We start from the raw sequence: 72,089 nt of genomic DNA, 5'->3' as shown, positions 1-72,089 counted from the left end.
AATCCATCTTCTCGGTTGAAATTGTCTCTGTGCTTGTATATGTGAATGGCCTCATGAACGAATCTCTCATGGTAGCCGGTTGGTTTGCAAAGAACCTCCATCTTGGAGAAGTCAATGTCATGTGAGCCCACTGAATTATAACAGTGATCTGCCACGGCAGAGGAGTTCGTCCTACCGTGTTTCAAGTCTGCTTTATGTTCACGGATGCGGTCTGAGATATGTCGTTTGGTTTCTCCAATGTAGCTACTACCACAGAGGCACTTTAGTTTGTAAACGCCCGGGTAACTGTATGTCTGGAACAGCATCTTTTACAGATGGAACTAGATCATGGATTTTATGTATTGTGTTGAATCGGACCTGGATCTTGTGTTTATTCAGGATTTTGGAGATCTTTTTAGTGACCCCTGCAATGTAGGGTAAGGTGATGGTTTTGAGTGGCTCCACAAGAGAATCCTTCTTCATGACTGGAATGATGGCTTTGCGGATTGTGTAGTCGGAGTAACCATTAGCCCTGAGAGCCTGGTGTACGTGCTTGAGTTCACTGGTAATGTGTTCCTGTTCGGAAGTGCATTGGACTCTATGGTATACAGTCTTGATGAGGGAGTTCTTCTGGGATGGATGGTGGTGGGAATCCGGTTTCAAGTAAGCATCTGTATGGGTGGCTTTCCTGTAGACAGATTGGCTCATTGAACCATCATGTCTCCTTTTAATTAAGAAATCCAAAAAGGGTAGTTTGCCATCTTTTTCGACCTCCATGGTAAATCTGATGGCTGGGTGTATGGAATTGATGTGGTTGCGGAATTGGTCTAGAGCAGGCTGGCCATGTGGCCAGATAACAAAGGTGTCATCCACGTACCTCTTCCATAAGGTCGGGCGTAGAGTGGCAGTCTGGATGGCGTCAGTTTCAAATTTTTCCATGAATACGTTGGCTACAACCGGAGATAGGGGGGAGCCCATTGGGGTGCCCTCAGTTTGTTTGTAGAAAGTTCCATTCCAGGTGAAGTATGTGTTGGTTAAGCAATGTCTCACCAGGGGGGGTACATCAGTGTGCAGTCCTTGATGAACCAGGTCTTCAATGATAGCGATGGTGTCAGGTACCGGGACTTTGGTGAACAAGGACACCACATCAAAACTGGCAAGCAGGTCGTCTGGGGACAGGGAAATGCCTTTGATTGTCGATACCAGGTGAGTAGAATTTAGTACCGCAGACGTGGTTTTTCCAGTGAAAGGTCGCAGTATATCAGCAAGAAAACGTGCCAGTTTATAGGTGGGGGAGTTGATAGTAGAGACGATGGGACAAAGGGGTGTATCTTCTTTGTGTATCTTTGGAAGGCCATATAATCTTGGTGGTCTGGCAGCAGAGGGTTTCAACGAGAACTGTTTGGTCTCATCAATTAATGCTGTTGAATCAGAGATGATTTTGTTCGTTTTGGTAACCAGGCTGTTGGTGGGATCTCTTTTTATTTTTGTATAGCTGCCATCGTTGAGTAGTTCTTGAATTTTGTTGTCATATTGTTTTGTCCATGATAGTGGCATTGCCCTTGTCAGCTGAGAGGACGACAATATCATCCCTCTTTTTTAATTGAGATAATTCAAAACGTTCGTCTTGAGGGGTGCAGCGATTTCAGATCTTGCTACGTCTGCAGCGATGGGACTCAAGCCCTTGAGTGCAACGTCGACATGGGCAATGATATCATTAACCGGTAAGTGTCTCGGTGTGACAGCAAAGTTTAGACCTTTAGCTAAAACGGATTTCAGACCATCAGAAATGGAACTGTTACTGCGATTAATTACGACTTTGTTGACGTCTATCTTTTCGGTGTGTGGGTCCAATGTTTTGCTGGAGAGGTGATTGAATTTGGAAATCAAATTGTCCCTACATTTGGTCGACATAGTGGCAGCCGAAGAGGTAGTCATATTGTCTACATGTTCCCAATCCGATGTAGACATCGTTGCTGTCAATGTTAAGTGTGATTTCTAGAGTGTCTTGTCTAACTGATCGAGTTAGGTGCGTGTGAGTCTGATTTTTTTCCGAGATAAGAGCGAAGCTAGTTCTAGCTAGAATTCGTTTTGCATTGAGAGAAGTTGCAACAGCAGAGGTTAGTGTAAATGCGGTTGGTATTACCTTAGAGTCGCGGCATCTCTTCAGAAAGGTGAGAGACTCGATTAGTTGAGCCTTCTTATCCCGGAGTCTGTTGAATGATCTTAAGGATGTGTGAAATCCCTCCCCGTAGAGGCAGTTAAATTTCGATTTAAAGCTTTCGTGACTGCAAGGATTCTCTTGTGGAGCCACTCAAAACCATCACCTTACCCTACATTGCAGGAGTCACTAAAAAAATCTCCGAGAAGATGGATTCTGGCTTAGTAACCATTGGAAAGATGTTTTAAACCATTTCCGTTCTTAATTAATTGTATTTCACGATGACCTTCAGACCGCAGCTCTTTTGCCAGCATTGACTCTTAATACCTCTCACACCACGGTTAATGGTATGGTTTACAACATGGAGTATAATAGCGCCTCGCAGCTGTCTCTCTCCCCCTCCTCTGTTCCGACCTTGGATGAACTCGTCCGTCTGAATGGGGCCCGTAGCTATCCGTGTTGCTAAAGTTGAGGGTAAGAATCCACCCATTTTTTCGCCATATAGCATTGTGATATATAACGACTTATTGTTGGTAGCTTAGCTGATTGGAGAATATAGAGTTTATTGATAACATTAAGGTAATTTATATTTTAGTTTTTTATCGGTTCACTATGTAGTATTCATTATACATTGTATTGTATACCCAGTTACTGTGAATAGCTCAGATGTGTAGGCCTTGAGTTCAACATAGCCATTTCTGTGACCAGTCACTAGCTAATCACTCAGTTATTTCAATGCTAAATTTGCCTAGTTATTTAAATGCTAAATTCTCCTGTTTGATTTGTACTAGGTGCCTCGGTGAATGTGTATGCTCTGACTTTAACATAGCTATTTCTGTGACCAGTTACAAGCTAATCACTCAGCTATTTCAATGCTAAATTCTATGCTAATTCCTTTGTCAAGGTGTGCCTCTGTGGATGTGTATGCTTTAACTTAGCTATTTCAATGCTAAATTATATGCTAATTCCTTTGTCAAGGGGTGCCGCTGCGGATGTGTATGCTTTAACTTTAACATAGCCATTTCTGTGACCAGTCACAAGCGAATCACTCGGCCATTTCAATGCTAAATTATATGCTAATTCCTTTGTCAAGGCGCTTTGTTTCTTCTGACACAGCTTAAAGGTCGTGATCTGAGCGTGCCTTTTTTCACTCCAGCGCTGTCCTCCAGTCTCGTCCCTTCACCTGATGAAGGCCGCTTGTGTTGTGGCCGAAACGTCGTGAGAATATTATTGTGTTATTTTATTTTATCAATTTATTATTTTATTCTCATTCTACGTGACTTTACCGAAAGAACCAAAGAAGATGAATCCTTGCAGTCACGAAAGCTTTAAATCGAAATTTGACGTTATGTTGTTGACGTTATGTTATTGACGTTATGTTGTGTTATTGACGTTATGTTGTTGACGTTATGTTGTTGTGTAATTGACGTTATGTTGTTGACGTTATGTTCGCACGGTACGCGTGTGCAGCGCTGTCTGCGCGTGCACGGTTGGGCTTACGTGCATTGTACAGTGACACTACAGTGCGGTGTGAATGAAGTCAACAGTGCACTACTTTGTGGCGAATCAACAGCGGTGGTCATATGCGAGTCGCCGCTCGCCGCCCTCGAAATGAGGAATTTCTACCACTGGCTCGGTATATAATTTCCTCTTGCTATCAGTTTCGACGGTGTACTTGCATTCAATTAACCTGCAAATTGCGTGTTTGTCAGCACTGTACGGAACTCGAGCCTTCACTCGCCCGCATTCACAGACCCGCTCTGGTACCAGCGTGGTGAAGTATGGTCAAAACAAGCGCCGCAATGCGCCGCGCCCTGGTACTGCAGTGGACGGACGTCACTTCTCTCGCACAGCGCTCCGGGTGTCGGGGAACGCCGTGGGTCTCGCCGCGTGCTGAGCGTGCCGCGTGCTGAGCGTGCGGCGTGTGCCGCGTGCTGAGCGTGCCACGTGCTGAGCGTGCCGCGTGCTGAGCGTGCCGCGTGCTGAGCGTGGCACGTGCCGCGTGTTGAGCGTAGCACGTGCTGAGCGTGCCGCGTGCGGTCGATGTCGACTCAAAAGGGTCATGGTGGTGATGGTGGTTGTGTGCCCTGTGTAGAGTGACGATTCTGACATTTGGGACGACACAGCGCTCATCAAGGCGTATGACAAAGCCGTCACGTCCTTCAAGGTGAGTGTCTCAGACTCTGGCTGCGAGATCAACCGGTCCTCGGCCTCCCCTAGGTCGACTCAGCCACAAATGAGGACCAGGCGCGGTGTGTAAACATCGCCACTGGGGAGACAAAGGCGGCCGGGCGTGGTGCTGACCACCCACCCCCTCGTGTGCTCTTCCGGCCTTTATAGGTGCTTACTAACAGCACTTGCCCCAACAGTCTGTTAAGGCTATACGGGGGAGGGTCTTTGTCTTTGTATCGCTTGTCTGTGTGTACTTGTGCACTTCGTATCTCTGTGTGCGTGTACATGGTTATATTTACACCTTGAGACACAACACACCTGTTGCAAAGGATACCCGGGAAAGCCCGACAATATAACACACTTCATGTGTCACGTGCACCACCAGTGGTTACAAAACTAATTTCTTTACGGCTACATTTTTGTTCTCCTTCCCCCACACCTCCGATTAGCATGATTGGCTACGTACGATGCGAAAGAAATTCAAAATGCGCACACCTTCGAGTACTGTGTTATCATTCGATGGTAAGCGCCTTGCTCAAGTTGATTTGACTGTTTTTGTCTAAACGAACTTCCTCACCAGGCGGCGGAGAACGTGCACAGTGATGCGTGCGCAGGTTGGAAACATGTCGGCTACAAATATGAATGGGGAAAATGGGCACACAGTGGTTTGACAGCATTGTTGCTAACTCAATAAGGCTGCATTATGCCTAGACTAGTTATAATAAATGGCACTCGACATTGTGCCATAGCAAAGTGACGTAGGATTTCTAAGAGCGCGCTTTTTTGAGTCGATGAGCCATTTTAAATGTCATGTGAATGCGTACATTCATACGCAGCGGGAATTGCTTCTAAATCCTCAAAATTATCCCAGAAAGTCACTCAAATTTGGTCGCTTGGTAAACCCCCAAAAATGCCTCTAAATCGAGCAACAAAATTGCTGAGTTGGCAACACTCTACGAGCCGTTCCAAAGTAGTACGTGTATGTACAGAAGCAGGTCTAGACACCCGGTCCTACACGTCTTAGAGCAGGGGTGGGTTACCTACGGCCCGTGACTTCGTCAGTGTATATGGCCGTGGCCACACGAAACCCAACCAACCTCAACTGACCGACCGTGTTCTTTCAGACAGCGCTCAAAAATGGCACCGCCACTTGCGAGAGCCCCACGACCTACGTGGAGACAAAGTCCGTGAACAAGCGGGCGAAGACACGGAGACGGCACAAGAGGAGCAGCGTGTCGCCCTCCGACAAGGTAAATATCCTCAAGCAGAACATTACTGGTGCTCTGGATGTGGCTGTCACATTTATTTGCAAATGTGATTTATAACTTTGACCATTACCTGCGTGATGTTAATAGTTGTCCGCTTTGTCGTGTCTGCTGTCCAACCTATATTGGCCTTTCCCCAATGTTCTTTACAGGCCACCGCTTCTGGTGTTTGGCATTGTTGTGCTGCAGGGAAATCTCAGGGAGAAGGTCCATGAGGTTTGCTTCTCCTGACAAGCAAATTATTTCATGAGACCTCCTTTGCCAGTATGAAATTATGATAATAGGGTTTTCCCCTTTCTGTTTTATTGCCAGAAAGGGGAAAGCCATATTATCATAAGCAAATTCTTCTTTTGCGTAGAAACCCCCCATGATTTCGTGAGAGAGTTGCTTCTGCCGAAATCCACTCTCAGTCTGTTTAGGCTCCACCGTGTGAGCCATTTGGAGTTGTAGCCAGATGCGAGCTCAGTGTTAATATGCCATTTTATTGAGAGACTGCTACTGTGTGGTGTTATCTCGGTGTGGCCTGGGACTGTTTTGTTGTTTTTTGCTGCCTTGCCCAAGCTTGATAAATCGGATTCCCGTAATTAATAAATTCCTTTGTTTATATTTAGTGATTTGCTAACCATTTTCTCTATTTTTTACTCCTATCATTTCATTTGTATTGTTTGCTGTTGTACCTTGCTGACCTCCCCATTCTGGACCATGAAAATGAGCTTCATAGCTCATCGAATTCCTCCAGTCTAAATAAAGATTCTCATGTATGTATGTTGAACTACTTTTGCACCATATTCTTGGTTCTTTCGGTAAAGTCACGTAGAAGGGAAATAATAAAATAATAAAAATAAAACACTAAAATTCTCACGACGTTTCGCACCGTACATAGCCAACCGCGCTAGTCAGAGGTGCGGGGGAAGTACAAGAATCTGAACACAAAAAGCACTTCTAAAGAAATTAGTTTTCAGTCTAGATGTAAAAGTGCGTAGCTCCAGTGGCTTCCTAATATCGGAAAGGAAGAGCGTTCCAGATGGCCGCAGAAGCGCATCTGAAAGTGCACAGTGAAAAATCGAGCCAAAAGTTTGATGGTTAGCCAAACGGTCCCTTTGAGTGTTCCCCGCTGCAACGACACTGAGAACAAGGAACACAAATCGTACGTAAGCATACACAGTCCTGCGGATGGCAATTTTCCTCAGCTAAATGCCGATGTCGAGATCTTCCCGCCACGGGAGCTCTTCAGGAGAGAGTTAATGTAGTTTTGCTTTTCTTCCGTTGGTGGAGCGCAGACTACAGCGGTTTACTTTGTGGAGACTCGAGGCAGCCAGGCGTGGTGCTGGCCGCATTGCCGCCTTCTTGCACCATGCCGTCCTTCGTAGGTGTGCCAACAGCGCTTGCTCCAGTGGCACGCGTCGGCTAGACGGGGTGAATCGTTGCCCGTCTCTGTGCCAACCTCTCGCGTGCCAGTGGAGGCCGGGCGACCTGTGCCAGGCTGCCTGGTCCGAGGACGGCGTGGTCTACGACGCCACGATCAAGTCGGTGGACGCCAGCGCCGCACGTGAGTGATGGTCTTCACGGGCTACGGCAACGAGGATGAGCTGAAGCTCGCCGATCTTTTGCCGCCAGCGGCGGAGTCTGCCGCCGGCGCCGGCGGGGAGACCGACGCGGCCGCGAGCTGCGACGCCGACGCGGCGTCCCGGGCCGGCAAGGTGAGCCGGGGCGGCGGGGTTGTGATGGTTTTGGATTAATCGATTCGTTCAGAGTTGAGCTGCCTTTACTGCTCAAAACATGCAATGGGGCAAATGTTCATTTACTCTGAGCCAGTGGTGCAAAAACCCGACCCCCCCCCTCCCCAAGGCTTAAACTTGTAACTTTTCAAGACCAGTCCTGGGACTACATTGACCATCTTGCACAAACCAAAATGGCGATGTATGGTCAAACAACTCCCCCCCTCCATGACCCAATACGCATGGTGAGACCTTCATCTTTCAAGAGGGTTTCATGAAGTGCTGTAAATTATAGCATAAATCATTCATTGCGGTGGAAAGGAAGTTTTTGATACATTTGTCAAGAAAAGCAGCCTAACCCCTAAACGTTGGCAGCTACGTGGCTCTCGCCAGGACGTGGACCCAGCCCGATGTTTTTTTCAGCCGTGTTACCGAGGGTGGAGGTTAGGAGGTGCCCTTCTGTTGCAGCGTAACAATACGAGTAGGTTGATCGGCAAGACGAAGATTTTTTTCTGCGTGGGGAATTAAAGCTGTGGAGCGTCGTTGAACCAAATGCATTGCATTTCCGTGATCTGGTTCCGTCTGTAAAAGATATGATTCCGGACATACAATACCCTGGTGTCTACAAACTAAGTTGCCTCTGTGGTCGTAGTTACATTGGAGAAACCAAACGCCATGTCTCGGACCGCATTCGTGAACACAAAGCAGACCTTAAACACGGTAGGACCAACACCTCGGCCGTGGCAGATCATTGTTATAATTCAGTAGGCTCACATGACATTGACTTTTCCAAGACAGAGGTTCTTTGTAAGCCATCTGGCTACCATGAGAGATTCGTTCATGAGGCTATCCACATATACAAGCACAGAGACAATTTCAACCGAGAAGATGGATTCTATCTTAGCAATCATTGGAAAGATTTGATAAACCATTTCAGGTCTTAATTGATTGTTCACGCTTACAGTGGCTTTCAGACAGCATACATTAAAAAAACAAATTTCGTCTCCCCCCTCTTTTCAGAATATAGATGGACTAGTCCTAAATAAACTGCCAAATCGCTGCGAGTGGCGCTAACGTTTTTTTTATAAATAAATAAATACACCGTTTAAAAATAAATAAATTTATGCAAACCAACAGACCTGAAGACGACCGTTTGTGTTATGGTCGAAACGTCGTGAGAATTTTTATTGTTTTATATATATTTTATTATTTTGTTGTTTCCCTTCAACGTGACTTTACCAAAAGAACTAAGAATATGAATATAAAGAAAACCCGTTTCATGAAGGCAATTTCGATCGATTTTTAAGTCAGATTTCAGACTCGTCTGCCACATGGTTTAGAATTCAAGAAGATCTTTGTCTTTTACGTGTGCCAATGGAAGTACAGTGGTGGTGCGGTTGAGTGCACTATGCCCCGAACCCGGCGACTTGAGTTCGACCAATAACAGTCGCTCATATCTAATCTTTTCCTGTGCCTCCCCTAGGTTGTCTCAGCCTTAAATAGTCACCTGGTGCTGTGTGTAAATATCCACATTTGAGGAAACAAGGGCAGCCAAGCATTGTGCTGGCCAACCATCTCCATCGCGTGCCGTGCCGGCATTAATAGATGCTCTCAAACAGCATTTGCCCCAACAGTCTGTTAAAGGCTATGCGGGGAATCTCTGTCATTGTGGAAGTACATGCTGTGCCAACAATGCAGTGCATCGTTTCAAGGCCCATATGTAATGTTATGTAAATACAGATATTACCTCTTTAGAACGAACCACTAGCGAACCTGGAATGAAACTTAAACTGGACCATGAGGAAACATGTGACAGCGTCAATGTGTCGCTGTGTATATCTAATGGTTTATTTGAACAGGCATCCTAAACAAATGCTAAATTAAAACATGACGCACAGGCAGGTATATGTGTACATTATTCATAGAATACAAAAGAAAAACCCATCAATGATTGGATGTTTGGCAGCGAGCACGATCGTTATATATGTAGGGTGGCTAAGCTAACCCGGACGCTGTGTGGAAGTATGCGAATCGACACGAGAATTAACGCCACTGCAGCTATGCTCGTAATAAACGGGCTGTCGTTATGAGCATGGTCCGTTATACGAGGTCAAGCCGTAGTCATTTAAGGAATGCAGAATCGCGCGAAAGCGTCTCTCCGATGTGCGTTCCCGTGTGTGCGCCGATGCCGCAGGACAGTGCCCCCTCCGCTGACGACTACGAGATGCCAGGCAGACCCAAGGGTGGGCACGGAGCACGGAAGAAGGGTCACAAGCAGAAGCAGAGCGTCCCACCGTGGGCCTACCCGTCGCCACCCTTGTCCCATCCTCCCCCCTTCCCTGGCTTTCCACCTTACGTTAGCACATTCACCTGGTGGGACACTTGAGCGTTGCCGTGTGTGTCATACGAATGAGCGAGTGTTGTTAGGCGAGGAATTAAAAGCGATTGTTACATGCCGACTAGAGCGGTTAATCGATCGGCAGGTCGCACATCGTGGGGGAAAGCGTGTGAAAGAGTAGGCCAAATACCCCCTAAAGCGGCTCTCAGTGTTACCACGTGATACATTACTCACAATACCCCCACAGTGTTACCACGTGATACATTACTCACAATACCACCACAGTGTTACCACGTGACTAGACTCAAGGTAACGAAAACAAATCGGATTAATTTATTTTCACGTAACTTTATTTTGAGTTGTATTCCCCATACAGTATTTTTTTACAGTGTTACAGGCAAATGTACAATTATTGTTATTTTTATGCCTAACAATGCTTCCCTTTTTTGTTTAACCATAACACATTTTATAACACTTACAGGTATGTGCATTTAAATACAGTAAATTATCGCGTCCCGACTTACGAACCATTCGACTTATGAAGGGTCTTCAGGAACAGAACCCATTAGTAAGTCAGGCACTTGCGTGTGTGTGTGTCCATGTGTGTGTCCATGTGTGTGTGAGCGGTAGTGTAGCTGTTAGCGCGCTTCGCTATGAACCTGGCGACCCGGGTTCAATTCCCTCTCACGGCCAACAATGATGATTATCTGAACCGGTCCCGGGCCTCCCCTAGGTCGACTCAGCCTCAAATGAGTACCTGGTGCGGTGTAAACATCACCACTGGGGAGACAAAGGCAGTCGGGCGTGGTGCTGGCCACCCACCCACTCGTGTACCATTTCGGCCTTCATAGGTGCTTGCTAACAGCACCTGCCCCTACAGTCTGTTTAGGCAAAACGGGGGATCTTTGTCTTTGTGAGGAGCGGTCGTGTAGGTCATACGTCCTTGGTAAAAGCCCTTGTCCAAACAGTCTGTGAAGGCTATGCGGGGGTTCTTTGTCTTTTGCCTTTGTGTGTGATGTTTTAATTCGGGCTTTTTAACTTTTAAAATGAAATAGTTGATTGAAAGAGGTTTCTGAGCCATAAAAATGAAAGTTTATTCGTCTTGGCAATGGCATTAGTGGCGGCGGTGTTGGCGTCGTGGTGATGGCGTTGTTGGTGTTGGCGTTCGGTGCGTTGGGAGTGTCCGTGACATTGGTGGAGGTGCTGACGTTGACGGCTGCGGCACGAATCAGCTTCTCGTTCTCGTGATGCAGCCGTTGATTCTCCTTCTCTACGAGCCGGCTCTCATGCAGCATCTGTGGATGCAGCACCATCGCCCTCTCACGTGTATTTATCCTGTGACGAATGTGACGTCATCGGCGGATGTGACGCGGTTAGAATCCGACACCGGCCGGGCAGGTCAGCTGACCCCCCCTCCAAAATATGGGGTCTGTGACGTCACAGACCGAGGTGCGCCCTATTTATTTATTTTGACTCGCGCGGTTTTTTGTGCAGCGCCCCTAGCGGTAGCGGGGAGGATAACGGTGGGGTTTGGGGGGACGGTAGGGGGGGTCGGGACCGCTGCCGCGGTGTACGCGTTGCTGTCGGCCATCTTACACAGGGAAAAGTTTCTCGCTTTTGCCAATCTCTGTGTCCCCTCACGGCGTGGGGGGGACGGAGAGGTGAGGGGGGGGGCGCGCGTGTTGATAACGTCATCGCCGGCTATCCCGTTCACAACAACGGGCGACGCTTCCCTCACGTAAGATGGCCGCTGGTGACAATCGTTTGCGAGTTTGAAGTTGCAGGGCAGTTTTTTTTCTCGTCGTATTCCAGCGCCTTTCTCTTCTCTCTGAGGCAGCAAGACACGCGGCCTTCCACTGCCAATAGCCACCAGTGACAACCAACTCACGTGTCTCCTTGTTGTTGTTGCAGTATTAATTACCTAAGGGACCGGCAGCCTTGGCTTCTTTACCACCATCAACCGAGAGTGGTCTCTGGGAGTCGAGCTTCTTCTGGTAGAGGGCACAGCTCCAGATTAATTCGAGTGTAAAGTAAAAGTTGCCTACAACGAGCTGGCTAAGTGCGTGAGGGAGGATGCACGACTGGAGAAAACAACTGGGAATATGCACAACTTGTGCGGGTTTCACGACGCATTGATATTTACGCGACCCAAAACAAAACCTTTATTTTTATTTAAAGCTTTCGTGACTGCAGTGATTCGTATTCTTGGTTCTTTCGGTAAAGTCACGTTGAAGGGAAACAAAATATATATAAAACAATAAAAATTCTCACGACGTTTCGACCATAACAGAAACGGTCATCATCAGGTGTGAAAATGTTCTTGCCGTTGGTTTTCACAGCTGATGATGACTGCTTGTGTTGCAGTCGAAACGTGAGAATTTTTATTATTATATATATTTTATTATTTTATTGTTTCCCATCAACGTGACTTTACCGACAGAGCTAAGAATATGAATTACTGCAGTCACCAAAGCTTTAAATAAAAATTCTTTTAATTAATTTCTCCTACACAACCAAGCCAGCATCAGGACTCAAGGTAACGAAAACAAAACGAATTTCTTTTTATGTTACTTTATTTTAAGTTGTATTTACCATACAGTACATTTTTTAGAGTGTTACATGCAAATATACAATAATTCTTATTTATAAGCTTAACAGTGCTTCCCTTTTTTTGTTTAACCATAACACATTTTATGACACCGACGGACATGTGCATTTAAATACAGTACATTATTGCTTCCTGACTGACAAACCATTCAACTTACGAAGGGTCCTCAGGAACAGAACCCATTAGTAAGTCAGGCACGTGCGTGTGTGTCCATGTGTGTGTGAGGAGTGGTCGTGTACGTCATACGTCCTTGCTAACAGCCATTATCCAAACAGTCTGTTAAGGCTATACGGGGGTCCTTTGTCTTTTGCCTTTATGTGGGTGATGTTTTTATTCGGGCTCTTAAACGTGTCAAATTGAAGCGTTTACGAAATAAGTTTCCGAGACATCGAAATTTAAGCTTCTTGGTCTTGTTGGTGATGTTGGCGGTGGGGGTGTCAGTGGCGGCGATGGAGGCGGTAGCGTCATCAGCGTCGGCGTTCGAGGCGGTGGGAGCGTCTGCGGCATTGGTGGACGATGTGGTGTTGGCTGTGGCAACAAAAGAGGTCTCCTCGTTAGTCGTGATAGCGGCGGTGGTGGCGTCATCGGTGTCGGCGTTCGCGGCGGTGGGAGCGTCGGCAGCATTGGCGGAGACGTTGGCCGTGGCGGCGTGGGCGGCTGCGGCACGAATCAGCTTCTCGTTCTCGTGACGCAGCCATTGATTCTCCTTCTTTACGAGCCAGTTCTGTTCACACAGCATCTGTTGATTCAGCACCATTGCGTTATCCCGAAGCAGTATCTCTAGACGCAACGCCTCATTGTCTTTACGCGTCTCCGCCTCCCTGAACCTAAGGAATGCGTTGTCGTCTTCCACCGTGCGTCTTCTTTGACGCAGCTTCACGTTTTCCTCGCACAGCATGGTGCTGTAACGCTGGGTGTTGGATAGGTTACAGCTCCAACGTCGCCACAGGAATATCTGGATCACAGCCATCATCACTATCGCAACGGCCATGAGCTGCTGTGACACAATGCATGGCAAGGGGTCTATATTGGGCTTTGTGACCAATGGAGTCGGGTAGTTGACACTGCCTCCTCCTTTGTAGTCAACCAATCTGGAAAAGTGAATCAAGAGCAACGCGACAAACGGTATGACTACATGCAGGAGCAGCATCTTGCCACGACGTTACCAACGCGAAGCCAGGTCAGGTGTGAGACTCGCGTGTGAGCGTCACGTGTGTATTAAGCCTGTGACGATAGCGACGTCATCGCCGGATGTGACGTGCTGACCCCGCCCCCCAAATTGGATCAATGACGCCTCAGGCCGAGCCGCGAACTTATTTATTTATTTAGCCTCGCGCGGCATCTCGCGCAGCGCCCCTAGCGGTAGCGGGGAGGATAACGGTGGGGGGGGGGCAAACGGGGGGAGGTGGAGGGGCGTGTTGAAGACGTCATCGCCGGATTTCCCGTTCACAAGGGGCGACGCTTCCCTCACGTAAGATGGCCGCTGGTGACAATCGTTTGCGAGTTTGAAGTTGCAGGGCAGTTTTTTTCTCGTCGCATTCCAGCGCCTTTCTCTTCTCTCTGAGGCAGCAAGACACGCGGCCTTCCACTGCCAATAACCACCAATGACAACCATCTCACGTGTCTCCTTGTTGTTGTTGCAGTATTAATTACGTAAGGGATCGACAGCCTTGGCTTCTTCACCACCATCAACCGAGAGTGGTCTCTGGGAGTCGAGTTTCTTCTGGTAGAGGGCACAGCTCCAGATTAATTCGAGTGTAAAATAAAAGTTGCCTACAACGAGCTGGCTAAGTGCGTGAGGGAGGATGCACGACTGGAGAAAACAACTGGGAATATGCACAACTTGTGCGGGTTTCACGACGCATTGATATTTACGCGACCCAAAACAAAACCTTTATTATGGATAATATGGGTCGCGAAAGCCTACGTGTTAAACTCATTGAACATAGTTTATTGAATAAAAGTGACCATTGAAACGAGATTTAGAAAGCTCGTTCATCCATTAAATCGCTGCGTCTCCACGTTTGTGTGTCTGTGTTCGTGCCCCATGGCCTCAAGGTGCACATGACCTGGCACAAGCGTCGTGTTGACGTCACCGCCACTTAGTGGCGAATGGCGGTTGTTGTTGTTCTTGTGTTTGTGCACCTGCTAGAGGCGGCTCGTGACATGTCCACGAGGTGGGGCTGTCGTGACGCCTGTAACGGTGGCGTTCTCACGAAGAAAACCTCGTCATGTTATCGGCACGCCCGTTGAAAGTACTTCTTGAACTGTCCTATCTCGCAACGGTGGGCATTTATAAACAATACGACACAAAATAACAAAACACTCAAATGCTGTCCCCATTACCCTCTCAAGTCCACACTACAACAACAACCCTTTGACACTGCCAAAAACCGTGACCTGCTGCTCTATTAAATATTTTCGCAGTGCCACCGAGCGCTGTGACATCGTCTCACTGCAGCCACGTGCGTCTTATGCACCGCCCTGAATGGGTGTCAAACGCAGTGGCTGAAATCAGAAGCGAATGGCAACGACTGAAGTGGAAAACCTCTCACTCAGACGCCTTCACAGCCGCCCCGAGACCTCCCCGAGGCACAAATCACACTGGCTATGCAGCGGTTTCAAATGCGAATTTAAAATGTTACCTTCATTAAGCAATTCACGTTGAAACAATCATATTTTTAAACACAAGACGATTTATATTCTTAGCTCTTTCGGTAAAGTCATGTTGAAGGGAAACAATCAAATATATAAAACAATATTTATTTTATTGTTTCCCTTCAACGTTACTTTACCGAAAGAGCTAAGAATATGAATTACTGCAGTCACGAAAGCTTTAAATCAAAATAAATAGACTCATATAAAAGTATTTTTTTTTATTTGAGAAATTATTTCATCTTCTCCAGCTAGTTGGGGCAGCGCCCCAACGCGCCTAGGGAGGACGAACCGCGCCTGGCAGCTCCGTGTCCGTGTCTGTGTGTCTCTGTCGATATGTCTCACTTCGTGTATCTGTACCTCCTGACCAAAGCAAGTGCACGGGTGGCTGAACCTACAGGGTTGCCACGAAGAGTTGTGGCATTGCCATCACTCTGCCCACCAAAAGAAAGCACCTGCCTGGCTAATTTATAGTGGCTGCTGTTGTTGTATGCGGGCAGTCCCCTCATTCCAGGGCCTTGGAATGAGGTGCAGCAGACAAACATGAATGGTGTTTGGAAAAAGCTTTGCTCTCAATATGTGAATTATTTCAGGGGGGTTGAGGAAACAATGTCCACAGTCATTGACAAAAATCGTTGGATTGGGAAAGCAAATTGAGCAGGAGATTGAGGCCGATAAAGTTCATTCACAAGATAGGACCAATGAGGATCTCATGTAACTGGAGGCAGAAGAGTTTACAGATTAAGCTGACGTCACTGAGAAAAAGATTTCCGGTATTTTGAAGCTGGCTTGACTATTTTTGAGGTTCAAAATCCTAACTCATGTAGATTCTACATTTTATCTACATAATGACACCTTTCCGATATTAACTATGTTAACCTATTTGTATTTTTTATTTTTGAATTATATCTTAAAGCTATTTTATATTCGATATTTATTCAATTTTATATACTTCAGCCCCTTGGTGTTAGTTAGACTTTTAACCCTTATTATTACAGTTAGACTTGTTTAAAACTTATTTAAGATTTTAGATTCCTATATGTTGAATGTATGCACCATCCTGCCAAAGTAAATTCCGTGTCGGTGTGAACTTTCATGGCGAATAAAACCCTTTCTGATTCTGATTCATATTCTTAGCTCTTTCGGTAAAGTCACGTTGAAGGGAAACAATAAAACAATAAAAAATATATAAAACAATAAAAATTCTCACGACGTTTCGACCATAACGCAAACGGTCATCATCAGGTGTGAAAACCAACGGCAAGAAACATTTGAAAGAAGTGGCGGTTTGCATTTATTTATTTTCAAACGGTGTTTGTATTTATTTAAAAAAACGTTAGCGCCACGGATAGCGATTTGACAGTTTGTTTAAAAGGACGAGTCCATCTATGTTCTGAAAAGAGGAGGGGGGAGACGAAAAATTAATGCATGCTGTCTGAAAGCCACCGTAAGCGTGAACTATTGATTAAATAAATGAATAAATGCACCGTTTAAAAATAAATAAATGCAACACGCCAAATGTTTCTTGCCGTTGGTTTTTCACACCTGATGATGACCGTTTGCGTTATGGTCGAAACGTCGTGATAATTTTTATTGTTTTATATATATTTTATTGTTTTCCTTCAACGTGACTTTACCGAAAGAGCTAATAATATGAATTACTGCAGTCACGAAAGCTTTAACTTATATAGATTCACCAATGTCTCTAGAGTTGGCAGTGATGGGTTGAGTTTCCACTGTATTTAAAGATATATGAACAAAATAATATGGCCTCTGTCCAAGTTTCCCTTGATAGGTTTTTCATGAATGTTGAAAGAGAGCCAGAGCCAACCCGACCAATCTCTCCAGAAAGATTTCAAGAAAAGTTTCCTGAAAGGTGCCCTTCACCACACTCGCTTGCGTCACTATCTTTTAATTAACCATTAAATTCGCCTACACAACCAAGCCAGCATCAGGACTCAAGGTAACGAAAACAAAACGGATTTATTTCTTTATATGTTACTTTATTTTAAGTTGCATTTACTATGCAGGAATTATTTTTAGAGTGTTACATGCAAATGTACAATAATTATTTAGAAGCTTAACAATTCGTCCCTTTTTCAACGGTTTTAATTAAATTTTGATTTAAAGCTTTCGTGACTGCAGTAATTCATATTCTTAGTTTTTTCGGTAAAGTCACGTTGAAGAGAAACAACAAAAATAACAAAATATATATAAAACAATAAAAAATTCTCACGACGTTTCGACCATAACTCAAACGGTCATCATCAGGTGTGTCGGTTTGCATAAATTTATTTTGAAAACGGCATATTTATTTATATATATAAAAAAAATAACGTTTGCGTCATGCGCAACGATTGGCAGTTTGCCCAGGACTAGTCCATCTATTTTTTGAAAAGAGGAGGGGGGAGACGAAACACATAAGCAGTGAACTCAAGCACGTACACCAAGCTCTTAGGGCTAATGGTTACTCCGACTATACAATCCGCAAAGCTATCACTCAAACCATGAAGAAGAACCCTCTTGAGGAGCCTTTCAAAACCATCACTTTACCCTACATTGCTGGGATCACAAAAAAGATCTCCAAAATCTTGAATAAACACAAGATCCAGGTCCGTTTCAACACATTACATAAAATCCGTGATCTGGTTCCGTCTGTAAAAGATGTGATTCCGGACATACAATACCCTGGTGTCTACAAACTAAGTTGCCTCTGTGGTAGTAGTTACATTGGAGAAACCAAACGCCATATCTCGGACCGCATTCGTGAACATAAAGCAGACCTTAAACACGGTAGGACCAACACCTCGGCCGTAGCAGATCATTGTTCTAATTCAGTAGGCTCACATGCCATTGACTTTTCCAAGACGGAGGTTCTTTGTAAGCCATCTGGCTTCCATGAGAGATTCGTTCATGAGGCTATCCACATATACAAGCACAGAGACAATTTCAACCGAGAAGATGGATTCTATCTTAGCAATCATTGGAAAGATTTGATAAATCATTTCAGTTCTTGATTGATTGTTCACGCTTACAGTGGCTTTCAGACAGCATACATAAAAACAAATTTCGTCTCCCCCCTCCTCTTTTCAAAAAATAGATGGACTAGTCCTGGGCAAACTGCCAATCGTTGCGCGTGACGCAAACGTTTTTTTTATATATATATAAATAAATAAATATGCCGTTTTCAAAATACATTTATGCAAACCGACACACCTGATGATGACCGTTTGAGTTATGGTCGAAACGTCGTGAGAATTTTTTATTGTTTTATATATATTTTGTTATTTTGTTGTTTCTCTTCAACGTGACTTTACCGAAAAAACTAAGAATATGAATTACTGCAGTCACGAAAGCTTTAAATCAAAATTTAATCGCCTCTACGGGGAGGGTTTTCACATAACTTTAAGATCCTTCAACAAACTCCGGGATAAGAAAGCTGAGCTGATCGAGTCTCTCACCTTCCTGAAGAGATGCCGCGACTCTGGGGTAATACCAATCGCATTTACACTCACCTCTGCTACTGTAACTTCTTCTAATGCGAAACGAATTCTTTTCAAAACTAGCTTAGCTCTTATCTCAGAAAAAATCAGACTTATACGCACAGAACTAGATCAGTTAGACAAGACACTCTACAAATCACACTTATCATTGACGGCAATAATGTCCACATCGGATTGGGAACATGTAGACAATATGACTGCCTCTTCAGCTGCTACTATGTCGACCAAATGTAAGGAAAACCTGATTTCCAAATTTAACCTCCTCTTCAACAAAAGACCGGACCCACACACCAAAAAGTTAGACGTTAATAAAGTCGTAATTAATCGCAGTAACAGTTCTATTTCCGATGGTCTGAAATCCGTTTTAGCTAAAGGTCTAAACTTTGCAGTCACACCTAAACACATACCAGTTAATGATATAATTGCCCAAGTAGACGTTGCTCTCAGGGGCCTGGTTCACATCGCTGCAGACGTAGCAAGATCTGAAATCGCTGCAACCCTCAAAAACGCTAAGATGCCAGCTAGCAACCTCAGCAAAGATGAGCGTTTTGAATTATATAAATTAAAAAAGAGGAATGATATTGTAGTTCTCTCAGCTGACAAAGGCAATGCTACTGTCATCATGGATAAAATAGAATACAACAACAAAATTAAAGAATTACTCGACGATGGTAGTTATACAAAAATAAAAAGAGATCCCACCAACAGCCTCGTCACACAAACCAACAAAATAATTTCTGATTCAACCGCATTAATTGATCAATCTAAACAGTTTTCGTTGAAACCTTCTGCTGCCAGGCCACCAAGATTATACGGCTTACCAAAAATACATAAAGTTGATACACCTCTTCGTCCCATAGTCTCTACTATTAGCTCCCCCACCTACAAACTAGCTCGTTTTTTGTCTGAAATCCTGCGTCCTTTCACTGGAAAGACCACCTCTGCGGTACAAAATTCTACTCACCTGGTATCAACAATCAAGGGTATTTCCCTGTCCCCAGACGACCTGCTTGTCAGTTTTGATGTAGTTTCCTTATTCACCAAGGTTCCTGTACCTGACACCATTGCAATCATTGAAGACTTGGTTCATCAAGGACTAAACACTGAGGTACCCCCCCTGGTGAGACACTGTTTAACCAATACATACTTCACTTGGAATGGAACTTTCTACAAACAAACTGAGGGCACCCCAATGGGCTCCCCCCTTTCTCCAGTTATAGCTAACATTTTCATGGAGAAATTTGAGACTGACGCCATCCAGACTGCCACTCTGCGCCCAACCTTATGGAAGAGGTACGTGGATGACACTTTTGTCATCTGGCCACATGGCCGGCCTGCTCTAGACCAATTCTTCGACCACATCAATTCCATACACCCAGCCATCAGATTTACCATGGAAGTCGAAATAGATGGCAAGATACCTTTTTTGGATGTCCTAATTAAAAAGAGACCTGATGGTTCAATGAGCCACTCTGTCTACAGGAAAGCTACCCATACGGATGCTTATCTGAAACCGGATTCCCACCACCATCCATCACAGAAGAATTCTCTCATCAAGACTCTGTATCATAGAGCTCAATGCATATCCGACCAGGAACACATAAGCAGTGAACTCAAGCACGTACACCAAGCTATTAGGGCTAATGGTTACTCCGACTATACAATCCGCAAAGCTATCACTCAAACCATGAAGAAGAACCCTCTTGAGGAGCCTTTCAAAACCATCACTTTACCCTACATTGCTGGGATCACAAAAAAAGATCTCCAAAATCTTGAATAAACACAAGATCCAGGTCCGTTTCAACACATTACATAAAATCCGTGATCTGGTTCCGTCTGTAAAAGATGTGATTCCGGACATACAATACCCTGGTGTCTACAAACTAAGTTGCCTCTGTGGTAGTAGTTACATTGGAGAAACCAAACGCCATATCTCGGACCGCATTCGTGAACATAAAGCAGACCTTAAACACGGTAGGACCAACACCTCGGCCGTAGCAGATCATTGTTCTAATTCAGTAGGCTCACATGCCATTGACTTTTCCAAGACGGAGGTTCTTTGTAAGCCATCTGGCTTCCATGAGAGATTCGTTCATGAGGCTATCCACATATACAAGCACAGAGACAATTTCAACCGAGAAGATGGATTCTATCTTAGCAATCATTGGAAAGATTTGATAAATCATTTCAGTTCTTGATTGATTGTTCACGCTTACAGTGGCTTTCAGACAGCATACATAAAAACAAATTTCGTCTCCCCCCTCCTCTTTTCAAAAAATAGATGGACTAGTCCTGGGCAAACTGCCAATCGTTGCGCGTGACGCAAACGATATTTTCTTTATAAATAAATAAATAAGTATGCCGTTTTCAAAATAAATTTATGCAAACCGACACACCTGATGATGACCGTTTGAGTTATGGTCGAAACGTCGTGAGAATTTTTTATTGTTTTATATATATTTTGTTATTTTGTTGTTTCTCTTCAACGTGACTTTACCGAAAAAACTAAGAATATGAATTACTGCAGTCACGAAAGCTTTAAATCAAGATATTTACCTTGTCGGAGGGCGACACGCTGCTCCTCTTGTGCCGTCTCCGTGTCTTCGCCCGCTTGTTCACGGACTTTGTCTCCCCGTAGGTCTTGGGGCTCTCGCAAGTGCGGTGCCATTTTTGAGCGCTGTCTGAAAGAACACGGTCGGTTAGTTGAGGTTGGTTGGGTTTCGTGTGGCCACGGCCATATACACTGACGAAGTCACGGGCCGTAGGTAACCCACCCCTGCTCTAAGACGTGTAGGACCGGGTTTCTAGACCTGCTTCTGTACATACACGTACTACTTTGGAACGGCTCGTACAGTGTTGCCAACTCAGCAATTTTGTTGCTCGATTTAGAGGCATTTTTGGGGGTTTACCAAGCGACCAAATTTGAGTGACTTTCTGGGATAATTTTGAGGATTTAGAAGCAATTCCCGCTGCGTATGAATGTACGCCATTACATGACATTTAAAATGGCTCATCGACTCAAAAAAGCGCGCTCTTAGAAATCCTACGTCACTTTGCTATGGCACAGTGTCGAGTGCCATTTATTATAACTAGTCTAGGCATCATGCAGCCTTATTAAGTTAGCAACAATGCTGTCAAACCACTGTGTGCCCATTTTCCCCATTCATATTTGTGGCTGACATGTTTCCAACCTGCGCACGTATCACTGTGCACGTTCTCCGCCGCCTGGTGAGGAAGTTCGTTTAGACAAAAACAGTCAAATCAACTTGAGCAAGGCGCTTACCATCGAATGATAACACAGTACTCGAAGGTGTGCGCATGTTGAATTTATTTCGCATCGTACGTAGCCAATCATGCTAATCGGAGGTGTGGGGGAAGGAGAACAAAAATGTAGCCGTAAAGAAATTCGTTTTGTAACCACTGGTGGTGCACGTGACACACGAAGTGTGTTATATTGTCGGGCTTTCCCGGGTATCCCTTGCAACAGGTGTTGTGTCTCAAGGTGTAAATATAACCATGTACACGCACACAGAGATACGAAGTGCACAAGTACACACAGACAAGCGATACAAAGACAAAGACCCCCCCCTTATAGCCTTAACAGACTGTTGGGGCAAGTGCTGTTAGCGAGCACCTATGAAGGCCGGCATAGCACACGAGGGGGTGGGTGGCCAGCACCACGCCCGGCCGCCTGTCTCCACAGTGGCGATGTTTACACACCGCGCCTGGTCCTCATTTGTGGCTGAGTCAACCTAGGGGAGGCCCAGGACCGGTTGAGCTCACATCCAAAGTCGGAGACACTCACCTTGAAGGACGTGACGGCTTTGTCATACGCCTTGATGAGCGCTGCGTCGTGCCAAATGTCAGAATCGTCACTCTACACGGGACACACAACCACCACCACCATCACCACCACGACCCTTTTGAGTCTACATCGACCGCACGCGGCACGCTCAGCACGTGCTACGCTCAACACGCAGCACGTGCGACGCTCAGCACGCGGCACGCTCAGCACGCGGCACGCTCAGCACGCGGCACGCTCAGCACGTGCCACACGCTCAGCACGTGCCACGCTCAGCACGCGGCACGTGCTGAGCGTGCCACGTGCGGCGTGCGGCGCGTGCCACGCTCAGCACGCGGCACGCTCAGCACGCGGCACGCTCACCACGTGGCACGCTCAGCACGCGGCACACGCTCGGCACGCGGCACACGCTCGGCACGCGGCACACGCTCAGCACGTGCCACACGCTCAGCACGTGGCACGCTCAGCACGTGGCACGCTCAGCACGCGGCACGCTCAGCACGCGGCGAGACCCACGGCGTTCCCCGACACCCGGAGCGCTGTGCGAGAGAAGTGACGTCCGTCCACTGCAGTACCAGGGCGCGGCGCAGTGCGGCGCTTGTTTTGACCATACTTCACCACGCTGGTACCAGAGCGGGTCTGTGAATGCGGGCGAGTGAAGGCTCGAGTTCCGTACAGTGCTGACACACACGCAATTTGCAGGTTAATTGAATGCAAGTACACCGTCGAAACTGATAGCAAGAGGAAATAATATACCGAGCCAGTGGTAGAAATTCTTCATTTCGAGGGCGGCGAGCGGTGACTCGCATATGACCACCGCTGTTGATTCGCCACAAAGTAGTGCACTGTTGACTTCATTCACACCGCACTGTAGTGTCACTGTACAATGCACGTAAGCCCAACCGTGCACGCGCAGACAGCGCTGTACACGCGTACCGTGCGAACATATCGTCAACAACATAACGTCAATAACACAACAACATAACGTCAATAACACAACAACATAACGTCAATCACATAACGTCAATAACATAACGTCAATAACACAACATAACGTCAATAACATAACGTCAACAACATAACGTCAATAACATAACGTCAACAACATAACGTCAATAGCATAACGTCAATAACACAACATAACGTCAATAACACAACAACATAACGTCAACAACATAACGTCAATAACATAACGTCAACAACATAACGTCAATAACATAACGTCAACAACATAACGTCAATAACATAACGTTAATAACATAACGTCAATAACATAACGTCAACAACATAACGTCAATAACAACGTCTTCATTCTGCTTCGCGGTGCACAGCATACAGAAGAAGTGTATCCGACAGCCACGACTCTACTGACGCCACCCACTCTCACCAACCCACACTGAGCAGGCGAGGTGAAGTATGGTCAAGTTAATAAACCCCACGGGGTGTGCAGAGGCCCTCGTATAGCAGTGGACGCGTGGAGCACAAAGAGGAGGGGGTATGGGAGAGGAGGAGCGGGCGCGACTTGTCCATCACCTGCCCCTTCTGGTAGACGACGTCTCCCCGCGACACGGCCATGGACGATGGCGCGAGCGAGCGAGCCCGCAAAGAGGCCCCCCAGGAGCTTTGAAACCTCGCAGGAGAAGCGCGCGACTGAAGGTGGTGGTGGTGGTGGTTGTTGTTGGCGGCGGCGGTGGTGGTGAAGCCAAGCCGGCCGGTTCCCTTACGTAACGAACACAACAGCAGCAGCAAGGAGACACGCTGCTTTAGCTGGGTGTTGTTTATCCGAGCTTTTTGAAGGCTGCCTCTCTCGCTGCCTCCTAGTGAAGGGAGCGCGCGCCCCATGTGCGCCCTGAACGCCGCCACCGCAAACCTGCGACTCGCCGCCGGCGGCCATCTTACGCAAGGGAAGCGTCGCCCGCCGCTGTGAATGGGAAAGCCGGCGAATGACGTCATCAACACGTCACCACTTCACCTCCCCCCTCACCACGCCGAAACGGAACACGGGGATTGGGCCAAAGAGGAAAACTCTTCCCTGTGTAAGATGGCCGACAGGAACGCGTACACCGCGGCAGCGCTATGGACCCCGCCCCCTTCTCCCCGTCTCCCACTCCCCCGCCATTATGCTCCCCGCTACCGCTATAGGAGCTGCGCGAGACGCCGCGTGATAAAAATGTTTTATGATTAATTAGGGCGCAACCTCGGTCTGTGACGTAACAAACATAATTGTTGGGGGCGGTGTCAGCTGACGTCACTGGCAGGTATCGAATTTCTAAGCGCGTCACATCCGCGCGTCACATCCGGCGATGACGTTGCAATCATCACAGGCTAAATACACGTGACGCTCGCACGTGACGCTCACACTCCAACTGGCTCCTCGCTGGCAACACGCGTGGTCAAGATGTTGCTGCTGCATGGGGTCAAGGCGTTTGTCATGTTGACCTTGATTCACATTACCGGATTGGTCGATTATAAAGGAGACAGTGCCAACTACCCGACCCCGACTCCATTGTGCACAAAGCCCTACATAGACCCGCTGCCATGCGTTGTGTCACGGCTGATGGGCATTGCGATAGTGATGATGGCTGTGATCCAGATATTCCTGTGGCGTCGTTGGAGCTGTAACCTATCCGACGCCGAGCGTTACAGCGCCATGCTGTGCGAGGACAACGTGAAGCTGCGTCAAAGAACAAGCACGGTGGAAGACGACAACGCCACCCTGAGGGTGAGGGAGGCGGCGACGCGTAAGGACAATGAGGCGTTGCGTCGAGAGATGCTGCTTCAGGAGAGGGCGATGGTGCTGCATCCACAGATGCTGCATGAGGAGAGCCGGCTCGTAGAGAAGGAGAATCAACGGCTGCGTCACGAGAACGAGAAGCTGATTCGCGCCGCAGCCGTCAACGTCAGCACCTCCACCAATGTCACCGACGATAACGACGTGACCGCCACCACCACCGCCACCATTTACACGACGCCAACACCGCCGCCACTATTGCCACCACCGAGACGAAAAAACTTACATTTCGATGACTCAGAAACCCCTTTCATAAAACGATTTAATTTTATAAGTTAAAGAAGCCCAAATAAAACGTCACACATAAAGGCCAAAGACAAAGAACCCCTGTATAGCGGTAACATACTGTTTGGAGAAGGGCTGTTAGTAAGGACGTATGACCTATACGACCGCTCATCACACACACACATGCACACACAAATGGATGCATACTCACGCAAGTGCCTGGCTTCCTAAAGGTTTCCGATCCTGAGGACCCTTTGTAAGTCGAGTGGTTCGTAAGTCGGGATGCAATAATGAACTGTATTTAAATGCACATACCCGTCAGTGTTATAAAATGTGTTATGGTTAAACAAATAAATTCGTTGAAAAATAGTGTTTTTTAAAACATCGGTTTTATTATTAACAATTTCGTTTAACTCACGGTCGACAAGTGCATCAATGTCGCCTGAGACACGTGGCACCTGCTTTTTGTGATCACTGTTACGTTGCATTTATGGCTTTTATTTTGGTGATTTCGAAAACGTTTTATTGGTTTTGGCCATGTTTTCGTTTATTGTAGTACGGAGTTAAGACTGATGGCCTAAATCATAGTTGTCTTGTGGTTGTTATTTGACTTGCATCCCACTGGGATTTTTGCACACAGCGTTGGTGTACGGTGCTATTTCAGGAATATTCTGATGTTTTTTTCCTGGATTTTCTGTTTCCACAGTCACATAGTCACTTTAAGATGTTTTCTTGTTCATGTTTTTGTTTTTTGTTGCGGTTGCACCTGATTCAAGAGCCGAATGGCTCACAGGGCTATACCAAATAAATGGAACTATGAACTATGTGTGAGCCGATTCCACAGTTTAGGGACCGCGGCGTTTTTTGCCTACACAATTATATATAAATAATAAGGCGTCCATACAAAATGTAAATTGCCTTAAAGTAGCGAATTAATTGATGCCAATTTTTATACTGGCATGCATTGTCACCGGATCTGAGTACGTGTGCAAAATGTGGAATTGATTGGACAACGGGAAGTGGACCAAATTTTGATTACAAGATTTGACCACGACAAACAGAGGAATCAAGTTAATTAAAACCATTGAAAAAGGGACGAATTGTTAAGCTTCTAAATAATTATTGTACATTTGCATGTAACACTCTAAAAATAATTCCTGCATAGTAAATGCAACTTAAAATAAAGTAACATATAAAGAAATAAATCCGTTTTGTTTTCGTTACCTTGAGTCCTGATGCTGGCTTGGTTGTGTAGGCGAATTTAATGGTTAATTAAAAGATAGTGACGCAAGCGAGTGTGGTGAAGGGCACCTTTCAGGAAACTTTTCTTGAAATCTTTCTGGAGAGATTGGTCGGGTTGGCTCTGGCTCTCTTTCAACATTCATGAAAAACCTATCAAGGGAAACTTGGACAGAGGCCATATTATTTTGTTCATATATCTTTAAATACAGTGGAAACTCAACCCATCACTGCCAACTCTAGAGACATTGGTGAATCTATATAAGTTAAAGCTTTCGTGACTGCAGTAATTCATATTATTAGCTCTTTCGGTAAAGTCACGTTGAAGGAAAACAATAAAATATATATAAAACAATAAAAATTCTCACGACGTTTCGACCATAACGCAAACGGTCATCATCAGGTGTGAAAAACCAACGGCAAGAAACATTTGGCGTGTTGCATTTATTTATTTTTAAACGGTGCATTTATTCATTTATTTAATCAATAGTTCACGCTTACGGTGGCTTTCAGACAGCATGCATTAATTTTTCGTCTCCCCCCTCCTCTTTTCAGAACATAGATGGACTCGTCCTTTTAAACAAACTGTCAAATCGCTATCCGTGGCGCTAACGTTTTTTTAAATAAATACAAACACCGTTTGAAAATAAATAAATGCAAACCGCCACTTCTTTCAAATGTTTCTTGCCGTTGGTTTTCACACCTGATGATGACCGTTTGCGTTATGGTCGAAACGTCGTGAGAATTTTTATTGTTTTATATATTTTTTATTGTTTTATTGTTTCCCTTCAACGTGACTTTACCGAAAGAGCTAAGAATATGAATCAGAATCAGAAAGGGTTTTATTCGCCATGAAAGTTCACACCGACACGGAATTTACTTTGGCAGGATGGTGCATACATTCAACATATAGGAATCTAAAATCTTAAATAAGTTTTAAACAAGTCTTACTGTAATAATAAGGGTTAAAAGTCTAACTAACACCAAGGGGCTGAAGTATATAAAATTGAATAAATATCGAATATAAAATAGCTTTAAGATATAATTTAAAAATAAATACAAATAGGTTAACATAGTTAATATCGGCAAGGTGTCATTATGTAGATAAAATGTAGAATCTACATGAGTTAGGATTTTGAACCTCAAAAATAGTCAAGCCAGTTTCAAAATACCGGAAATCTTTTTCTCAGTGACGTCAACTTAATCTGTAAACTCTTCTGCCTCCAGTTACATGAGATCCTCATTGGTCCTATCTTGTGAATGAACTTTATCGGCCTCAATCTCCTGCTCAATTTGCTTTCCCAATCCAACGATTTTTGTCAATGACTGTGGACATTGTTTCCTCAACCCCCCTGAAATAATTCACATATTGAGAGCAAAGCTTTTTCCAAACACCATTCATGTTTGTCTGCTGCACCTCATTCCAAGGCCCTGGAATGAGGGGACTGCCCGCATACAACAACAGCAGCCACTATAAATTAGCCAGGCAGGTGCTTTCTTTTGGTGGGCAGAGTGATGGCAATGCCACAACTCTTCGTGGCAACCCTGTAGGTTCAGCCACCCGTGCACTTGCTTTGGTCAGGAGGTACAGATACACGAAGTGAGACATATCGACAGAGACACACGGACACGGAGCTGCCAGGCGCGGTTCGTCCTCCCTAGGCGCGTTGGGGCGCTGCCCCAACTAGCTGGAGAAGATGAAATTATTTCTCAAATAAAAAAAAAAATACTTTTATATGAATCTATTTATTTTGATTTAAAGCTTTCGTGACTGCAGTAATTCATATTCTTAGCTCTTTCGGTAAAGTAACGTTGAAGGGAAACAATAAAATAAATATTGTTTTATATATTTTATTGTTTCCCTTCAACATGACTTTACCGAAAGAGCTAAGAATATAAATCGTCTTGTGTTTAAAAATATGATTGTTTCAACGTGAATTGCTTAATGAAGGTAACATTTTAAATTCGCATTTGAAACCGCTGCATAGCCAGTGTGATTTGTGCCTCGGGGAGGTCTCGGGGCGGCTGTGAAGGCGTCCGAGTGAGAGGTTTCCCACTTCAGTCGTTGCCATTCGCTTCTGATTTCAGCCACTGCGTTTGACACCCATTCAGGGCGGTGCATAAGACGCACGTGGCTGCAGTGAGACGATGTCACAGCGCTCGGTGGCACTGCGAAAATATTTAATAGAGCAGCAGGTCACGGTTTTTGGCAGTGTCAAAGGGTTGTTGTTGTTGTAGTAGTGTGGACTTGAGAGGGTAATGGGGACAGCATTTGAGTGTTTTGTTATTTTGTGTCGTATTGTTTATAAATGCCCACCGTTGCGAGATAGGACAGTTCAAGAAGTACTTTCACGGGGGTGCCGATAACATGACGAGGTTTTCTTCGTGAGAACGCCGCCGTTACAGGCGTCACTCACGACAGCCCCACCTCGTGGACATGTCACGAGCCGCCTCTAGCAGCTGCACAAACACAAGAACAACAACCGCCATTCGCCACTAAGTGGCGGTGACGTCAACACGACGCTTGTGCCAGGCCATGTGCACCTTGAGGCACGAACACAGACACACAAACGCGGAGACGCAGCGATTTAATGGATGAACGAGCTTTCTAAATCTCGTTTCAATGGTCACTTTTATTCAATAAACTATGTTCAATGAGTTTAACACGTAGGCTTTCGCGACCCATATTATCCATAATAAAGGTTTTGTTTTGGGTCACGTAAATATCAATGCGTCGTGAAACCCGCACAAGTTGTGCATATTCCCAGTCGTTTTCTCAAGTCGTGCATCCTCCCTCACGCACTTAGCCAGTTCGTTGTAGGCAACTTTTATTTTACACTCGAATTAATCTGGAGCTGTGCCCTCTACCAGAAGAAACTCGACTCCCAGAGACCACTCTCGGTTGATGGTGGTGAAGAAGCCAAGGCTGTCGGTCCCTTACGTAATTAATACTGCAACAACAACAAGGAGACACGTGAGTTGGTTGTCATTGGTGGTTATTGGCAGTGGAAGGCCGCGTGTCTTGCTGCCTCAGAGAGAAGAGAAAGGCGCTGGAATGCGACGAGAAAAAAACTGCCCTGCAACTTCAAACGATTGTCACCAGCGGCCATCTTACGTGAGGGAAGCGTCGCCCGTTGTGGTGAACGGGAAATCCGGCGATTACGTCTTCAACACGCCCCCCCCTTCACCTCCCCCCGTTTCCCCCCCCCCACCCCCGTTATCCTCCCCGCAGGGGCGCTGCGCGAGACGAGACGCCGCGTGAGGCAAAATAAATAGAGCGCGGCACGGTATGTGACGTCACTAATCCAATTTGGGGGCGGGGTCAGCGCGTCACATCCGGCGATGACGTCGCAATCGTCACAGGCTTAATAAACACGTGGCGCTCACACGCAAGCCTCACACCTGACCTGGCTTCGCGTTGGCAACACTTCATGGCAAGATGCTGCTCCTGCATGTAGTCATACCGTTTGTCGCGTTGCTCTTGATTCACTTTTCCAGATTGGTTAAATACAAAGGAGGAGGCAGTGTCAACTACCCGACTCCATTGGTCACAAAGCCCAACACAGACCCCTTGCCATGCGTTGTGTCACAGCAGCTCATGGCCGTTGCGATAGTGATGATGGCTGTGATCCAGATATTCCTGTGGCGACGTTGGAGCTGTAACCTATCCAACACCGAGCGTTACAGCGCCATGCTGTGCGAGGAAAACGTGAAGCTGCGTCAAAGAAGAAGCACGGTGGAAGACGACAACGCATTCCTCAGGTTCAGGGAGGCGGAGATGCATAAAGACAATGAGGCGTTGCGTCTAGAGATACTGCTTCGGGAGAACGCAATGGTGCTGAATCCACAGATGCTGCGTGAAAAGAACTGGCTCGTAAAGAAGGAGAATCAACGGCTGCGTCACGAGAACGAGAAGCTGATTCGTGCCGCAGCCGCCCACGCCGCCACGGCCAACGTCACCGTCTCCGCCAATGCCGCCGACGCTCCCACCGCCGCGAACGCCGACGCCGATGACGCCACCACCGCCGCTATCACGACTAACGAGGAGACCTCCTTTGCTGCCACGGCCAACACCACATCGTCCACCAATGCCTCAGACGCTCCCACCGCCTCGAACGCCGACGCTGATGACGCTACCGCCTCCATCGCCGCCACTGACACCCCCACCGCCAACGTCACCAACAAGACCAAGAAGCTTAAATTTCGATGTCTCAGAAACTTCTTTCGTAAACGCTTCAATTTGACACGTCTAAGAGCCCGAATAAAAACATCACCCACATAAAGGCAAAAGATAAAGGACCTCTGTATAGCCTTAACAGACTCTTTGGATAATGGCTGTTAGCAAGGACGTATGACGTACACGACCACTCCTCACACACACATGGACACACACGCACGTGGCTGACTTACTAATGGGTTCTGTTCCTGAGGACCCTTCGTAAGTCGAATGGTTTGTCAGTCAGGAAGCAATAATGTACTGTATTTAAATGCACATAACTGTCGGTGTCATAAAATGTTATGGTTAAACAAAAAAAGGGAAGCACTGTTAAGCTTATAAATAATTATTGTATATTTGCATGTAACACTCTAAAAAATGTACTGTATGGTAAATACAACTTTAAATAAAGTAACATAAAAAGAAATTCGTTTTGTTTTCGTTACCTTGAGTCCTGATGCTGGCTTGGTTGTGTAGGAGAAATTGTTAATTAAAATAATTTTGAGTTAAAGCTTTGGTGACTGCAGTAATTCATATTCTTAGCTCTTTCGGTAAAGTCACGTTGAAGGGAAACAATAAAGTAATAAAAAATATAAAATAAAATTCTCACGTTTCGACTGCAACACAAACGGCAACATTTGAAAAAAAATTTCTTGCCGTTGGTTTTCACACCTGATGATGACTACTTGTGTTGCAGTCGAAACGTCGTGAGAATTTTATTGTTTTATATTTTATTGTTTTATTGTTTCCCAAAAGAACCAAGAATATGAATCACTGCAGTCACGAAAGTTTAAATAAAAATAAAGGTCTTGTTTTGGGTCGCGTAAATATCAATGCGTCGTGAAACCCGCACAAGTTGTGCATATTCCCAGTTGTTTTCTCTGGAGCTGTGCCCTCTACCAGAAGAAACTCGACTCCCAGAGACCACTCTCGGTTGATGGTGGTGAAGAAGCCAAGGCTGTCGGTCCCTTACGTAATTAATACTGCAACAACAAGGAGACACGTGAGTTGGTTGTCATTGGTGGTTATTGGCAGTGGAAGGCCGCGTGTCTTGCTGCCTCAGAGAGAAGAGAAAGGCGCTGGAATGCGACGAGAAAAAAAACTGCCCAGCAACTTCAAACTCGCAAACGACTGTCACCAGCGGCCGTCTTACGTAAGCGAAGCGTCGCCCGTTGTTGTGAACGGGAAAGCCGGCGATGACGTTATCAACACGCGACCCCCCCCTTCACCTCTCCGTCCCCACGACGCCGTGAGGGGACACAGGGATTGGCAAAAGCGAGAAACTTTTCCCTGTGTAAGATGGCCGACAGCAACGCGTACACCGTGGCATCGCTCCCGACCCCCCTACTGTCCCCCCACCCCCCACCGTTATCCTCCCCGCTACCGCTAGGGGCGCTGCACGAAAACCGCGCGAGTTAAAATAAATAAATAAGTAGGGCGCGCCTCGGTCTGTGACATCACAGACCCCATGATTTTGGGGGGTTGGGGTGGTCAGCTGACGTGCCCGGCCGGTGTCGGATTCTAACCGCGTCACATCCGGCGATGACGTCACATTCGTCACAGGCTAAATACACGTGACGCTCACATGCGATGCTCACACTCGAACTTGGCTTCTGTGGCAAGATGTTGCTCCTGCATGGAGTCAAGGCGTTCGTCATATTGACCTTGATTCACATTACCGGATTGGTCGATTATAAAGGAGACAGTGCCAACTAGCCGACCCCGACTCCATTGTGCACAAAGCCCTACATAGACCCGCTGCCATGCGTTGTGTCACGGCTGATGGGCATTGCGATAGTGATGATGGCTGTGATCCAGATATTCCTGTGGCATCATTGGAGCTGTAACCTATCCGACGCCGAGCGTTACAGCGCCATGCTGTGCGAGGACAACGTGAAGCTGCGTCAAAGAACAAGCACGGTGGAAGACGACAACGCCACCCTGAGGGTGAGGGAGGCGGCGACGCGTAAGGACAATGAGGCGTTGCGTCGACAGATGCTGCTTCAGGAGAGGGCGATGGTGCTGCATCCACAGATGCTGCATGAGGAGAGCCGGCTCGTAGAGAAGGAGAATCAACGGCTGCGTCACGAGAACGAGAAGCTGATTCGCGCCGCAGCCGTCAACGTCAGCACATCCACCAATGTCACGGACACTCCCAACGCCGCGAACGCCAACACCAACAATGCCATCACCACGACGCCAACACCGCCGCCACTAATGCCATTGCCAAGACGAAGAAACTTTCATTTTTATGGCTCAGAAACCTCTTTCATTCAACTATTTCATTTTAAAAGTTAGAAAGCCCGAATTAAAACATCACACACAAAGGCAAAAGACAAAGAACCCCCGCATAGCCTTCACAGACTATTTGGACAAGGGCTCTTAGCAAGGACGTATAACCTACACGACCGCTCCTCACACAAAGACTGTAGGGGCAAGTGCTGTTAGCGAGCACCTATGAAGGCCGGAACGGTACACGAGTGGGTGGGTGGCCAGCACCACGCCCGACTGCCTTTGTCTCCCCAGTGGCGATGTTTACACCGCACCAGGTACTCATTTGAGGCTGAGTCGACCTAGGGGAGGCCCGGGACCGGTTCAGATAATCGTCACTGTTGGCCGCGAGCGGGAATTGAACCCGCGTCGCCAGGATCATAGCGCAGCGCGCTAACAGCTACACTATCGCTCACACACACATGGACACACACATGGACACACACACAAGTGGCTGACTTACTAATGGGTTCTGTTCCTGAAGACCCTTCATAAGTAGAATGGTTCTTAAGTCGGGACGAGATAATTTACTGTATTTAAATGCACATACCTGTAAGTGTTATAAAATGTGTTATGGTTAAACAAAAAAGGGAAGCATTGTTAGGCATAAAAATAACAATAATTGTACATTTGCCTGTAACACTGTAAAAAATATACTGTATGGGGAATACAACTCAAAATAAAGTTACGTGAAAATAAATTAATCCGATTTGTTTTCGTTACCTTGAGTCTAGTCACGTGGTAACACTGTGGTGGTATTGTGAGTAATGTATCACGTGGTAACACTGTGGGGGTATTGTGAGTAATGTATCATGTGGTAACACTGAGAGCCGCTTTAGGGGGTATTTGGCCTACTCTTTCACACGCTTTCCCCCAAGATGTGCGACCTGCCGATCGATTAACCGCTCTAGTCGGCATGTAACAATCGCTTTTAATTCCTCGCCTAACAACAGTCGCTCATTCGTATGACACACACGGCAACGCTCAAGTGTCCCAGCAGGCGAATGTGCTCACGTAAGGTGGAAAGCCAGGGAAGGGGGGAGGATGGGACAAGGGTGGCGACGGGTAGGCCCACGGTGGGACGCTCTGCTTCTGCTTGTGACCCTTCTTCCGTTCTCCGTGCCCACCCTTGGGTCTGCCTGGCATCTCGTAGTCGTCGGCGGAGGGGGCACTCTCCTGCGGCGTCGGCGCACACACGGGAACGCACATCGGAGAGACGCTTTCGCGCGATTCTGCATTCCTTAAATGACTATGGCTTGACCTCGTATAACGGACCGTGCTCATAACGACAGCCCGTTTATTACGAGCATAGCTGCAGTGGCGTTAATTCTCGTGTCGATTCGCATACTTCCACACAGCGTCCGGGTTACCTTAGCCACCCTACATATATAACGATCATGCTCGCTGCCAAACATCCAATCATTGATGGGTTTTTCTTTTGTATTCTATGAATAATGTACACATGTACCTGCCTGTACTCATGTTTTAATTTAGTATTTGTTTAGGATGCCTGTTCAAATAAACCATTAGATATACACAGGGACACATTGACGCTGTCACGTGTTTCCTCAAGGTCCAGTTTAAGTTTTCATTCCAGGTTCGCTAGAGGTTCGTTCTAAAGAGGTAATATCTGTATTTACATAACATTCAATATGGGCCTTGAAACGACGCACTGCATTGTTGGCACAGCATGTACTTCCACAATGACAGAGATCCCCCGCATAGCCTTTAACAGACTGTTGGGGCAAATGCTGTTTGAGAGCATCTATTAATGCCGGCACAGCACGCGATGGAGATGGTTGGCCAGCACAATGCTTGGCTGACCTTGTTTCCTCAAATGTGGATATTTACACAGCACCAGGTGACTATTTAAGGCTGAGACAACCTAGGGGAGGCACAGGAAAAGATTAAATATTAGCCACTGTTATTGGTCGAACTCAATTCGTCGGGTTCGGGGCGTAGTGCACTCAACCGCACCACCACTGTACTTCCATTGGCACACATAAAAGACAAAGATCTTCTAGAATTCTAAACCATGTGGCAGACGAGTTTGTCATCTGACTTAAAAATCGATCAAAATTGCCTTCAAGAAACGGGTTTTCTTCATGTTTTTACTTCTCTTCAAATGCAACGCATTTGGTTCAACGACGCTCCACAGCTTTAATTCCCCACGCAGAAAAAAATCTTCGTCTTGCCAATCAACCTACTCGTATTGTTACGCTCCAACAGAAGGGCACCTCCTCACCTCCACCCTCGGTAACACGGCTGAATAAAACATCGGGCTGGGTCCACGTCCTGGCGAGAGCCACGTAGCTGCCAACGTTTAGGGGTTAGGCTGCTTTTTTTCACAAATGTATCAAAAACTTCCTTTCCACCGCAATGAATGATTTATGCTATAATTTACAGCCCTTTATGAAACCGTCTTGACAGATGAAGGTCTCACCATGCCGTATTGGGTCATGGGGGGGAGTTGTTTGACCATACATCGCCATTTTGGTTTGTGCAAGATGGTCAATGTGGTCCCAGGACTGGTCTTGAAAAGTTACAAGTTTAAGCCTTGGGGAGGGGGGGCGTCGGGTTTTTGCACCACTGGCTCAGAGTAAATGAACATTTGCCCCATTGCATGTTTTGAGCAGGAAAGGCAGCTCAACTCTCAACGAATCGATTCATCCGAATCCATCACAGCCCCGCCGCCCCGGCTCACCTTGCCAGCCCGGGACGCCGGGTCGGCGTCGCAGCTCGCGGCCGCGTCGCTCTCCCCGCCGGCGCCGGCGGCAGACTCCGCCGCTGGCGGCAGAAGATCGGAGAGCTTCAGCTCATCCTCGTTGCCGTAGCCCGTGAAGACCACGACGCACGTGCCGGCGCTGGCTTCCACCGACTTGATTGTGGCGTCGTAGACCACGCCATCCTCGGACCAGGCAGCCTGGCACAGGTCGCCCGGCCTCCAATGGCACGCGAGAGGTTGGCACAGAGACGGGCAACGATTGACCCCGTCTAGCCGACGCGTGCCACTGGAGCAAGCGCTGTTGGCACACCTACGAAGGACGGCAAGGCGCAACAAGGCGGCGATGCGGCCAGCACCATGCCTGGCTGCCTCAAGTCTCCACAAAGTAAACCGCTGTAGTCTGCGCTCCACCAACGGAAGAAAAGCAAAACTACATTAACTCTCTCCTGAAGAGCTCCCGTGGCTGGAAGACCTCGACATCGGCATTTAGCTGAGGAAAATTGCCATCCGCAGGACTGTGTATGCTTACGTACGATTTGTGTTCCTTGTTCTCAGTGTCGTTGCAGCGGGGAACACTCAAAGGGACCGTTTGGCTAACCATCAAACTTTTGGCTCGATTTTTCACTGTGCACTTTCAGATGCGCTTCTGCGGCCATCTGGAACGCTCTTCCTTTCCGATATTAGGAAGCCACTGGAGCTACGCACTTTTACATCTAGACTGAAAACTAATTTCTTTAGAAGTGCTTTTTGTGTTCAGTTTCTTGTACTTCCCCCGCACCTCTGACTAGCGCGGTTGGCTATGTACGGTGCGAAACGTCGTGAGAATTTTAGTGTTTTATTTTTATTATTTCCCTTCTACGTGACTTTACCGAAAGAACCAAGAATATGGTGCGAAAGCAGTTCAACATACATACATGAGAATCTTTATTTAGACTGGAGGAATTCGATGAGCTATGAAGCTCATTTTCACAGATGGTCCAGAATGGGGAGCTCAGCAAGGTACAACAGCAAAAAATACAAATGAAATGATAGGAGTGAAAAATAAAGAAAATGGTTAGCAAGTCACTAAATATAAAAAAAATAATTTATTAATTACGGGAGTCCGATTTATCAAGCTTGGGCAAGGCAGCAAAAAACAACAAAACAATCCCAGACCACACCGAGATAACACCACACAGTAGCAGTCTCTCAATAAAATGGCACATTAACACTGAGCTCGCATCTGGCTACAGCTCCAAATGGCTCACACGGTGGAGCCTAAACAGACTGAGAGTGGATTTCGGCATTTCTTTGTGCGTCGGTGAAAGTCGGAGGGAATATCGCCCCTCCCTCCAGGTTGTGCACCCAGACAGAGAGGCGCCTTCGAGACAATTTATAACATTTGATTGTTTTACTTGTGGGTTTTATGGTAGGAGTATGACAACGGAATATACCGTGGGTGATGCACAAGGACACACACTGACACACGTACGGACACACACGGACACAGATACATACGGACAAATCATGACACAGCAAAAATCGAAAGAAACCCCGCCTTGTGGGCAGGATCCAAGTGAAGGGATTTTTGGGCATAAAAAGAGGATCCTGAGCATTGAAACCTCAGTTCGACCGGGGCGGGGGGTCGGCTCACCAGGGTTCGACCGGGGGGTCGACTCTCGGGAGACAGTTCGACTCGGAGGAGCAACTCGGAAGAGTTCGACAGGAGTGGGTCGGCTCACCAGAGTTCGACCGGGGGGGGGGTCGGCTCACCAGAGTTCGACCGGGGGGTCGACTCTCGGGAGACAGTTCGACTCGGAGGAGCAACTCGGAACAGTTCGACCGGAGGGGGTCGGCTCACCAGAGTTCGACCAGTGGGTCGACTCTCGGGAGACAGTTTGACTCGGAGGTCGGAACTCGGGGAGTTCGACCAGGGGGGTCGGAACTCGGGGCGGTTCGACACGGGAGAGAGTTCGACCAGTGGGTCAGCTCAGGAGCAGTCCAATCGGGAACGAGAGCAACAGGTCGCCAGCCGGCGAGCTGCAGAGCAGGGGGCGGCGAGCAGAAGCCAAAGTGGCCCCGTCGCTACCCACTGACGTTGGCAAGACTCGCAGGGTAGTGAGGCGTCACCTAGTGTGATTTCCAAGAGCTGAAAGACAGAGTATTGCTGAAAGATTATTCTACATTGAGTCCAGCTGCAGAGCGACCGACGCACCAAGCAAGAGCTTCTGCAAACCAGAGCAAGAGCACGTGCGACTTGAGTCATCCAGCAGTGGAGAAAAACCTGCTTTCAGCAAACCAGCAACGAGCACGTTCGAGTTCTCCACCCAGAGAGAGGGAGCGTGCCGATGCAGCTCATCCAACAGCGGAGAGAAACTGCTGTCAGCGAACCAGCACGAGCGTGATCGCGCAGCTCATCCAGCAGTGGAGAGAGGTGTCCACTGAGTAGAACTGAGAGCGATCAAGCAACTCTCCCCCGTGGACAGAGGCTGGCTGCTGCGTGGAGGAGGGCGGCGATACGTATGATGCACTCCCACACACCTCACCGCTCTAAAGGGAGCGAGGCTACTTCTCCTACAAGCGATGCCAACTTCAGCGTATGGCAACAAAAAAATAATTAATTCCAAACACTGACTATTCAAAACAATTCATATCACTCAAACATACACAGGTCCTTAACCAGAAGCGAACACTCAAGTCCGTGAACCATCTGGCTGTGGAAGCATCGATCGTGTGATAACAGTCCGTCATTTATAAGTATATTCATAATTTCCCTCTTTAATATTTTGTTTTGGACTGTACTTCTAATCGCATAAGTTACCAACCGATCCATCAATACGAATTAACCCTTGGCACCTTCGCCACAGAGCTACGCTCCTGGGGAGGAATCGTGCTAAACCGATTTTCTGATCATACAATCTTATTCACGAATTAATTAATTAATCTCCCGTGAGATAACACGTTCCGCCGCATACCCTCACACTAAGCCATTTCGGTAATCTTATAGTCTGTCCGGTGGATCTGTTGTTACATTTATGCCTTTGGAAATAATAACTGTTTGATTGTCTTTTTATATGAATACCGTTGCATGTTAATCAATCTCCTGTGATCATGTGCTGACCATTTCAAGCATAATGATCGTTCATATTATAATGTATAAGCTTTTGTGTAGCATAGCATTTGCATGTCCTGACTCTCTCTCTCACTAACAGCAATCGCTTTATGCGGGGTCCATGTGTTATCAAAGTGAAATCGTAAAGTCGTTGATGATACTGTCTTGAAACCGTGTGGATATCGTGTTGAAGTTCCAAGATTGAGAGTTCACATACATATTATAGTTAAGGTTTAATTAGAAAATAAATTGATTAATACAGAAGTGGTCGTGTGATTCTTTCCTGAAATTTTTGCATAAAACCTGTATCCTGCGATGAGATATGAACTCGGGAACCTAAATTATAAACACACCAATCCACACTCATTAAACTAAAGCGAATGATATGAATATGGGACCTAAAATATGATATGAACTCGGGAACCTAAACTATAAACACACCAATCCACACTCATTAAACTAAAGCGAACGATATGAACATGGGACCTAAAATATGAACACTCGGGGAGTGTTAAAGCGAGAATCATTGTATTATGCTGATCAATAATACGAAGTTAGACAACGAGGCCGAATTGACACTAGCGTAACTGCACACGATTGATTACGTTATCCTGATTGATAACCCCACCTCGTCAACGAGGCGGGGCCTGATTATCATAAAGGCTATCATTAACACAACCACACCCACTCGTATAAATTAATACGATTACCTCTCTAATTAGCATAGTTACATGCATAATTACACGAATTAGCATAATTTCGGATTAATTATGCAAATTTCGACTTTCATTTAATTTAATTATTTTTCATCAATTTTCACACACCCACATATACAACACTACGCAAAAGAAGAAGTTGATTATGATAATATGGCTTTCCCCTTTCTGGCAATAAAACAGAAAGGGGAAAACCCTATTATCATAATTTAATACTGGCAAAGGAGGTCTCATGAAATAAGTTGCTTGTCAGGAGAAGCAAACCTCATGGACCTTCTCCCTGAGATTACCCTGCAACACTACAATGCCAAACACCAGAAGCGTTGGCCTGTGAAGAATATTGGTGAAAGACCAATATAGGTTGGACAGCAGACACGACAAATCGGACAACTATTAACATCACGCAGGTAATGGTCAAAGCTATAAATCACATTTGCAAATAAACGTGACAGCCACATCCAGAGCACCACTAATCTTCTACTTCAGGATATTTACCTTGTCGGAGGGCGACACGCTGCTCCTCTTGTGCCGTCTCCGTGTCTTCGCCCGCTTGTTCACGGACTTTGTCTCCTCGTAGGTCTTGGGGCTCTCGCAAGTGGCGGTGCCATTTTTGAGCGCTGTCTGAAAGAACACGGTCGGTTAGTTGAGGTTGGTTTGGTTTCGTGTGGCCACGGCCATATACACTGACGTAGTCACGGGCCGTAGGTAACCCACCCCTGCTCTAAGACGTGTAAGACCGGGTGTCTCGATCTGCTTCTGTACATACACGTACTACTTTTGAACGGCTCGTAGAGTGTTGCCAACTCAGCAATTTTGTTGCTCGATTTAGAGGCATTTTTGGGGGTTTACCAAGCGACCAAATTTGAGTGACTTTCTGGGATAATTTTGAGGATTTAGAAGCAATTCCCGCTCGTATGAATGTACGCATTCACATGACATTTAAAATGGCTCATCGACTCAAAAAAGCACGCTCTTAGAAATCCTACGTCACTTTGCTATGGCACAGTGTCGAGTGCCATTTATTATAACTAGTCTAGGCATAATGCAGCCTTATTGAGTTAGCAACAATGCTGTCAAACCACTGTGTGCCCATTTTCCCCATTCATATTTGTGGCTGACATGTTTCCAACCTGCGCACGTATCACTGTGCACGTTCTCCGCCGCCTGGTGAGGAAGTTCGTTTAGACAAAAACAGTCAAATGAACTTGAGCAAGGCGCTTACCATCGAATAACACAGTACTCGAAGGTGTGCGCATGTTGAATTTCTTTCGCATCGTACGTAGCCAATGATGCTAATCGGAGGTGTGGGGGAAGGAGAACAAAAATGTAGCCGTGAAGAAATAAGTTTTGTAACCACTGGTGGTGCACGTGACACACGAAGTGTGTTATATTGTCGGGCTTTCCCGGGTATCCCTTGCAACAGGTGTGTTGTGTCTCAAGGTGTAAATATAACCATGTACACGCACACAGAGATACGAAGTGCACAAGTACACACAGACAAGCGATACAAAGACAAAGACCCCCCCTTATAGCCTTAACAGACTGTTGGGGCAAGTGCTGTTAGCGAGCACCTATGAAGGCCGGCATAGCACACGAGGGGGTGGGTGGCCAGCACCACGCCCGGCCGCCTTTGTCTCCACAGTGGCGCTGTTTACACACCGCGCCTGGTCCTCATCTGTGGCTGAGTCAACCTAGGGGAGGCCCAGGACCGGTTGAGCTCACAGCCAGAGTCGGAGACACTCACCTTGAAGGACGTGACGGCTTTGTCATACGCCTTGATGAGCGCTGTGTCGTCCCAAATGTCAGAATCGTCACTCTACACAGGGCACACAACCACCACCACCATCACCACCACGACCCTTTTGAGTCGACATCGACCGCACGCGGCACGCTCAGCACGCGGCACGCTCAGCACGTGCCACACGCTCAGCACGCGGCACACGCTCAGCACGCAGCACGTGCTGAGCGTGTGCCGCGTGCGGCGTGCGGCGCGTGGCACGCTCAGCACGCGGCACAGGCTCAGCACTCGGCACACGCTCAGCACGCGGCACACGCCGCACGCTCAGCACGCGGCACGCTCAGCACGCGGCGAGACCCACGGCGTTCCCCCACACCCGGAGCGCTGTGCGAGAGAAGTGACGTCCGTCCACTGCAGTACCAGGGCGCGGCGCATTGCGGCGCTTGTATTGACCATACTTCACCACGCTGGTACCAGAGCGGGTCTGTGAATGCGGGCGAGTGAAGGCTCGAGTTCCGTACAGTGCTGACATACACGCAATTTGCTAGTTAATTGAATGCAAGTACACCGTCGAAACTGATAGCAAGAGGAAATTATATACCGAGCCAGTGGTATAAAATCCTCATTTCGAGGGCGGCGAGCGGCGACTCGCATATGACCACCGCTGTTGATTCGCCACAAAGTAGTGCACTGTTGACTTCATTCACACCGCACTGTAGTGTCACTGTACAATGCACGTAAGCCCACCAGTGCACGCGCAGACAGCGCTGTACACGCGTACCGTGCGAACATAACGTCAACAACATAACGTCAATAACACAACATAACGTCAATAACACAACATAACGTCAATAACATAACGTCAATAACATAACGTCAACAACATAACGTCAATAACACAACATAACGTCAATAACACAACATAACGTCAATAACACAACATAACGTCAATAACACAACATAACGTCAATAGCATAACAACATAACGTCAACATAACGTCAATAACACAACAACATAACGCCAATAACACGACAACATAACGTCAATAACATAACGTCAACAACATAACGTCAATAGCATAACGTCAATAACAACGTGTTCATTCTGCTTCGCGGTGCACAGCATACAGAAGAAGTGCATCCGACAGCCACGACTCTACTGACGCTACCCCCCACTCTCACCAACCCGCACTGAGCAGGCGAGGTGAAGTATGGTCAAGTAAATAAACCCCACGGGGTGTGCAGAGGCCCTCGTCCAGCAGTGGACGCGTGGAGCACAAAGAGGAGGGGGTATGGGAGAGGAGGAGGAGCGGGCGCGACTTGTCCATCACCTGCCCCTTCTGGTAGACGACGTCTCCCCGCGACACGGCCATGGACGATGGCGCGAGCGAGCGAGCGAGCCCGCAAAGAGGCCCCCCAGGAGCTTTGAAACCTCGCAGGAGAAGCGCGCGACTGAAGGTGGTGGTGGTTGTTGTTGTTGGCGGCGGGGGTGGTGGTGAAGCCAAGCCGGCCGGTTCCCTTACGTAACGAACACAACAGCAGCAGCAAGGAGACACGCTGCTTTAGCTGGGTGTTGTTTATCGGAGCTTATCGAAGGCCGCCTCTCTCGCTGCCTCCGAGTGAAGGGAGCGCGCGCCCCATGTGCGCCCTGAACGCCGCCACCGCAAACCTGCGACTCGCCGCCGGCGGCCATCTTACGCAAGGGAAGCGTCGCCCCCCCGCAGTGAATGGGAAAGCCGGCGATGGGCGTCATCAACACGTCACCACTTCACCTCCCCACTCCCCACCCCCACGAAGAAATGGGACACGGGGATTGGGCCAAAGCGGGAAACTCTTCCCTGTGTAAGATGGCCGACAGGAACGCGTACACCGCGGCAGCGCTACGGACCGCGCCCCCTCCTCCCCGTCTCCCCCCCCCGCCATTATCCTCCCCGCTACCGCTATAGGCGCTGCGCAAGACGCCGCGCAATAAAAATGTTCTATAATTAATTAGGGCGCAACCTCGGTCTGTGACGTAACATAATTGTTGGGGGCGGTGTCAGTTGACGTCACTGGCAGGTATCGAATTTCTAAGCGTCACATCCTGCGCGTCACATCCGGCGATGACGTCGCAATCGTCACAGGCTAAATACACGTGACGCTCGCACGTGACGCTCACAACTCCAACTGGCTCCTCACTGGCAACACGCGTGGTCAAGATGGTGCTGCTGTATGGGGTCAAGGCGTTTGTCATGTTGACCTTGATTCACATTACCGGATTGGTTGGTTATAAAGGAGACAGTGCCAACTACCCGACCCCGACTCCATTGGTCACACAGCCCAACATAGACCCCTTGCCATGCGTTGTGTCACAGCAGCTCATGGCCGTTGCGATAGTGATGATGGCTGTGATCGAGATATTCATGTGGCGACGTTGGAGCTGTAACCTATCCAACACCGAGCGTTACAGCGCCATGCTGTGCGAGGAAAACATGAAGCTGTGTCAAAGAAGAAGCACGGTGGAAGACGACAACGCATTCCTCAGGTTCAGGGAGGCGGAGACACGTAAAGACAATGAGGCGTTGCGTCTAGAGATACTGCTTCGGGAGAACGCAATGGTGCTGAATCCACAGATGCTGCGTGAAAAGAACTGGCTCGTAAAGAAGGAGAATCAACGGCTGCGTCACGAGAACGAGAAGCTGATTCGTGCCGCAGCCGCCCACGCCGCCACGGCCAACGTCACCGCCAATGCCGCGGACGCTCCCACCGCCGCGAACGCCGACGCCGATGACGCCACCACCGCCGCTATCACGACTAACGAGGAGACCTCCTTTGCTGCCACGGCCAACACCACATCGTCCACCAATGCCTCAGATGCTCCCACCGCCTCGAACGCCGACGCTGATGACGCTACCGCCTCCATCGCCGCCACTGACACCCCCACCGCCAACGTCACCAACAAGACCAAGAAGCTGAAATTTCGATGTCTCAGAAACTTCTTTCGTAAACGCTTCAATTTGACACGTTTAAGAGCCCGAATAAAAACATCACCCACATAGAGGCAAAAGACAAAGGACCCCCGTATAGCCTTAACAGACTGTTTGGATAATGGCTGTTAGCAAGGACGTATGACGTACACGACCACTCCTCACACACACATGGACGCACACACACGCACGTGCCTGACTTACTAATGGGTTCTGTTCCTGATGACCCTTCGTAAGCCGCATGGTTTGTCAGTCGGGAAGCAATAATGTACTGTATTTAAATGCACATATCTGTCGGTGTCATAAAATGTGTTATGGTTAAACAAAAAAAGGGAAGCACTGTTAAGCTTATAAATAAGAATGATTGTATATTTGCATGTAACACTCTAAAAAATTTACTGTATGGTAAATACAACTTAAAATAAAGTAACATAAAAAGAAATTCGTTTTGTTTTCGTTACCTTGAGTCCTGATGCTGGCTTGGTTGTGTAGGAGAAATTAATTAAAAGAATTTTGATTTAAAGCTTTGGTGACTGCAGTAATTCATATTCTTAGCTCTTTCGGTAAAGTCACGTTGAAGGGAAACAATAAAATATATATAATAAAATTCTCACGACGTTTCGACTGCAACACAAACGGCAAGAAACATTTGAAAAAATGTTTTTTGCCGTTGGTTTTCACACCTGATGATGACTACTTGTGTTGCAGTCGAAACGTCGTGAGAATTTTATTGTTTATATATATTTTATTGTTATTGTTTCCCTTCAACGTGACTTTACCAAAAGAACCAAGAATATGAATTACTGCAGTCACGAAAGCTTTAAATAAAAATAAAGGTTTTGTTTTGGGTCGCGTAAATATCAATGCGTCGTGAAACCCGCACAAGTTGTGCATATTCCCAGTTGTTTTCTCCAGTCGTGCATCCTCCCTCACGCACTTAGCCAGCTCGTTGTAGGCAACTTTTATTTTACACTCGAATTAATCTGGAGCTGTGCCCTCTACCAGAAGAAACTCGACTCCCAGAGACCACTCTCGGTTGATGGTGGTGAAGAAGCCAAGGCTGTCGGTCCCTTACGTAATTAATACTGCACCAACAAGGAGACACGTGAGTTGGTTGTCATTGGTGGTTATTGGCAGTGGAAGGCCGCGTGTCTTGCTACCTCAGAGAGAAGAGAAAGGCGCTGGAATGCGACGAGAAAAAAACTGCCCTGCAACTTCAAACTCGCAAACGATTGTCACCAGCGGCCATCTTACGTGAGGGAAGCGTCGCCCGTTGTGGTGAACGGGAAATCCGGCGATGACGTCTACAACACGCCCCTCCACCTCCCCCCGTTTGCCCCCCCCCCCCCACCGTTAACCTCCCCGCTACCGCTAGGGGCGCTGCGCGAGACGCCGCGCGAGGCAAATAAATAAATAATAAGGGCGCGGCTCGGTCTGTGACGTCATTCATCCGGTTTGGGGGCGGGGTCAGCGCGTCACATCCGGCGATCACGTCGCAATCGTCACAGGCTTAATACACACGTGACGCTCACACGCGAGTTTCACACCCGAACTGGCTTCGCGTTGGCAACACGTCGTGGCAAGATGCTGCTCCTGCATGTAGTCATACCGTTTGTTGCGTTGCTCTTGATTCACTTTTCCAGACTGGTTGACTACAAAGGAGGAGGCAGTGTCAACTACCCGACTCCATTGGTCACAAAGCCCAACATAGACCCCTTGCCATGCGTTGTGTCACAGCAGCTCATGGCCGTTGCGATAGTGATGATGGCTGTGATCCAGATATTCCTGTGGCGACGTTGGAGCTGTAACCTATCCAACACCCAGCGTTACAGCACCATGCTGTGTAAGGAAAACGTGAAGCTGCGTCAAAGAAGACGCACGGTGGAAGACGACAACGCATTCCTTAGGTTCAGGGAGGCGGAGACGCGTAAAGACAATGAGGCGTTGCGTCTAGAGATACTGCTTCGGGATAACGCAATGGTGCTGAATCAACAGATGCTGTGTGAACAGAACTGGCTCGTAAAGAAGGAGAATCAACGGCTGCGTCACGAGAACGAGAAGCTGATTCGTGCCGCAGCCGCCCACGCCGCCACGGCCAACGTCTCCGCCAATGCCGCCGACGCTCCCACCGCCGCGAACGCCGACGCCGATGACGCCACCACCGCCGCTATCACGACTAACGAGGAGACCTCCTTTGCTGCCACAGCCAACACCACATCGTCCACCAATGCCGCAGACGCTCCCACCGCCTCGAACGCCGACGCTGATGACGCTACCGCCTCCATCGCCGCCACTGACACCCCCACCGCCAACGTCACCAACAAGACCAAGAAGCTGAAATTTCGATGTCTCAGAAACTTATTTCGTAAACGCTTCAATTTGACACGTTTAAGAGCCCGAATAAAAACATCACCCACATAGAGGCAAAAGACAAAGGACCCCCGTATAGCCTTAACAGACTGTTTGGATAATGGCTGTTAGCAAGGACGTATGACGTACACGACCACTCCTCACACACACATGGACGCACACACACGCACGTGCCTGACTTACTAATGGGTTCTGTTCCTGATGACCCTTCGTAAGCCGCATGGTTTGTCAGTCGGGAAGCAATAATGTACTGTATTTAAATGCACATATCCGTCGGTGTCATAAAATGTGTTATGGTTAAACAAAAAAAGGGAAGCACTGTTAAGCTTATAAATAAGAATTATTGTATATTTGCATGTAACACTCTAAAAAATGTACTGTATGGTAAATACAACTTAAAATAAAGTAACATAAAAAGAAATTCGTTTTGTTTTCGTTACCTTGAGTCCTGATGCTGGCTTGGTTGTGTAGGAGAAATTAATTAAAAGAATTTTGATTTAAAGCTTTGGTGACTGCAGTAATTCATATTCTTAGCTCTTTCGGTAAAGTCACGTTGAAGGGAAACAATAAAATATATATAATAAAATTCTCACGACGTTTCGACTGCAACACAAACGGCAAGAAACATTTGAAAAAATGTTTTTTGCCGTTGGTTTTCACACCTGATGATGACTACTTGTGTTGCAGTCGAAACGTCGTGAGAATTTTATTGTTTATATATATTTTATTGTTATTGTTTCCCTTCAACGTGACTTTACCAAAAGAACCAAGAATATGAATTACTGCAGTCACGAAAGCTTTAAATAAAAATAAAGGTTTTGTTTTGGGTCGCGTAAATATCAATGCGTCGTGAAACCCGCACAAGTTGTGCATATTCCCAGTTGTTTTCTCCAGTCGTGCATCCTCCCTCACGCACTTAGCCAGCTCGTTGTAGGCAACTTTTATTTTACACTCGAATTAATCTGGAGCTGTGCCCTCTACCAGAAGAAACTCGACTCCCAGAGACCACTCTCGGTTGATGGTGGTGAAGAAGCCAAGGCTGTCGGTCCCTTACGTAATTAATACTGCAACAACAAGGAGACACGTGAGTTGGTTGTCATTGGTGGTTATTGGCAGTGGAAGGCCGCGTGTCTTGCTGCCTCAGAGAGGAGAGAAAGGCGCTGGAATGCGACGAGAAAAAAACTGCCCTGCAACTTCAAACTCGCAAACGATTGTCACCAGCGGCCATCTTACGTGAGGAAAGCGTCGCCCGTTGTTGTGAACGGGAAAGCCGGCGATGACGTCTTCAAAACGCCCCCCCCCCCTTCACCTCTCCCTCCCCCCACGCCGTGAGGGGACACAGGGATTGGCAAAAGCGAGAAACTTTTCCCTGTGTAAGATGGTCGACAGCAACGCGTACATCGCGGCAGCGCTCCCGACCCCCCCTACCGTCCCCCCACCCCCCACCGTTATCCTCCCCGCTACCGCTAGGGGCATGGCACGAAAAACCGCTTGAGTTAAAATAAATAAATAAGGCACACCTCGGTCTGTGACGTCACAGACCCCATTTTTGGGGGGGGGGGGGGGTCAGCTGACGTGCCCGGCCGGTGTCGGATTCTAACCGCATCACATCCGGCGATGACGTCACATTCGTCACAGGATAAATACACGTGAGAGGGCGATGGTGCTGCATCCACAGATGCTGCATGAGGAGAGCCGGCTCGTAGAGAAGGAGAATCAACGGCTGTGTCACGAGAATGAGAAGCTGATTCGTGCCGCAGCCGTCAACGTCAGCACCTCCACCAATGTCACGGACACTCCCAACGCCGCGAACGCCAACACCAACAACGCCATCACCACGATGCCAACACCGCCGCCACTAATGCCATTGCCAAGACGAATAAACTTTCATTTTTATGGCTCAGAAACCTCTTTCATTCAACTCTTTCATTTTAAAAGTTAAAAAGCCCGAATTAAAACATCACACACAAAGGCAAAAGACAAAGAACCCCCGCATAGCCTTCACAGACTGTTTGGACAAGGGCTGTTAGCAAGAACGTAAAACCTACACGACCGCTCCTCACACAAAGACAAAGATCCCCCGTTTCGCCTTAACAGACTGTAGGGGCAAGTGCTGTTAGCGAGCACCTATGAAGGCCGAAATGGTACACGAGTGGGTGGGTGGCCAGCACCACGCCCGACTGCCTTTGTCTCCCCAGTGGCGATGTTTACACCGCACCAGGTACTCATTTGAGGCTGAGTCGACCTAGGGGAGGCCCGGGACCGGTTCAGATAATCGTCACTGGTGTTGGCCGTGAGAGGGAATCGAACCCGGGTCGCCAGGTTCATAGCGCAGCGCGCTAACCGCTACACTATTGCTCCCCACACATGGACACACACATGGACACACACACACACACAAGTGGCTGACTTACTAATGGGTTCTGTTCCTGAACAGCCTTTATAAGTCGAATGGTTCGTAAGTCAAGACGCGATAATTAAGTGTATTTAAATGCACATACCTGTAAGTGTTATAAAATGTGTTATGGTTAAACAAAAAAGGGAAGCATTGTTAGGCATAAAAATAACAATAATTGTACATTTGCCTGTAACACTGTAAAAAATATACTGTATGGGGAATACAACTCAAAATAAAGTTTCGTTAAAATAAATGAATCCGATTTGTTTTCGTTACCTTGAGTCTAGTCACGTGGTAACACTGTGGTGGTATTGTGAGTAATGTATCACGTGGTAACACTGTGGGGGTATTGTGAGTAATGTATCACGTGGTAACACTGAGAGCCGCTTTAGGGGGTATTTGGCCTACTCTTTCACACGCTTTCCCCCACGATGTGCGACCTGCCGATCGATTAACCGCTCTAGTCGGCATGTAACAATCGCTTTTAATTCCTCGCCTAACAACACTCGCTCATTCGTATGACACACACGGCAACGCTCAAGTGTCCCAGCAGGCGAATGTGCTCACGTAAGGTGGAAAGCCAGGGAAGGGGGGAGGATGGGACAAGGGTGGCGACGGGTAGGCCCACGGTGGGACGCTCTGCTTCTGCTTGTGACCCTTCTTCCATGCTCCGTGCCCACCCTTGGGTCTGCCTGGCATCTCGTAGTCGTCGGCGGAGGGGGCACTCTCCTGCGGCGTCGGCACACACACGGGAACGCACATCGGAGAGACGCTTTCACGCGATTCTGCATTCCTTAAATGACTACGGCTTGACCTCGTATAACGGACCATGCTCATAACGACAGCCCGTTTATTACGAGCATAGCTGCAGTGGCGTTAATTCTCGTGTCGATTCGCATACTTCCACACAGCGTCCGGGTTACCTTAGCCACCCTACATATATAACGATCGTGCTCGCTGCCAAGCATCCAATCATTGATGGGTTTTTCTTTTGTATTCTATGAATAATGTACACATGTACCTGCCTGTATGTCATGTTTTAATTTAGCATTTGTTTAGGATGCCTGTTCAAATAAACCATTACAAATACACAGCGACACATTGACGCTGTCACGTGTTTCCTCAAGGTCCAGTTTAAGTTTTCATTCCAGGTTCGCTAGTGGTTCGTTCTAAAGAGGTAATATCTGTATTTACATAACATTACATATGGGCCTTGAAACTACGCACTGCATTGTTGGCACAGCATGTACTTCCACAATGACAGAGATCCCCCGCATAGCCTTTAACAGACTGTTGGGGCAAATGCTGTTTGAGAGCATCTATTAATGCCGGCACGGCACGCGATGGAGATGGTTGGCCAGCACAATGCTTGGCTGCCCTTGTTTCCTCAAATGTGGATATTTACACACAGCACCAGGTGACTATTTAAGGCTGAGGCAACCTACGGGAGGCACAGCAAAAGATTAAATATTAGCCACTGTCATTGGTCGAACTCAAGTCGCCGGGTTCGGGGCGTAGTGCACTCAACCGCACCACCACTGTACTTCCATTGGCACACATAAAAGACGGAAGATCTTCTAGAATTCTAAATAATGTGGCAGACGAGTTTTTCATCTGACTTAAAAATCGATCAAAATTGCCTTCAAGAAACGGGTTTTCTTCATGTTTTTACTTATCTTCAAATGCAACGCATTTGGTTCAACGACGCTCCACAGCTTTAATTCCCCACGCAGAAAAAAATCTTCGTCTTGCCAATCAACCTACTCGTATTGTTACGCTGCAACAGAAGGGCACCTCCTCACCTCCACCCTCGGTAACATGGCCGAATAAAACATCGGGCTGGGTCCACGTCCTGGCGAGAGCCACGTAGCTGCCAACGTTTAGGGGTTAGGCTGCTTTTCTTCACAAATGTATCAAAAGCTTCCTTTCCACCACAATGAAAGAATTATGCCATAATTTACAGCCCTTCATGAAACCCTCTTGACAGATGAAGGTCTCACCATGCCGTATTGGGTCATGGGGGGGGAGTTGTTTGACCATACATCGCCATTTTGGTTTGTGCAAGATGGTCAATGTGGTCCCAGGACTGGTTTTGAAAAGTTACAAGTTTAAGCCTTGGGGGAGGGGGGGGGGGGTCGGGTTTTTGCACCACTGGCTCACAGCAAATGAACATTTGCCCCATTGCATGTTTTGAGCAGGAAAGGCAGCTCAACTCTCAACGAATCCATTCATCCGAATCCATCACAGCCCCGCCGCCCCGACTCACCTTGCCGGCCCGGGACGCTGAGTCGGCGTCACAGCTCGCGGCCGCGTCGCTCTCTCCGCCGGCGCCGGCGGCAGACTCCGCCGCTGGCGGCAGAAGATCGGCGAGCTTCAGCTCATCCTCGTTGCCGTGGCCCGTGAAGACCACGACGCACGTGCCGGCGCTGGCGTCCACCGACTTGATCGTGGCGTCGTAGACCACGCCGTCCTCGGACCAAGCAGCCTGGCACAGGTCGCCCGGCCTCCACTGGCACGCGAGAGGTTGGCACAGAGATGGGCAACGATTGACCCCGTCTAGCCGACGCGTGCCACTGGAGCAAGCGCTGTTGGCACACCTACGGAGGACGGCATGGCGCAACAAGGCGGCGATGCGGCCAGCACCACGCCTGGCTGCCTCGAGTCTCCACAAAGTAAACTGCTGTAGTCTGCGCTCCACCAACGGAAGAAAAGTAAAACTGCATTAACTCTCTCCTGAAGAGCTCCCGTGGCTGGAAGACCTCGACATCGGCATTTAGCTGAGGAAAATTGCCATCCGCAGGACTGTGTATGCTTACGTACAATTTGTGTTCCTTGTTCTCAGTGTTGTCGCAGCGGGGAACACACAAAGGGACCGTTTGGCTAACCATCAAACTTTTGGCTCGATTTTTCACTGTGCACTTTCAGATTCGCTTCTGCAGCCATCTAGAACGCTCTTCCTTTCCGATATTAAGAAGCCACTGGAGCTATGCACTTTTACATCTAGACTGAAAACTAATTTCTTTAGAACTGCTTTTTGTCTTCAGTTTCTTGTACTTCCCCTGCACCTCTGACTAGCGCGTTTGGCTATGTACGGTGCGAAACGTCGTGAGAATTTTAGTGTTTTATTTGTATTATTTTCTTATTTCCCCTCTACGTGACTTTACCGAAAGAACCAAGAATATTGTGCGAAAGTAATTCAACATACATACATGAGAATCTTTATTTAGACTGGAGGAATTCGATGAGCTATGAAGCTCATTTTCACAGATGGTCCAGAATGGGGAGCTCAGCAAAGTACAACAGCAAACAATACAAATGAAATGATAGGAGTGAAAAATAAAGAAAATGGTTAGCAAGTCACTAAATATAAACAAAGAAATGTATTAATTACGGGAGTCCGATTTATCAAGCTTGGGCAAGGCAGCAAAAAACAACAAAACAGTCCCAGGCCACACCGAGATAACACCACACGGTAGCAGTCTCTCAATAAAATGGCACATTAACACTGAGCTCGCATCTGGCTACAACTCCAAATGGCTCACACGGTGGAGCCTAAACAGACTGAGAGTGGATTTCGGCAGAAGCAACTCTCTCACGAAATCATGGGGGGTTTCTACGCAAAAGAAGAATTTGATTATGATATGGCTTTCCCCTTTCTGGCAATAAAACTGAAAGGGGAAAACCCTATTATCATAATTTAATACTGGCAAAGGAGGTTTCATGAAATTATTTGCTTGTCAGGATAAGCAAACCTCATGGACCTTCTCCCTGAGATTTCCCTGCAGCACTACAATGCCAAACACCAGCAGCGGTGGCCTGTGAAGAATATTGGTGAAAGACCAATATAGGTTGGACAGCAGACACGACAAAGCGGACAACTATTAACATCACGCAGGTAATGGTCAAAGTTATAAATCACATTTGCAAATAAACGTGACAGCCACATCCAGAGCACCAGTAATCTTCTGCTTCAGGATATTTACCTTGTCGGAGGGCGACACGCTGCTCCTCTTGTGCCGTCTTCCGTGTCTTCGCCCGCTTGTTCACGGACTTTGTCTCCCCGTAGGTCTTGGGGCTCTCGCAAGTGGCGGTGCCATTTTTGAGCGCTGTCTGAAAGAACACGGGCGGTTAGTTGAGGTTGGTTGGGTTTCGTGTGGCCACGGCCATATACACTGACGTAGTCACGGGCCGTAGGTAACCCACCCCTGCTCTAAGACGTGTAGGACCGGGTGTCTCGATCTGCTTCTGTACATACACGTACTACTTTGGAACGGCTCGTAGAGTGTTGCCAACTCAGCAATTTTGTTGCTCGATTTAGAGGCATTTTTGGGGGTTTACCAAGCGACCAAATTTGAGTGACTTTCTGGGATAATTTTGAGGATTTAGAAACAATTCCCGCTGCGTATGAATGTACGCCATTACATGACATTTAAAATGGCTCATCGACTCAAAAAAGTGCGCTCTTAGAAATCCTACGTCACTTTGCTATGGCACAATGTCGAGTGCCATTTATTATAACTAGTCTAGGCATAATGCAGCCTTATTGAGTTAGCAACAATGCTGTCAAACCACTGTGTGCCCATTTTCCCCATTCATATTTGTAGCCGACATGTTTCCAACCTGCACACGCATCACTGTGCACGTTCTCCGCCGCCTGGTGAGGAAGTTCGTTTAGACAAAAACAGTCAAATCAACTTGAGCAAGGCGCTTACCATCGAATGATAACACAGTACTCGAAGATGTACGCATGTTGAATTTCTTTCGCATCGTACGTAGCCAATCATGCTAATCGGAGGTGTGGGGGAAGGAGAACAAAAATGTAGCCGTGAAGAAATTAGTTTTGTAACCACTGGTGGTGCACGTGACACATGAAGTGTGTTATATTGTCGGGCTTTCCTGGGTATCCCTTGCAACAGGTGTGTTGTGTCTCAAGGTGTAAATATAACCATGTACACGCACACAGAGATACGAAGTGCACAAGTACACACAGACAAGCGATACAAAGACCCCCCCCCCGTATAGCCTTAACAGACTGTTGGGGCAAGTGCTGTTAGCAAGCACCTATAAAGGCCGGAAGAGCACACGAGGGGGTGGGTGGTCAGCACCACGCCCGGCCGCCTTTGTCTCCCCAGTGGCGATGTTTACACACCACGCCTGGTCCTCATTTGTGGCTGAGTCGACCTAGGGGAGGCCCAGGACCGGTTGAGCTCGCAGCCAGAGTCTGAGACACTCACCTTGAAGCACGTGACGGCTTTGTCATACGCCTTGATGAGCGCTGTGTCGTCCCAAATGTCAGAATCGTCACTCTACACAGGGCACACAACCACCACCACCATCACCACCACGACCCTTTTGAGTCGACATCGACCGCACGTGGCACGCTCAGCACGTGCTACGCTCAACACGCGGCACGTGCCACGCTCAGCACGCGGCACACTCAGCACGTGCCACACGCTCAGCACGTGCCACACGCTCAGCACGCGGCACACGCTCAGCACGCGGCACACGCCGCACGTGGCACGCTCAGCACGCGGCACGCTCAGCACGCGGCGAGACCCACGGCGTTCCCCGACACCCGGAGCGCTGTGCGAGAGAAGTGACGTCCGTCCACTGCAGTACCAGGGCGCGGCGCATTGCGGCGCTTGTTTTGACCATACTTCACCACGCTGGTACCAGAGCGGGTCTGTGAATGCGGACGAGTGAAGGCTCGAGTTCCGTACAGTGCTGACACACACGCAATTTGCAGGTTAATTGAATGCAAGTACACCGTCGAAACTGATAGCAAGAAGAAATTATATACCGAGCCAGTGGTAGAAATTCCTCATTTCGAGGGCGGCGAGCGGCGACTCGCATATGACCACCGCTGTTGATTCGCCACAAAGTAGTGCACTGTTGACTTCATTCACACCGCACTGTAGTGTCACTGTACAATGCACGTGAGCCCAACCGTGCACGCGCAGACAGCGCTGTACACGCGTACCGTGCGAACATAACGTAAACAACATAACGTCAATAACACAACAACATAACGTCAGCAACATAACGTCAATAACACAACATAACGTCAATAACATAACGTCAATAACATAACGTCAACAACATAACGTCAAATTTCGATTTAAAGCTTTCGTGACTGCAAGGATTCATCTTCTTTGGTTCTTTCGGTAAAGTCACATAGAATGAGAATAATATAATAAATTGATAAAATAAAATAACACAATAATATTCTCACGACGTTTCGGCCACAACACAAGCGGCCTTCATCAGGTGAAGGGACGAGACTGTCTGGTAGGACAGCGCTGGAGTGAAAAAGGCACGCTCAGATCACGACCTTTAAGCTGTCAGAAGAAACAAAGCGCCTTGACAAAGGAATTAGCATATAATTGAGCATTGAAATGGCCGAGTGATTAGCTTGTGACTGGTCACAGAAATGGCTATGTTAAAGTTAAAGCATACACATCTGCAGAGGCACCCCTTGACAAAGGAATTAGCATAGAATTTAGCATTGAAATAGCTAAGTTAAAGCATACACATCCGCAGAGGCACCCCTTAACAAAGGAATTAGCATAGAATTTAGCATTGAAATAGCTGAGCGATTAGCTTGTAACTGGTCACAGAAATAGCTATGTTAAAGTCAGAGCATACACATTCACCGAGGCACCTAGTATAAATCAAACAGGAGAATTTTGCATTGGAATAACTAGGCAAATTTAGCATTGAAATAACTGAGTGATTAGCTAGTGACTGGTCACAGAAATGGCTATGTTGAAGTCAAGGCCTACACATCTGAGCTATTCACAGTAACTGGGTATACAATACAATGTATAATGAATACTATATAGTGAACCGATAAAAACTAAAATATAAATTACCTTAATGTTATCAATAAACTCTTTATTCTCCAATCAGCTAAGCTACCAACAATAAGTCGTTATATTCTCACAATGCTATATGGCGAAAAAATGGGTGGATTCTTACCCTCAACTTTAGCAACACGGATAGCTACGGGCCCCGTTCAGACGGACGAGTTCATCCAAGGTCGGAACAGAGGAGGGGGAAAGAGACAGCTGCGAGGCGCTATTATACTCCATGTTGTAAACCATACCATTAACCGTGGTGTGAGAGGTATTAAGAGTCAATGCTGGCGAAAGAGCTGCGGTCTGAAGGTCATCGTAAAATACAATTAATTAAGAACGGAAATGGTTTAAAACATCTTTCCAATGGTTACTAAGCCAGAATCCATCTTCTCGGTTGAAATTGTCTCTGTGCTTGTATATGTGAATGGCCTCATGAACGAATCTCTCATGGTAGCCGGTTGGTTTGCAAAGAACCTCCGTCTTGGAGAAGTCAATGTCATGTGAGCCCACTGAATTATAACAGTGATCTGCCACGGCAGAGGAGTTCGTCCTACCGTGTTTCAAGTCTGCTTTATGTTCACGGATGCGGTCCGAGATGTCGTTTGGTTTCTCCAATGTAGCTACTACCACAGAGGCACTTTAGTTTGTAAACGCCCGGGTACTGTATGTCTGGAACAGCATCTTTTACAGATGGAACTAGATCATGGATTTTATGTATTGTGTTGAATCGGACCTGGATCTTGTGTTTATTCAGGATTTTGGAGATTTTTTTAGTGACCCCTGCAATGTAGGGTAAGGTGATGGTTTTGAGTGGCTCCACAAGAGAATCCTTGCAGTCACGAAAGCTTTAAATCGAAATTTAACCGCCTCTACGGGGAGGGATTTCACACATCCTTAAGATCATTCAACAGACTCCGGGATAAGAAGGATCAACTAATCGAGTCTCTCACCTTTCTGAAGAGATGCAGCGACTCTAAGGTAATACCAACCGCATTTACACTAACCTCTGCTGTTGCAACTTCTCTCAACGCAAAACGAATTCTAGCTACAACTAGCTTCGCTCTTATCTCGGAAAAAATCAGACTTACACGCACCGAACTCGATCAGTTATACAAGACACTCTACAAATCACACTTAACATTGACAGCAACAATGTCTACATCGGATTGGGAACATGTAGACAATATGACTACCTCTTCAGCTGCCACTATGTCGACCAAATGTAGGGACAATTTGATTTCCAAATTCAATCACCTCTCCTGCAAAAAATTGGACCCACACACCGAAAAGATAGACGTCAACAAAGTCGTAATTAATCGCAGTAACAGATCCATTTCTGATGGTCTGAAATCCGTTTTAGCTAAAGGTCTAAACTTTGCTGTCACACCGAGACACTTACCGGTTAATTATATCATTGCCCATGTCGACGTTGCACTCAAGGGCTTGAGTCCCATCGCTGCAGACGTAGCAAGATCTGAAATCGCTGTACCCCTCAAAAACGCTAAGTTGCCACCCAGCAACATCAGCAAAGACGAACGTTTTGAATTATCTCAATTAAAAAAGAGGGATGATATTGTCGTCCTCTCAGCCGACAAGGGCAATGCCACTGTCATCATGGACAAAACAGAATATAACAACAAAATTCAAGAACTACTCAACCATGGCAGCTATACAAAAATAAAAAGAGATCCCACCAACAGCCTGGTAACCAAAACGAACAAAATCATCTCTGATTCAACAGCATTAATTGATGAGACCAAACAGTTCTCGTTGAAACCCTCTGCTGCCAGACCACCAAGATTATATGGCCTTCCAAAGATACACAAAGAAGATACACCCCTTCGTCCCATCGTCTCTACTATCAACTCCCCCACCTATAAACTTGCACGTTTTCTTGCTGATATACTGCGACCTTTCACTGGAAAAACCACCTCTGCGGTACTAAATTCTACTCACCTGGTATCGACAATCAAAGGCATTTCCCTGTCCCTAGACGACCTGCTTGTCAGTTTTGATGTGGTGTCCTTGTTCACCAAAGTCCCGGTACCTGACACCATCGCTATAATTGAAGACCTGGTTCATCAAGGACTGCACACTGATGTACCCCCCCTGGTGAGACATTGCTTAACCAACACATACTTCACCTGGAATGGAACTTTCTACAAACAAACTGAGGGCACCCCAATGGGCTCCCCCTTATCTCCGGTTGTAGCCAACGTATTCATGGAAAAATTTGAAACTGACGCCATCCAGACTGCCACTCTACGTCCGACCTTATGGAAGAGGTACGTGGATGACACCTTTGTCATCTGGCCACATGGCCAGCCTGCTCTAGACCAATTCCGCGACCACATCAATTCCATACACCCAGCCATCAGATTTACCATGGAGGTCGAAAAAGATGGCAAACTACCCTTTTTGGATTTCTTAATTAAAAGGAGACATGATGGTTCAATGAGCCACTCTGTCTACAGGAAAGCCACCCATACAGATGCTTACTTGAAACCGGATTCCCACCACCATCCATCCCAGAAGAACTCCCTCATCAAGACTCTATACCATAGAGTCCAATGCATTTCCGACCAGGAACACATTACCAGTGAACTCAAGCACGTACACCAGGCTCTCAGGGCTAATGGTTACTCCGACTACACGATCCGCAAAGCCATCACTCCAATCATGAAGGATTCTCTTGTGGAGCCACTCAAAACCATCACCTTATCCTACATTGCAGGGGTCACTAAAAAGATCTCCAAAATCCTGAATAAACACAAGATCCAGGTCCGATTCTACACAATACATAAAATCCATGATCTAGTTCCATCTGTAAAAGATGCTGTTCCAGACATACAGTTACCCGGGCGTTTACAAACTAAAGTGCCTCTGTGGTAGTAGCTACATTGGAGAAACCAAACGACATATCTCGGACCGCATCCGTGGACATAAAGCAGACTTGAAACACGGTAGGACGAACTCCTCTGCCGTGGTAGATCACTGTTATAATTCAGTGGGCTCACATGACATTGACTTCTCCAAGACGGAGGTTCTTTGCAAACCAACCGGCTACCATGAGAGATTCGTTCATGAGGCCATTCACATATACAAGCACAGAGACAATTTCAACCGAGAAGATGGATTCTGGCCTAGTAACCATTGGAAAGATGTTTTAAACCATTTCCGTTCTTAATTAATTGTATTTTACGATGACCTTCAGACCGCAGCTCTTTCGCCAGCATTGACTCTTAATACCTCTCACACCACGGTTAATGGTATGGTTTACAAAATGGAGTATAATAGCGCCTCGCAGCTGTCTCTTTCCCCCTCCTCTGTTCCGACCTTGGATGAACTCGTCCGTCTGAACGGGGCCCGTAGCTATCCGTGTTGCTAAAGTTGAGGGCAAGAATCCACCCATTTTTTCGCCATATAGCATTGTGATATATAACGACTTATTGTTGGTACCTTAGCTGATTGGAGAATATAGAGTTTATTGATAACATTAAGGTAATTTAAACTTTAGTTTTTATCGTTTCACTATATAGTATTCATTATACATTGCATACCCAGTTACTGTGAATAGCTCAGATGTGTAGGCCTTGACTTCAACATAGCCATTTCTGTGACCAGTCACTAGCTAATCACTCAGTTATTTCAATGCTTAATTCGCCTAGTTATTTCAATGCTAAATTCTCCTGTTTGATTTATACTAGGTGCCTCGGTGAATGTGTATGCTCTGACTTTAACATAGCTATTTCTGTGACCAGTTACAAGCTAATCACTCAGCTATTTCAATGCTAAATTCTATGCTAATTCCTTTGTCAAGGGGTGCCTCTGCGGATGTGTATGCTTTAACTTAGCTATTTCAATGCTAAATTCTATGCTAATTCCTTTGTCAAGGGGTGCCTCTGCGGATGTGTATGCTTTAACTTTAACATAGCCATTTCTGTGACCAGTCACAAGCTAATCACTCGGCCATTTCAATGCTAAATTCTATGCTAATTCCTTTGTCAAGGCGCTTTGTTTCTTCTGACACAGCTTAAAGGTCGTGATCTGAGCGTGCCTTTTTTCACTCCAGCGCTGTCCTACCAGTCTCGTCCCTTCACCTGATGAAACGTCGTGAGAATATTGTGTTATTTTATTTTATCAATTTATTATTTTATTCTCATTCTACGTGACTTTACCGAAAGAACCAAAGAAGAACATAACGTCAATAACACAACAACATAACGTCAATAACATAACGTCAACAACATAACGTCAATAGCATAACGTCAATAACACAACAACATAACGTCAATAACACAACACAACGTCAATAGCATAACGTCAACAACATAACGTCAATAACATAACGTCAATAACACAACAACATAACGTCAATAACATAACGTCAACAACATAACGTCAATAACATAACGTCAATAACGTGTTCATTCTGCTTCGCGGTGCACAGCATACAGAAGAAGTGCATCCGACAGCCACGACTCTACTGACGCTACCCATTACTCTCACCAACCCGCACTGAGCAGGCGAGGTGAAGTATGGTCAAGTTAATAAACCCCACGGGGTGTGCAGAGGCCCTCGTCCAGCAGTGGAAACGTGGAGCACAAAGAGGAAGGGGTATGGGAGAGGAGGAGGAGCGGGCGCGACTTGTCCATCACCTGCCCCTTCTGGTAGACGACGTCTCCCCGCGACACGGCCATGGACGATGGCGCGAGCGACCGAGCGAGCCCGCAAAGAGGCCCCCCAGGAGCTTTGAAACCTCGCAGGAGAAGCGCGCGACTGAAGGTGGTGGTTGTTGTTGTTGGCGGTGGTGGTGAAGCCAAGCCGGCCGGTTCCCTTACGTAACGAACACAGCAGCAGCAAGGAGACACGCTGCTTTAGCTGGGTGTTGTTTATCGGAGCTTATCGAAGGCCGCCTCTCTCGCTGCCTCCGAGTGAAGGGAGCGCGCGCCCCATGTGCGCCCTGAACACCGCCACCGCAAACCTGCGACTCGCCGCCGGCGGCCATCTTACGCAAGGGAAGCGTCGCCCGCCGCTGTGAATGGCAAAGCCGGCGATGGGCGTCATCAACACGTCACCACTTCACCTCCCCACTCCCCACCCCCACGAAGAAACGGGACACGGGGATTGGGCCAAAGCGGGAAACTCTTCCCTGTGTAAGATGGCCGACAGGAACGCGTACACCGCGGCAGCGCTACGGACCACGCCCCCTCCTCCCCCCCCCGCCATTATCCTCCCCGCTACCGCTATAGGCGCTGCGTGAGACGCCGCGTGATAAAAATGTTTCATAATTAATTAGGGCGCAACCTCGGTCTGTGACGTAACAAACATAATTGTTGGGGGTGGTGTCAGCTGACGTCACTGGCAGGTATCGAATTTCTTAGCGTCACATCCTGCGCGTCACATCCGGCGATGACGTCGCAATCGTCACAGGCTAAATACACGTGACGCTCGCACGTGACGCTCACAACTCCAACTGGCTCCTCGCTGGCAACACGCGTGGTCAAGATGGTGCTGCTGTATGGGGTCAAGGCGTTTGTCATGTTGACCTTGATTCACATTACCGGATTGGTTGGTTATAAAGGAGACAGTGCCAACTACCCGACCCCGACTCCATTGGTCACAAAGCCCAACATAGACCCCTTGCCATGCGTTGTGTCACAGCAGCTCATGGCCGTTGCGATAGTGATGATGGCTGTGATCGAGATATTCCTGTGGCGACGTTGGAGCTGTAACCTATCCAACACCGAGCGTTACAGCGCCATGCTGTGCGAGGAAAACATGAAGCTGTGTCAAAGAAGAAGCACGGTGGAAGACGACAACGCATTCCTCAGGTTCAGGGAGGCGGAGACGCGTAAAGACAATGAGGCGTTGCGTCTAGAGATACTGCTTCGGGAGAACGCAATGGTGCTGAATCCACAGATGCTGCGTGAAAAGAACTGGCTCGTAAAGAAGGAGAATCAACAGCTGCGTCACGAGAACGAGAAGCTGATTCGTGCCGCAGCCGCCCACGCCGCCACGGCCAACGTCACCGCCAATGCCGCGGACGCTCCCACCGCCGCGAACGCCGACGACGCCACCACCGCCGCTATCACGACTAACGAGGAGACCTCCTTTGCTGCCACGGCCAACACCACATCGTCCACCAATGCCTCAGACGCTCCCACCGCCTCGAACGCCGACGCTGATGACGCTACCGCCTCCATCGCCGCCACTAACACCCCCACCGCCAACGTCACCAACAAGACCAAGAAGCTGAAATTTCGATGTCTCAGAAACTTCTTTCGTAAACGCTTCAATTTGACACGTTTAAGAGCCCGAATAAAAACATCACCCACATAGAGGCAAAAGACAAAGGACCCCCGTATAGCCTTAACAGACTGTTTGGATAATGGCTGTTAGCAAGGACGTATGACGTACACGACCACTCCTCACACACACATGGACGCACACACATGGACGCACACACACGCACGTGCCTGACTTACTAATGGGTTCTGTTCCTGATGACCCTTCGTAAGCCGCATGGTTTGTCAGTCGGGAAGCAATAATGTACTGTATTTAAATGCACATATCCGTCGGTGTCATAAAATGTGTTATGGTTAAACAAAAAAAGGGAAGCACTGTTAAGCTTATAAATAATAATTATTGTATATTTGCATGTAACACTCTAAAAAATGTACTGTATGGTAAATACAACTTAAAATAAAGTAACATAAAAAGAAATTCGTTTTGTTTTCGTTACCTTGAGTCCTGATGCTGGCTTGGTTGTGTAGGAGAAATTAATTGTTAATTAAAATAATTTTGATTTAAAGCTTTGGTGACTGCAGTAATTCATATTCTTAGCTCTTTCGGTAAAGTCACGTTGAAGGGAAACAATAAAATATATGTAAAATAAAATTCTCACGACGTTTCGACTGCAACACAAACGGCAAGAAACATTTGAAAAAATGTTTTTTGCCGTTGGTTTTCACACCTGATGACTACTTGTGTTGCAGTCGAAACGTCGTGAGAATTTTATTGTTTTATATATATTTTATTGTTTCCCTTCAACGTGACTTTACCAAAAGAACCAAGAATATGAATCACTGCAGTCACGAAAGCTTTAAATAAAAATAAAGGTTTTGTTTTGGGTCGCGTAAATATCAATGCGTCGTGAAACCCGCACAAGTTATGCATATTCCCAGTTGTTTTCTCCAGTCCGTGCACCCTCCCTCACGCACTTAGCCAGCTCGTTGTAGGCAACTTTTATTTTACACTCGAACTAATCTGGAGCTGTGCCCTCTACCAGAAGAAACTCGACTCCCAGAGACCACTCTCGGTTGATGGTGGTGAAGAAGCCAAGGCTGTCGGTCCCTTACGTAATTAATACTGCAACAACAAGGAGACACGTGAGGTGGTTGTCATTGGTGGTTATTGGCAGTGGAAGGCCGCGTGTCTTGCTGCCTCAGAGAGAAGAGAAAGGCGCTGGAATGCGACGAGAAAAAAACTTCCCTGCAACTTCAAACTCGCAAACGATTGTCACCAGCGGCCATCTTACGTGAGGGAAGCGTCGCCCGTTGTTGTGACCGGGAAAGCCGGTGATGACGTCATCAACACGCCCCCCCCTTCACCTCTCCGTCCCCCCCACGCCGTGAGGGGACACAGGGATTGGCAAAAGCGAGAAACTTTTCCCTGTGTAAGATGGCCGACAGCAACGCGTACACCGCGGCAGCGCTCCCGACCCCCCTACCGTCCCCACACCCCCCACCGTTATCCTCCCCGCTAGGGGCGCTGCACGAAAAACCGCGCGAGCTAAAATAAATAAATAAGGCGCACCTCGGTCTGTGACATCACAGACCCCATGTTTTTGGGGGGTTGGGGGGGTCAGCTGACGTGCCCGGCCGGTGTCGGATTCTAACCGCGTCACATCCGGCGATGACGTCACATTCGTCACAGGATAAATACACGTGACGCTCACATGCGATGCTCACCCTCGAACTTGGCTTCTGTGGCAAGATGTTGCTCCTGCATGGAGTCAAGGTGTTCGTCATATTGACCTTGATTCACATTACCGGATTGGTCGATTATAAAGGAGACAGTGCCAACTACCCGACCCCGACTCCATTGTGCACAAAGCCCTACATAGACCCGCTGCCATGCGTTGTGTCACGGCTGATGGGCATTGCGATAGTGATGATGGCTGTGATCCAGATATTCCTGTGGCGTCGTTGGAGCTGTAACCTATCCGACGCCGAGCGTTACAGCGCCATGCTGTGCGAGGACAACGTGAAGCTGCGTCAAAGAACAAGCACGGTGGAAGACGACAACGCCACCCTGAGGGTGAGGGAGGCGGCGACGCGTAAGGACAATGAGGCGTTGCGTCGAGAGATGCTGCTTCAGGAGAGGGCGATGGTGCTGCATCCACAGATGCTGGATGAGGAGAGCCGGCTCGTAGAGAAGGAGAATCAACGGCTGCGTCACGAGAACGAGAAGCTGATTTGTGCCGCAGCCGTCAACGTCAGCACCTCCACCAATGTCACGGACACTCCCAACGCCGCGAACGCCAACACCAACAACGCCATCACCATGACGCCAACACCGCCGCCACTAATGCCATTGCCAAGACGAATAAACTTTCATTTTTATGGCTCAGAAACCTCTTTCATTCAACTATTTCATTTTAAAAGTTAAAAAGCCCAAATTAAAACATCACAAAGGCAAAAGACAAAGAACCCCCGCATAGCCTTCACAGACTGTTTGGACAAGGGCTGTTAGCAAGGACGTATAACCTACACGACCGCACCTCACACAAAGACAAAGATCCCCCATTTTGCCTAAACAGACTGTAGGGGCAGGTGCTGTTAGTGAGCACCTATGAAGGCCGAAATGGTACACGAGTGGGTGGGTGGCCAGCACCACGCCCGACTGCCTTTGTCTCCCCAGTGGTGATGTTTACACCGCACCAGGTACTCATTTGAGGCTGAGTCGACCTAGGGGAGGCCCGGGACCGGTTCAGATAATCGTCACTGTTGGCCGTGAGCGGGAATTGAACCCGGGTCGCCAGGTTCATAGCGCAGCGCGCTAACAGCTACACTACCGCTCACACACACATGGACACACACATGGACACACACACACGCAAGTGCCTGACTTACTAATGGGTTCTGTTCCTGAAGACCCTTCATAAGTCGAATGGTTCGTAAGTCGGGACGCGATAATTTACTGTATTTAAATGCACATACCTGTAAGTGTTATAAAATGTGTTATGGTTAAACAAAAAAGGGAAGCATTGTTTGGCAGAAAAATAACAATAATTGTACATTTGCCTGTAACACTGTAAAAAATATACTGTATGGGGAATACAACTCAAAATAAAGTTACGTGAAAATAAATTAATCCGATTTGTTTTCGTTACCTTGAGTCTAGTCACGTGGTAACACTGTGGTGGTATTGTGAGTAATGTATCACGTGGTAACACTGTGGGGGTATTGTGAGTAATGTATCACGTGGTAACACTGAGAGCTGCTTTAGGGGGTATTTGGCCTACTCTTTCACACGCTTTCCCCCACGATGTGCGACCTGCCGATCGATTAACCGCTCTAGTCGGCATGTAACAATCGCTTTTAATTCCTCGCCTAACAACACTCGCTCATTCGTATGACACACACGGCAACGCTCAAGTGTCCCAGCAGGCGAATGTGCTCACGTAAGGTGGAAAGCCAGGGAAGGGGGGAGGATGGGACAAGGGTGGCGACGGGTAGGCCCACGGTGGGACGCTCTGCTTCTGCTTGTGACCCTTCTTCCGTGCTCCGTGCCCACCCTTGGGTCTGCCTGGCATCTCGTAGTCGTCGGCGGAGGGGGCACTCTCCTGCGGCGTCGGCGCACACACGGGAACGCACATCGGAGAGAAGTTTTCGCGCGATTCTGCATTCCTTAAATGACTACGGCTTAACCTCGTATAACGGACCATGCTCATGACGACAGCCCGTTTATTACGAGCATAGCTGCAGTGGCGTTAATTCTCATGTCGATTCGCATACTTCCACACAGCGTCCGGGTTACCTTAGCCACCCTACATATATAACGATCGTGCTCGCTGCCAAACATCCAATCATTGATGGGTTTTTCTTTTGTATTCTATGAATAATGTACACATGTACCTGCCTGTGTGTCATGTTTTAATTCAGCATTTGTTTAGGATGCCTGTTCAAATAAACCATTAGATATACACAGCGACACATTGACGCTGTCACGTGTTTCCTCAAGGTCCAGTTTAAGTTTTTCATTCCAGGTTCGCTAGTGGTTCGTTCTAAAGAGGAAATATCTGTATTTACATAACATTACATATGGGCCTTGAAACGACGCACTGCATTGTTGGCACAGCATGTACTTCCACAATGACAGAGATCCCCCGCATAGCCTTTAACAGACTGTTGGGGCAAATGCTGTTTGAGAGCATCTATTAATGCCGGCACGGCACGCGATGGAGATGGTTGGCCAGCACAATGCTTGGCTGCCCTTGTTTCCTCAAATGTGGATATTTACACACAGCACCAGGTGACTATTTAAGGCTGAGACAACCTAGGGGAGGCACAGGAAAAGATTAGATATGAGCCACTGTTATTGGTCGAACTCAAGTCGCCGGGTTCGGGGCATAGTGCACTCAACCACACCACCACTGTGCTTCCATTGGCACACGTAAAAGACAAAGATCTTCTTGAATTCTAAACCATGTGGCAGACGAGTCTGAAATCTGACTTAAAAATCGATCGAAATAGCCTTCATGAAACGGGTTTTCTTTACGTTTTTACTTCTCTTCAAATGCAATGCATTTGGTTCAACGCCGTTCCACAGCTTTAATTCCCCACGCAGAAAAAAATCTTCGTCTTGCCGATCAACCTACTCGTATTGTTACGCTGCAACAGAAGGGCACCTCCTCACCTCCACCCTCGGTAACACGGCTGAAAAAAACATCGGGCTGGGTCCACGTCCTGGCGAGAGCCACGTAGCTGCCAACGTTTAGGGGTTAGGCTGCTTTTCTTCACAAATGTATCAAAAACTTTCTTTCCACCACAATGAATGATTTATGCTATAATTTACAGCACTTCATGAAACCCTCTTGAAAGATGAAGGTCTCACCATGCCGTATTGGGTCATGGAGGGGGGGAGTTGTTTGACCATACATCGCCATTTTGGTTTGTGCAAGATGGTCAATGTGGTCCCAGGACTGGTCTTGAAAAGTTACAAGTTTAAGCCTTGGGGAGGGGGGGGTCGGGTTTTTGCACCACTGGCTCAGAGTAAATGAACATTTGCCCCATTGCATGTTTTGAGCAGGAAAGGCAGCTCAACTCTCAACGAATCGATTAATCCGAATCCATCACAGCCCCGCCGCCCCGGCTCACCTTGCCGGCCCGGGACGCCGCGTCGGCGTCGCAGCTCGCGGCCGCGTCGCTCTCCCCGCCGGCGCGGGCGGCAGACTCCGCCGCTGGCGGCAGAAGATCGGCGAGCTTCAGCTCATCCTCGTTGCCGTAGCCCGTGAAGACCATGACGCACGTGCCGGCGCTGGCGTCCACCGACTTGATCGTGGCGTCGTAGACCACGCCGTCCTCGGACCAGGCAGCCTGGCACAGGTCGCCCGGCCTCCAATGGCACGCGAGAGGTTGGCACAGAGACGGGCAACGATTCACCCCGTCTAGCCGACGCGTGCCACTGGAGCAAGCGCTGTTGGCACACCTACGAAGGACGGCATGGCGCAAGAAGGCGGCAATGCGGCCAGCACCACGCCTGGCTGCCTCGAGTCTCCACAAAGTAAACCGCTGTAGTCTGCGCTCCACCAACGGAAGAAAAGCAAAACTACATTAACTCTCTCCTGAAGAGCTCCCGTGGCTGGAAGACCTCGACATTGGCATTTAGCTGAGGAAAATTGCCATCCGCAGGACTGTGTATGCTTACGTACGATTTGTGTTCCTTGTTCTCAGTGCCGTCGCAGCGGGGAACACACAAAGGGACCGTTTGGCTAACCATCAAACTTTTGGCTCGCACTTTCAGATGCGCTTCTGCGGCCATCTGGAACGCTCTTCCTTTCCGATATTAGGAAGCCACTGGAGCTACGCACTTTTACATCTAGACTGAAAACTAATTTCTTTAGAAGTGCTTTTTGTGTTCAGATTCTTGTACTTCCCCCGCACCTCTGACTAGCGCGGTTGGCTATGTACGGTGCGAAACGTCGTGAGAATTTTAGTGTTTTATTTTTATTATTTTATTATTTCCCTTCTACGTGACTTTACCGAAAGAACCAAGAATATGGTGCGAAAGTAGTTCAACATACATACATGAGAATCTTTATTTAGACTGGAAGAATTCGATGAGCTATGAAGCTCATTTTCACAGATGGTCCAGAATGGGGAGGTCAGAAAGGTACAACAGCAAACAATACAAATGAAATGATAGGAGTGAAAAATAAAGAAAATGGTTAGCAAGTCACTAAATATAAACAAAGGAATTTATTAATTACAGGAATCCGATTTATCAAGCTTGGGCAAGGCAGCAAAAAACAACAAAACAGTCCCAGGCCACACCGAGATAACACCACACAGTAGTAGTATCTCAATAAAATGGCACATTAACACTGAGCTCGCATCTGGCTACAGCTCCAAATGGCTCACACGGTGGAGCCTAAACAGACTGAGAGTGGATTTCGACAGAAGCAACTCTCTCACGAAATCATGGGGGGTTTCTACGCAAAAGAAGAATTTGCTTATGATAATATGGCTTTCCCCTTTCTGGCAATAAAATAGAAAGGGGAAAACCCTATTATCATAATTTAATACTGGCAAAGGAGGTCTCATGAAATAATTTGCTTGTCGGGAGAAGCAAACCTCATGGACCTTCTCCCTGAGATTTCCCTGCAGCACAACAATGCCAAACACCAGAAGCGGTGGCCTGTGAAGAATATTGGAGAAAGGCCAATATAGGTTGGACAGCAGACACGACAATGCGGACAACTATTAACATCACGCAGGTAATGGTCAAAGTTATAAATTACATTTGCAAATAAACGTGACAGCCACATCCAGAGCACCAGTAATCTTCTGCTTCAGGATATTTACCTTGTCGGAGGGCGACACGCTGCTCCTCTTGTGCCGTCTCCGTGTCTTCGCCCGCTTGTTCACGGACTTTGTCTCCCCGTAGGTCTTGGGGCTCTCGCAAGTGCGGTGCCATTTTTGAGCGCTGTCTGAAAGAACACGGTCGGTTAGTTGAGGTTGGTTGGGTTTCGTGTGGCCACGGCCATATAAACTGACGAAGTCACGGGCCGTAGGTAACCCACCCCTGCTCTAAGACGTGTAGGACCGGGTGTCTAGACCTGCTTCTGTACATACACGTACTACTTTGGAACGGCTCGTAGAGTGTTGCCAACTCAGCAATTTTGTTGCTCGATTTAGAGGCATTTTTGGGGGTTTACCAAGCGACCAAATTTGAGTGACTTTCTGGGATAATTTTGAGGATTTAGAAGCAATTCCCGCTGCGTATGAATGTACGCCATTACATGACATTTAAAATGGCTCATCGACTCAAAAAAGCGCGCTCTTAGAAATCCTATGTCACTTTGCTATGGCACAGTGTCGAGTGCCATTTATTATAACTAGTCTAGGCATAATGCAGCCTTATTGAGTTAGCAACAATGCTGTCAAACCACTGTGTGCCCATTTTCCCCATTCATATTTGTGGCTGACATGTTTCCAACCTGCGCACGTATCACTGTGCACGTTCTCCGCCGCCTGGTGAGGAAGTTCGTTTAGACAAAAACAGTCAAATCAACTTGAGCAAGGCGCTTACCATCGAATGATAACACAGTACTCGAAGGTGTGCGCATGTTGAATTTATTTCGCATCGTACGTAGCCAATCATGCTAATCGGAGGTGTGGGGGAAGGAGAACAAAAATGTAGCCGTAAAGAAATTAGTTTTGTAACCACTGGTGGTGCACGTGACACACGAAGTGTGTTATATTGTCGGGCTTTCCCGGGTATCCCTTGCAACAGGTGTGTTGTGTCTCAAGGTGTAAATATAACCATGTACACGCACACAGAGATACGAAGTGCACAAGTACACACAGACAAGCGATACAAAGACAAAGACCCCCCCCTTATAGCCTTAACAGACTGTTGGGGCAAGTGCTGTTAGCGAGCACCTATGAAGGCCGGCATAGCACACGAGGGGGTGGGTGGCCAGCACCACGCCCGGCCGCCTTTATCTCCACAGTGGCGATGTTTACACACCGCGCCTGGTCCTCATTTGTGGCTGAGTCAACCTAGGGGAGGCCCAGGACCGGTTGAGCTCACATCCAAAGTCGGAGACACTCACCTTGAAGGACGTGACGGCTTTGTCATACGCCTTGATGAGTGCTGCGTTGTGCCAAATGTCAGAATCGTCACTCTACACAGGACACACAACCACCACCACCATCACCACCACGACCCTTTTGAGTCTACATCGACCGCACGCGGCACGCTCAGCACGTGCTACGCTCAACACGCGGCACGTGCGACGCTCAGCACGCGGCACGCTCAGCACGCGGCACGCTCAGCACGTGCCACACGCTCAGCACGTGCCACACGCTCAGCACGTGCCACGCTCAGCACGCGGCACGTGCTGAGCGTGCCACGTGCGGCGTGCGGCGCGCGCCACGCTCAGCACGCGCCACGCTCAGCACGCGGCACGCTCAGCACGCGGCACGCTCAGCACGCGGCACGCTCAGCACGCGGCGAGACCCACGGCGTTCCCCGACACCCGGAGCGCTGTGCGAGAGAAGTGACGTCCGTCCACTGCAGTACCAGGGCGCGGCGCAGTGCGGCGCTTGTTTTGACCATACTTCACCACGCTGGTACCAGAGCGGGTCTGTGAATGCGGGCGAGTGAAGGCTCGAGTTCCGTACAGTGCTGACACACACGCAATTTGCAGGTTAATTGAATGCAAGTACACCGTCGAAACTGATAGCAAGAGGAAATTATATACCGAGCCAGTGGTAGAAATTCTTCATTTCGAGGGCGGCGAGCGGTGACTCGCATATGACCACCGCTGTTGATTCGCCACAAAGTAGTGCACTGTTGACTTCATTCACACCGCACTGTAGTGTCACTGTACAATGCACGTAAGCCCAACCGTGCACGCGCAGACAGCGTGTACACGCGTACCGTGCGAACATATCGTCAACAACATAACGTCAATAACACAACAACATAACGTCAATAACACAACAACATAACGTCAATAACACAACAACACAACGTCAATAACATAACGTCAATCACATAACGTCAATAACACAACATAACGTCAATAACATAACGTCAACAACATAACGTCAATAGCATAACGTCAACAACATAACGTCAATAACATAACGTCAACAACATAACGTCAATAGCATAACGTCAATAACACAACAACATAACGTCAACAACATAACGTCAATAACATAACGTCAACATAACGTCAATAGCATAACGTCAATAACACAACATAACGTCAATAACATAACGTCAACAACATAACGTCAATAACATAACGTCAACAACATAACGTCAATAACATAACGTCAACAACATAACGTCAATAACGTCTTCATTCTGCTTCGCGGTTCACAGCATACAGAAGAAGTGCATCCGACAGCCACGACTCTACTGACGCCACCCACTCTCACCACTCTCACCAACCCGCACTGAGCACGCGAGGTGAAGTATGGTCAAGTTAATAAACCCCACGGGGTGTGCAGAGGCCCTCGTCCAGCAGTGGACGCGTGGAGCACAAAGAGGAGGGGGTATGGGAGAGGAGGAGGAGCGGGCGCGACTTGTCCATCACCTGCCCCTTCTGGTAGACGACGTCTCCCCGCGACACGGCCATGGACGATGGCGCGAGCGAGCGAGCGAGCCCGCAAAGAGGCCCCCCAGGAGCTTTGAAACCTCGCAAGAGAAGCGCGCGACTGAAGGTGGTGGTGGTTGTTGTTGGCGGCGGTGGTGGTGGTGAAGCCAAGCCGGCCGGTTCCCTTACGTAACGAACACAGCAGCAGCAGCAAGGAGACACGCTGCTTTAGCTGGGTGTTGTTTATCGGAGCTTATCGAAGGCCGCCTCTCTCGCTGCCTCCGAGTGAAGGGAGCGCGCGCCCCATGTGCGCCCTGAACGCCGCCACCGCAAACCTGCGACTCGCCGCCGGCGGCCATCTTACGCAAGGGAAGCGTCGCCCGCCGCTGTGAATGGGAAAGCCGGCGATGGGCGTCATCAACACGTCACCACTTCACCTCCCCA

The 72,089-nt window shown here is 47.7% G+C and overlaps 1 protein-coding gene and 1 long non-coding RNA gene across 2 annotated transcripts; both read right to left on the bottom strand.

Moving 5' to 3' along the window:
* Positions 1–13,026: 13,026 nt before the first annotated feature.
* On the bottom strand, positions 13,027–70,166 carry LOC142931326 (uncharacterized). The gene is made up of 11 exons (XM_076075215.1): positions 70,149–70,166; positions 68,896–69,020; positions 51,214–51,456; positions 49,515–49,676; positions 41,220–41,291; positions 39,971–40,096; positions 33,958–34,119; positions 23,735–23,920; positions 22,205–22,276; positions 20,956–21,076; positions 13,027–13,332 (listed from the first exon to the last, which is right to left on the bottom strand). Exons 4-11 carry the CDS (start codon positions 49,644–49,646, stop codon positions 13,265–13,267), a joined length of 939 nt encoding a protein of 312 aa, XP_075931330.1. The 5' UTR covers positions 49,647–49,676; positions 51,214–51,456; positions 68,896–69,020; positions 70,149–70,166; the 3' UTR covers positions 13,027–13,264.
* Positions 53,040–63,538, bottom strand: LOC142931328 (uncharacterized). Its single transcript, XR_012947328.1, has 3 exons — positions 62,550–63,538; positions 54,182–54,253; positions 53,040–53,057 (listed from the first exon to the last, which is right to left on the bottom strand). It is a non-coding gene; the product is annotated as an uncharacterized LOC142931328 (long non-coding RNA).
* Positions 70,167–72,089: the final 1,923 nt, after the last annotated feature.

This window comes from Petromyzon marinus, chromosome 52 (assembly GCF_048934315.1).
Source record: "Petromyzon marinus isolate PM22_M1 ecotype Great Lakes invasive population chromosome 52, UKy_Petmar_22M1.pri1.0, whole genome shotgun sequence".
NCBI lineage: Eukaryota > Metazoa > Chordata > Hyperoartia > Petromyzontiformes > Petromyzontidae > Petromyzon > Petromyzon marinus.
The sequence above is the reverse complement of the archived record's forward strand: the minus strand, read 5'-3'. Positions and strand labels throughout refer to the sequence as shown.

Coding starts and splice junctions, on each gene's coding strand:
- LOC142931326 (XM_076075215.1), bottom strand. CDS start 49,646: ATGCCAGGCAGACCCAAGGGTGGGCACGGAGCATGGAAGAAGGGTCAC. Junction 22,277..23,734: donor TCGTCTACCAGAAGGGGCAG/GTGATGGACAAG, acceptor TGTCCCGTGTAG/AGTGACGATTCTGACATTTG. Junction 21,077..22,204: donor AAGCCGTCACGTCCTTCAAG/GTGAGTGTCTCC, acceptor TCTTTCAGACAG/CGCTCAAAAATGGCACCGCA.